The sequence below is a fragment of the Balaenoptera physalus genome (assembly GCF_965194825.1).
Source record: "Balaenoptera physalus genome assembly, chromosome: 2".
Classification (NCBI taxonomy): Eukaryota; Metazoa; Chordata; class Mammalia; order Artiodactyla; family Balaenopteridae; genus Balaenoptera; species Balaenoptera physalus.
This window is the reverse complement of record NC_138883.1, coordinates 936,206-1,003,984: the sequence shown is the minus strand read 5'-3', so window position 1 is coordinate 1,003,984 and position 67,779 is coordinate 936,206. Positions and strand designations below refer to the sequence as shown.

The window sequence follows — 67,779 nt, the reverse complement described above, 5'->3', positions numbered from 1 at the left end:
CTGTTGAGTTCTGGAAGTTCTTTATAATTCTGAATACAAGTCCTTTATCTGATACACGGTTTGCAACCATTTTCCAGCAGTCTGTGGCTTCTCATTTCTTTTTAAATCTAAAATTGTATCTTCTTTTTGATTCACGTTTTTTAATTTGTGTTTTTTCTTTCCTTTTTTTGTGTGTTTATTTTTCTCAGAAGTTGGTCTGTTTCATTGGTTGATTCTTTTCCAAGAACTAACTTTGTCTCCACGGACCTTCTCCATTACACCTTTGCTTCCTATTTCATCCATTCCCAAGCTTATTTTTATCTCTGTTTTCAAACTTTCTTTGGGCTTATTCTGTCCTACCCCGCAAAATCTTCTTTTTCCCCCCCCAACATCTTCTTTTTATTTGATTTACAAAATTCAGGGATACCTTGCATTCAGTGTAAAATCTTCCCTCCTGCCCCTTTGCTCCCCCCACCCCACGCCCCCTGAACTTCCTAAGACGGGGACGCGGCTCACAAACCCTGCGGCTTCCTTCTTTTCCACACATGCAGCTGGATACGCAGTGTTTTATATTCTCATTCAGTGCTAGGTATTTAAAAATTTCTATTATGATCTCTTCTTTAGCTCACGAGTTTTTAGCAGCGTGTGTACGTGTGTTACAGTGCTTGTCTATAAACATATCCCCTACATTGTATTATATTTTCAAACACACAGCACAGTTAAAAGAATTGTACAGGGAAACCCCACATACCCACCACCTACGTTTTACAGTGCACAACTCACTGTCTCTTTCATTCATCTCTCCATCCATCCATCCACCCATCCACCCCTCTGTTCCTCCCTCCTTCCCTCCATCCACCCTTCCCTCCACCCCTCTGTTCCTCCCTCCTTCCTCCATCCATCCATCCATCTGCCCACCTCTCTATCCATCCACTGTGCCCCCTCCCTTTTCCCTATAAGTCCCACTTTCTTATCTTGAGAGCCTGACTACAACTGGGGCTGCTTCTTCCACACCCTGTGCCCTGGTAAACGGGAAACCAAGGACAAAGACCTGATGGCTGGACCCTTGGGGCTGCTGCCTGCCCACCACCCACCCAAGGGCCTACTGTGGGCTCAGGACAGGGGTCTCAGACATTCCAGGGGCTCAGAGGTTGCCTCCTAGGAGCCAGGCAAAGGCTGAACCTTTCTCTGGACTGTGCAGGGTGTGGACAACCCTGGCCTGTGGGGTTAATCCTGTACTGCACAGGCTCTGAAAAGGGTCCTCTGAGGGTGACAGTGAAGCCAAGCCTTGCAGGGTGAGTTCAGGGAAGGGCTCAGGAAAGGCTGAACCCTCGGCGACTGGGACACGGGGTGGGAGTGAGGTGGGCAGGGGAGGGGCAGGTGGGCAGGCCCTGGGCATTGCAGGGAGTGATGGCCGGGCTCGGGCAACGCCACAGCTAGAAGTGGGCTATCCAGCCGACTTGCTCCTCCCTCCGTGGGGCTGGACCCGGGGAAGGCAGGTGTCTGGGGAGGGGTCCCAGGGCTGGAGGTTGGCAGCGCCCACCAGAGGGAGAAGCCTGCTTTGAATGCAGGGCTGGTTCCTGCAGCTGAGCTTTGGCACAGGGTGGGGGGCACTGCTCTAGGCTGGGCTCCCCCCACCTCCTCCCCCGCTGTTCCCCAGAGTGGCCAGGCCCTGGTGACAGACGTGCCCTCCCAGCTGTCCAGCCCCAGGCCCAGGCCCCCACGGCCCCCAGGCTCAGGGCAGGGTCCTCTGGTCCCAGATGACCTCTCCTGGCTCTGCCGCTTCCCCAGCTGAGCCTGGGGCCCACCTTCCCCTCCTCCATCTGGGCCAGCTGTCCGCCCTCTCCGCCCTCCAGAGGCCCAGCGTCCCCACAGCCTGTTTCTCTTCGGAACAAGGTGAACCAGCACCCAGGGAATGCTCTTCTCTCCCCGCCCCCCCCCTCTCCATTTCCATAGGGGAGACAAAGGCATAGCCTGGGCCAGGTGCTTAAGGTCACCTCACAGAGACACAGCTGGGGACCCCAAGTTTCATCCACCTAATGCCCCAAATAGCCGCCTCCCTGTCCCCCTCTCGCACAGAAACTCCAAAATGAGGCGAGGCGTCCGCATCTCGGGAAGCCGCGGGCCGGCCAGGGGAACCGTATCTGCTCCGCTCCGCCGGCCCCATCGCGCCGCCTGGTGGCCATGGCCGGCACTGCGCCCCCCGGGCCTCGCTCCCGAGCTCCCTCTCGGCCGCCGGCGGGCGCGGGCGCCTCCCTCGCCTCGCGGCCCAGAGCCCCTGTCCGGGAGGCGCCCGTGAGGGCAGAGGAAGGCGGAGGTGAGGTCCAAGACCACCGACTCGGCCGGTGCTCAGGGCTTGCTTCTCCCCCCAGCGCCGCCAGCGTTCCCATCAGCACCCCGGGCGCAGGGACACAAAACCCCACCCCCGCCAGATGCGCTGCAGACCTGGACCCTTCGTTTCCCCCGCAGTGAAACGGGCGTGCGGCGCCCAGGGGCCCGGGGAGGGGCGGGGCATCCACCGGCGGGAGTTGAGGGTTCCAGGTTCTCAGCCGTCCCGCAGCCCCCTCCCCCATGGGGGATCCCGAGATGCCCTTCTCCCTCCCCTCCTCCCCTCACCCCGTCTAGACCCTGAGCCTGCTCGCTTCTCCCCCGGCCCCCGTCTCCCTGAGCTTCCTTGCCCCCTCTACCCCGGCCCCCGCCCGGACCCTCCCAGCCCCTACCCCCAACTCCCTGCCCCTTTCGCCCCGACCCCTCCACCCCTACCCCCTCCCATCCCCTCCCCCGGCCTAGAGCCGCCGCTGCCCCCTCCGATCCCCGGCTCGCCCCGGGCCCGCCGGCGGGGTAGCCAGGCTGCGGCGCGCACCCACCCTCGCCCGGCGGCGGGCCTGAGCGCGCCGGGGCCTGTTGAGACCGCCGGCAAAGCAGCGCCGGGGCGGGCCTGGGGCGAGCGAGGAGATTTCGGTCTTGGCGGCCCGGAGGGGGCTCCAGGCAGCCCCCGAGGGAGCCAGGCGGACAGAGCGGAGGCGCGGGGCAAGCGGGTGTCCTGGGTCCCCGCGCGAACGCGCGCCGGAGAGGACCGCGACCGGGTTCCCAGGCAGGACCCCATCCCGGGCACAGACGGGGTTCCCCGTGGTGTCTTTTATTTGCACAGTACTCTGCGAGGTAGGTACTGCTATGGTTCCCATATTCCAGATGCGAAAACCGAGGCACAACTGGGCTTCGCACCCAAGATCCAGACGCCGCCCCAAACTCACGTAGAGGTTTGCACAGAAACAGTTGGTGGGTCATGACCTGGGGGATCGTCACCGAGCCCCGGGGTCTCACCTGTCTGTCGGGCAGGATCCGCCCCCCCCCCCCCAAGGTGGTGAGAATTCCCGGCGCACGTGCCGGCACCCAGGGCCAGGGGCGTCCACTTCCGCAGTCAGGGTCCTCCTGTGCCAGCCCTCCCCGCCCGTCCCCGGGGGAGCGGCGACCCCTCGGGGCGCGGAAACTGGGAGGCGGCGGAGGGGAGACCGGCTCCTGCCAGGGCCGCTCTGGGGGTGCAGGGCTGGGCCCCCGACCCCGCCCTAGGCCCGGGGGCCTCCCCCGCCCCATCGGGAATCCAGCTCTCCGCGGGGGCCGAGGGGGCCGAGGAGGTGGCGAAGCCGAGCGCGCTGACACACGCGCCCGGAATTCCCGGGGGGGCCGCCGGCCTCGGCGACCCCTCCGAACCGGGCCGGCCCCAGCCCGCGGGGGTAAGAGGAGGCCGGCTCCCCGACGGGGCGGGGCGCGCACCGAGCTCCTCCGCCCCTCAGGGCCGCCAGGCCCGGTTCCTCCAGGTGCTGCAGCCCTGCCGCCCTGCGCGTCCCCGCCCGCACCTCACAGCCCCCGCGCCACTGGTGTGAATCCCAGCTGCCTCGGTTGCCCGCTCTGTGCCAGGGGCGTTGCTTCCATCACTGGAGGGTTCATCAGGGTCTGGGAGTTGATACATAAACGGTGCCTGGAACGGCGTCTGGTGAACCCCCAGTGAGGGGGGCTTGTTACAGCTGCCGTGGAGGAGAGACAGGCCGCGGGACCCAACCACGGAGCCCCGTCCCCACCGCTTTGGGTCGGCTCACACGTGCGTGTGTGGGCATGGGTCATACAGGGGTGCGTGCCCTGTGCTCCTTTGTGTGTGACGGTGTGGGCCTGTGAGTGCGTGCTGGCGTGAATGTGTGCTATGGTGCATGGCGCCCCCTCCCTGGAGGGTGCCGGGAGTGCCCCTGAGGTGAGGGGGAGAGCCGAGGGCCTCTCCCCGCACAGGGCCACACCGGTGTCTGTCCTGCCCCGCACCCACTGGTAGTGGAAGGAGCAGGGGCCACAGGCTACAAGCCAAGACTTGTTCTTTTACCCTGTGCCCAGAGGCCAGGCAGGTGTCCCTGAACCCCAGCCCAGCCCTTTACCCAAAGGCCAGCGCGGCCCCATGGACTGGCCCGGCCCCTCTTCGGCCTGTGAGCCCCGCCCTTCAAGGCTCCTCTCTGTGCTCCCCCCTGGGGTTTTGGGGGCCGGTGGAGGACCCTGAGTTCCGTCCACCCCCCGCCTCGTCCCTCCTGCCCCCGACCATCACAGTCTGCTGGCTCTGACCAGACAGGCAGCATGGTGCCTGTGGCTGGACCCCAGGCGGGGGCGGGGAGGCAAGGGGGGAGCCCGGGGGGACTGGGAGCCCCTCCGTCCACTCACTCACCAAAGTCCCGTTCAACCAGCACGTGGGCCTCCCAGGCCAGCGCGCTGCTGGCTGCTCAGGGACAAGTTAGGGGCAGGGTGGGCCTCGGAGGGTGGAGGAGCGGCGAAGGCCTCCCGAGATGACACGCACTCGGCTCTGAAAGGGAGTGGGCGTTGCGATCTCCCGAAGACCTCGGGAGCCTGGCCAGCACTTCTCCCAGCCGGACTGGTGGAGGCCTCAGACCGACCACACCCCACAGCTGAGCGCCCCCAGTGCGTCTGCACCCCCATAGCTGGGGCCGCCCTCCTCTCAGGTGCAGGCCCAGCCCTGGTCCCTGCTTCCCCTGCGGCCATCCTCCAGGGGACAGTGTGCCTCGGCCCTAATGGCCTTCAGCTACCCACAGGACCCGCTCCAAACCCCTGAGCGGTCGTTTGCAGCCTCCCCTGCACGGACCAGCCCCCAGGGACGCTGCTCCGGCCCAGCAGCCCCACTGCCTGTGGCCCCCACAGCGCTGTCCCCGGGGCCTGCCCTCTCCCCTGCCCCTCTCCCCTTCCCCTCTTCAGGTCCTTTCTCACCCACCTGGCAAAGGCTCTTCCCTCACCCAAGGGCAGAGGTCGGGTGGGCTCATTCCACCAACGGCCACCAGGGGGCGCCATGTTTTGGATGTGGAGTTGGGGTGCATCAGAGCCTCTTACCTGGGATCTGGGAGTGGGGACTGGGGGCAGAAGAGACTGACTGTTGGCTGCCACCTTCTGGGCTTCTTGAGAGCTCTGCCAGGTGGTTACTGTGAGCCCACTCCCCAGGTGAGGAAACTGAGGCCAGAGACGGGGATGCCACCCAGCCTGGCTCTCGGGAAAGTAAGGTTCGGGTCTCTAAGCGTTCTCCAAGTCCACCTTGTATCTGCTGTGTTGCGCCCACCTTGCTGTGTGACTTTGGAAAAGTCACCTGACCTCTCTGGGCCTCAGTTTCTCCACCTGTAAAGTGGGGGTGGGAAGGCATTGCCTTGGCTGGGCAGGGCCAACTCCTAGTCAGAGCACTGGGCTCTGGCCTCCAGCCCGTGCCAGGCTGGTCTCCGTCCCCCTCCTCTGGAGCAGGGCTCCACCCCCCACTCCCCCAGCACGGGTGCCTCTGAAGACCGCGACCTCAGCAGGCCAGGCCTTGTGCCCATAGGGTGGGGGTCTGCAGGGCAGTTCAGCTCTGCTCCAGCCAGCAGGGAACAGCCTCTTCCAGGGTGCTTCTGGGGCTGCAACCAGGACAGGCGAGGCCGCCTTCCTGCCAGCGAGCAAGTCGCCGCAGGCTGAGCGCGTACGTGTGTGAGCACATCTGAGTGCGCCAGGATCCTGTCGCTCAGCGTGACCCCTACCAGGGCGGCCCACCAATACCCTCTGCCTTCCGAGGCCGCTGTTTGGCCAGACGGGGCAGGCTCTGCGCCTCCCCTGGGTGGTGAGAGTGACCCTGCCGTGAGCAGAAGAGACCCAGGCCCCACCCACTGCCTTGCACCCTGGACCCCACTTTGGCCCCGCAGAGGCCCTGACCCCAGGCCAGCAGAGGGTGCCGCCTGCCCAGGTGCTGGCAGCGGCAGCGTTCCCACGCTCCCTGGTGCCAGCCTTGGCACTCCAGCCCTGCCCCACCCTTGCCTTGTGGCGACCAGGGCACCCGGAATGTGGCTGTGGATTCCGTCCCCCGGGGCCACAAATTCCTGTCTCAGTGGGCGAGGGTGGAGGACGGCTTTCCACCCTTTGATCCTTGCCAATTCCAGGGAGCTGGGCGCGCCCAGGCCTTGCCAGCCAGGCCACAGGGGAGGCTGGGAGGGGGGCAGGGGGCAGGTCTCAAGCCCCTGCTCCCCCAGGCTCTGAACCCCAGCTCCCAGGGCCCAGCCCTGCTCCCCGGACGCCCCAGGGAATTCCTGCCCGCCGGGAGGTGGTCCCTGCCTCTCACCTGGTGGCCCAGATCTGCTCCCCACCTTCGGCCTGTGAGTCTCCAACACCAGCCCTGCCCCTCCCCCAGCCCACCCTGGGGTGTCCGGAGGCCCACTCCCCCCTGCCAGCTGGGCCTTGCCCTGCTCACCTCCACCCTCACGCCCCTGCCACAGCTGACCCATTCTGAGACCCCAGGACGCCCTGGCCTCACCCTGGACCGCAGTGGAGCTGATCCTGGGCTCGTCACCCCCAAATGTGCTTCTTTCCTGCCCTTCCCCCACATTCTCTCTGAGCGGCTGACAGTTGCTACTCAGTACAGTGGGTCACCTACCCCACGTGCCAGCGCCACTGAGCGCCCTCGACCCCGGGACAAGGGGCGCCCTCTGAGCCTGGGTTGGGGGACAGAATCTCAAAACCCCAAGCGGGAGGGCTGGCGGCGGGGTCTCTTCGGGAGCTCGGGGAGGCGCGGGGCTGGGGCTGGAGAGGCGCCTCAGCTCTGCCTCCTCAGCCAGCCGTCCCTGGGTTTCCGCACCTGCAGATGTTAATTAGCACCCCTCCCAGAGGCCAGCGGGCCCTGGAGCTGGCCTGGGACATGCTCATTCAGCCTCAGCCACGTGCCCCCAGCCAAGGAGAAGGGAATCAAGGAGGGCTCCACCGAGGAAGGGGAGGGCCCGGCCTCAGAGCCACGCCGCAGGGCTCGCGGGGAACCTTCGGTGTCAGTCAGTCTCCTGCCCACCTGCTGTGTGCACACCCTCTCCACCCGGTCAGGCCTTGCCCCCGACCCCTACCCGGCCACGGGACTGCCAGAGACTTGGGGTGTCCTTTCCCAACCGGGTGCCGCCCTCTGGGGACACGGAGAGGGACGGGGCCAGGCCCTCAGAGTCTGCACGCAGTGGCTGAGGAGGAGGCATCCTGCGACCGGAGCAGCCAGGAACGCTTCCTGGAGGAGGGGGCACGGCAAGGTCCCTTAGGTGCAGGAACGCATTCTTGAGCAAAACCTCCACCCAAGGTGGAAAGATGGAGCGCGGCGGGGCCCACGGAGAGGCCAGGGCCTTCCACGTGGCCGCGCACCTCATCCCAGCACAGCGGCTGGACCGGCTGGGCCTGCGGATTCCTGCGCCACCGTCGGGCACTTGGCCGGCGCGGGGGAGGGGCGGGAGGACGGGACCCCGATCCCCCAACACCTGCCCGGCCCGGGGACGGCACGGCCCCCTGGCCAGATGGGGCGGCTCGGGGCGCCGGGCGGCGGCACAGCGCGGCGTCCCCTAGCGTGTCGCGGCGGGCCCGGCACACCGCACTCCAGCGCCCGCCTTCGGCCCGCGCCCCGGCCCCGTGCGCATTCCTGGCGAGGCCAGGCGCCACCGGCAGGAGGGCGGAAGGCACCCCCGGGAAGAGGTGAATTCCTCCTCCGACAGCGGGGACCCGAGGCCGTGTCCATCTCAGGCCTGGGCCCTGGGCACGCTGGGGGTGGTGACGGGCCGAGGGATGGTCCCCAGAGGGGTGGAGTGACGGCGCCAGGTGGCAGCCGGTGGGGACGGGCGCTGCTGAGCCCGGGCAGCCTGTCTCGACGCTTCCCAGCCGGCGGGGCTCGGGCAAAGAGCGAAGCGAGAGCAGAGGCCGAAGCGCGGGCGGCCTGTGTGGTCGCGCAGGGAGTGGCAGGGGTGGGAGGTCCGAGCAGGAGCTGGGAGGCTTGCTGCCGCTGGTGTCATCCCTTCAGCCGCGCCCCCGCGCCCCCGCTCGCTCACTCCACACGCACCTGCTGGGCGCCAGCGTCCTGCCGTGAGCTGGGCCGACACATCCGCCACGACCAGGGAGATGCGCGTGGGCGGGGCAGTCTCCACGAGGTCCGCAGGGGCCGCCAATAGCCGGGTGCGGAGTGCGGCAGGGCGTCCTGGGGCCCTGCTGGAAGGGGGGGCCCACCAGGGAGGGCTGGGCCCTGGGGACCAGCTGGAGGGCCGGCTGGGCTGCAAGGCTGCTTCCCCCAAGCGACCAGGTCCTTTCTCACTCCCATGTGCTCAGCTCACCTGCAATGACCACCGCACCCCCAGGCCCAGGTTGGGCATTGGACACACTCGCAGGCCCCAGAGGGAGGGGATAACAGAGGAGGGGTTGGGGGAGAGCATGGGAATGGTGGCACAGAGGCGAGAGAGGCCAGAAGTGCTGAGAGGGCAGGAGAGTCGGGGTGAGTCTTGAGGGGTACAGGCAGGGGCCCCAAGGAGTGAAGGTCAACCCCTGAGAAATGCCTGGTGTGGTGCACAGGGCAAAGGTTGAATGCCAGCTTGCAGGTGAGGCTAGATGGAGAAGCCTGGGCTGCAGCACACTCGTGAGGGCAGTAGGGGCCGTGGGAGGTGCTTGAGCAGGCGAGTGATATGGTCAGATGCGAGTTTTGGAAAGATCACCCCAACAGACACCGTGAAAGCACGATGCACGGGATTGTAGAATAATCCGTCTCTCAGGCGGGACCCACGTTTATTGAATAAATCCCCTAATATTGGATATTAATTAAGATGGTTTCCAGATTTCCAGTTAGAGGTAGTTCTGCGTGGGGCATCACTGTCACGTTCTGACTCACGAAGACAGATTTCTAGAAATAAGTAAGGACTCCCGATGGTCACCACCTGCTGGCTGGCGAAGCTGGGCCAGCTTCACACCCCTCCAGTGGCATGTCACAGGGCTTCCCCTGCCTCTCTGCCTGCTATGCCTCGATCCTCCCCCCAAACCTCTTCTCTGGCACTAGGACCTGACACACCCTCCTGGGTGACTTCCAGGAACCCCCAGCTCTGATCTCCCTTATGTGCCAGGGACCCTGCCCTCTGTCCCCAGCCCAGACTCCTTCTGAGCACCGATGAGGTTGCCAGCTGGCCTTGGGACCCTCCCTGATCCCCCCCCACTTCAGATGCACCCCTCCCCTGGCTGCTCAGGCCGGAACCTGGTAGGAGTCATCCCTTCCTGTCCAGCCTCCTAACCCTCCATCCACTCCAGCACACCCCAGGTAGTCCTTCCTCACCTGCCCCCTCCCTGCCCTATTCCAGCTGCCAACACAGGCACGCATGTGACAGGACCCTCTCCTGCTTTAAAGCCCACCATGGCTCTCCAGTGCCCACAGGAACAAACCTGCGCGCCCATTAAGCCCCTGCTCAGCTGTTTGCACACACCCCTCCTATGTCCATCCCCCATGGTGGGGGACACAGAGTCTGACCTAGACTCGGGGGTGGGATGTGAAGATGTTGAGGGCCCTGGGGCCAAACTGAGGAAGCTCTAAGAGGCAAGGGCTCAAACATGGCCAATTTTGCAGACCCTGTCCTGATGCTGCCCCTCTCCTCCCCCACTCCGGACTCACGCAGCCATGGCACGCTCCGCCCACAGCCCCATACCTCCTCCCTGCCCCTGGCCCTTGCCTCTGCCCTTCCCAGGGCCCCAAACCTCTTCACATGTCACCCCTGAGCCTGAGTCAGACCCTGTGTCCCCAGCTGTGGCAGGGAAAGCCCTCACCAAGGGTCTGCAGAATGAGACCCTCCACCAAGGCCAAGGCCCGTGGCTGGGACTCACATCCCAGAGAGATCAGGTGACTGGCTTGGCATCATGCAGCCAACCTAGGGTCCAGCTGGCTGGGCAGAGGGGAGATCCCCTGGCTTGCCCCCTCCAGGCTCAGGGAGGAGCTGACTCCAGATCTCCTGCAGGGTCCAAGCCCAGGCCCCACACCCAACATGCACACACACACAGGAAGCAGCTCTGCTGAGCCAGATGGCAGACAGGCATGCTCCAGCACGCCCTGGCATTCCTGGCCGGATGGTCTGGGAAGAACCAGTCAGGCTTGGTCACACCACAATGTCTCTCTCAGGAGCTCAGACCATGGAGGGCTGAGCAGAAAACACCAACGTGGGCCACTGACCTGTGACCAATTGTGTGGGGCAGAGGGGCCAGGACGTCCTGTCCCAGGAGACACAAAGCCCAGCATGGGATGGGCAGCCTTGGAGAAGGCCAGGTCCCAGCACCATGAATTAGGAGACTAGAGCACAGCCCATGGATGCAAGTGCTGGGGGCCAGGGCAGCTCCATCCAGCCGTGGGCCAGCTGGGATCAAAGGCAGACCCAGAGGGGCCATGATGCCTACAGAGCAGTGACCCACCCCACCGCTCAGAGCCTCCTGCAGGTCTCCAAACCCACAGAAATTTGGGCACCAGAACCGGCAAGTGTGGCCAAGGCGACAGCAGCCTGAGGGCAGCAGCCTCACCCTCACATCCGGGTCCCAACCCACAAGCATGGCAGAAAAGTGTCATCTATTCCAGTGTTCTGTTAAAGCTTGGAAAGATATTTCAGGGCTTTTTGCCCCCATAAAGGACTTGTGGATTTCAAGATTAACTCCTGAATATTTTACAATTTTTGTTCTTTTTGAAAATAACATCTTTCCTGTTATATATGTATTTTTCAGTGACTTAAAGGAATACTATTGACTTTTGTATTGGGCAGCTCTGTTAAACTCTTATTAGTACTAATAGTTTGCTGATTATTTTGGCATTTCAGTGTAAGTTAACATGTTATTTGAAAAGACATGATGATACAATTTTATCTCCCTTCATCTAGTTCCTAAACTACTGATTTCTTTTTCTTGTCTTATTGCATTGGCCAGGACTTCCAGAATAATATTGAACAGTAAATGTGAGAATGAACATTCTTATGTTATTACCAACCCCAAAGGGAATGCATGCAAAGTGTCTTTGTTAAGCCTGCCACAGATTTGAGGGAAATTGTCCTTATTAGTTAGGAAAAGACCATCTAGCTTCTATTTCCTACGTTTTTTTTTGTTTGTTTGTTTGTTTGTTTTAAATCATGGGTATGTGTTAAACTTTATCAAATGCTTTATTCTGCATCAGTGTAATGATTATATTTCTTTTCTTCTTTAACCTGGTGAATTGCTGTGTTAAAATTTCTGATATGAACTATCCTTATATTACTGAGAGAAACTTTATGTTACTTTAAATATGGTTGGATTTTAGTTAGCTAAAATACTTTAAGATTTTAAAAATTCATGATCATAAATAAAACTGGTTTAGAATTTACTTACCACGTGCTTTTTTTTTTTTTTTTTTAAATCTCTATACTAGCTTCATAAAATGGGTTGGACCATTTTCCCTCCATTTCTCTTTTTCTGGAACAACTTATACATCACATGGGTTATCTGTTCCCTGAGGGTTTGGTTGATATAACCTGTGATAACTGCTGGGTTAGGAGCTTTGGGGAGTGTGTGTGCATGTGCACGCTGGGAGAGAGGTTTGGTTACTATTTTAATTTTTTAAACAATTATTAAGCTCTTGTGGTTTTCTCTTCCTTCTTGTTTGGATTTCAGTATTTTCAATTTTCTATGCATCTATGCATTTTGCCTAGGTTTGCAAACTTATTGGTGTATACTTAAAAAAAACACCTCCTGTGCTTAGAATAATGATCATATGGAAAGAGTTATTTACCCTCTTTGTCCTATATTTTGTTTTACCTCTTTTTTCCCCTTAATCACTCTTTTTTCTAAATATTTATTTATTTATTTATTTGGCTGTGCTGGGTCTTAGTTGCGGCATGCAGGATCTTCGTTGCAGCATGGGAACTCTTAGTTGCAGCATGTGGGATCCAGTTCCCTGACCAGGGATGGAACCTCGCCCGCTACATTGGGAGCGTGGAGTCTTAGCTACTGGACCACCAGGGAAGTCTCTCCCTTAAGCACTCTTGAAATAAACTATTTAGAGAGCCAACTTTGATTTTGTCATCATTTCTACTCTTCATTTTTGTTCCCTCTTGGTTTATGTTTTTATTATTTCCTTCCTTCTTCTTAATTTCTTTGGATTTATTCTGTGCTATTTTTATAGATCCTTGACTTAGTTGATTTTTTTCAGTCTTTTTTACTTTCAGATAAACATATTCAAAGGTATACAATTGTCTCTAATATTGTTTTAAACGTGTCCCACAAATGTTAACTTGTAAAGGTTCCATTATTGTTAAATTCTAAGTATTTTGTAATTTATCTTATGAATTCCTCTTCATTCCAAATGTTATTTTAAAACATAACATAACATGTTATGGGAGGAGAAGGGAATGGGGGGAGGGGGAGGGGAGGGAGAGAAGGCCCATCAAGCCAAGGTGGACAGCACAGGAGGACAGACCTTGCTGGACCTCCTCGCTCCCCTCCATTTCCAGATCAGAGGGCACTTGGCTTTGAACTGCTGCTGTGAGGGACTCCGCCCTCCCTCCCGCGTTCCATGCCCCGAGAGGCTGACTGGCCCTGGGACCTGGGAAGTTCTGCCCTGAGAAAATTGTTGCCGTGTGACTGCACTGAAATAATCAGGTTGAACAGCATGAAATCATTGTTATGTGTCTGATTTGACCTATAAAAGGCAATTTCACAGGATTCAATCTAATGGGAAAAAGGCCGCGTGGCGTGGAGCGTGGACGGGATGGATAGATCGGCAGGGCAAGGATAGATGTGCCACCCACAGCGGGTGAAGACACGGGGGTGGAGGCGGGGGGGCTGCCCCTCTGTCTCTCACTGCAGCCCCCGCCATCAGCGATCACACCGCTCCCGTGCTCGGGTTTAGAGACCCATTTAAAAATGGAGTTTCGGGGGCTTCCCTGGTGGCGCAGCGGTTAAGAATCCACCTGCCAATGCTGGGGACGCGCGTTCGAGCCCTGGTCCGGGAAGATCCCACATGCCGCGGAGCAACTAAGCCCGTGCGCCACAACTACTGAGCCCGTGTGCCACAACCACTGAAGCCCGTGCACCTAGAGCCCGTGCTCTGCAACAAGAGAAGCCACCGCAGTGAGAAGCCCGAGCACTGCAACGAAGAGTAGCCCCCGCTCGCTGCAACTAGAGAAAGCCCGCGCGCAGCAACAAAGACCCAATGCAGCCAAAAATAAATAAATAAATAAATTTATAAAAAAACAAAAAAAAACGGAGCTTCGTGCCTGCAGCCGCGGACGCCCACAGGGAGCGGGCAGCGCGTCCAGGGCAAGGGCCGCTTCCCCCTCCCCACTCAAGCAGCGGCTCTGCCCACTCCCACCCTGCACACCTGTGACCATCAGCATCTCTTCTTCAGAACCCCACCCGCCCTGGGACCCCGCCGCTTAACATCTGGAAATTTAACCGGTGGGTCCTCTGGGATGACTCAGCGCCTCATCACCAACGGAGCTGTGTCAGATCCTAAGTGGTAAAGAGGCGGGGCTAGGACAGAGAAGCAAATGTGTCAAGGTTGCAGGCCACATGATCCTTAAACAAAGCTCAATTATATTTTTATATTCTAGCAAGAAACAATCAGAAACTGAAACTTAAAAATACCATTTACAAAGGCATCACCTAATAGGAAATACTTAGGATAAATCTGATAAAAGATGTGCCAGAGCTGTAAACGGAAAACCACAGTGTGAACTACACACTTAAAAACAGTTAAGATGGTAAATTACATGTTATGTGTATTTTACAATTACATATAATAAAAGGACAGAGAATCAAAAAACGTCCCAAAATATTAACAGTGGTTGTTTTCTGGGTAGTGAGATTGTGAAAGTTTTCCCTTCATTTCTATGTTTTTCTACATTGTCCACATTCTCTCTAATCAACAAGTATCACTTATACGTGGAGAAAAGTAAAATTAATTTTTAAATTTAAAAAAAACTACAAAGCTTTGCCAAGAGAAATTCATGAAGGGAATTCCCTGATGGTGCAGTGGTTAAGAATCTGTCTGCCAATGCAGGGGACACGGGTTCAAGCCCTGGTCCGCAAAGATCCCACATGCCGTGGAGCAACTAAGCCTGTGCACCACAACTACTGAGCCTGCGCTCTAGAGGCCGCGAGCCACAATTACTGAGCCCGCATGCCACAACTACTGAAGCCTGCACACCTAGAGCCCGTGCTCCACAGCAAGAGAAGCCACCGCAATGCGAAGCCCACGCACTGCAACGAAGAGTAGCCCCCGCTCACTGCAACTAGAGAAAGCCCGCGTGCAGCAACGAACACCCAACACAGCCAAAAATAAATAAATAAATATAAAGAAATTCACCAAGACCTAAATCAATGGAAAGGTACACTACAGGGATGGGTGAGAAGATCCAATTTTGTTAAGACGCGGAATCTCTCCAAATTCAACACAGCTCCAATCAAAATCCCAGCAGGAGTGGTAGGGCCATTCCTTAAATCAGTCAGTTTCTTAAAAAGCTAAACATACACTTAACCTACAACCCGGCATTTGCACTCTTGGGCATTTATCCCAGAGAAGTGAAAGCCTCCATTCACACCAGTTCCTGAACACTAATGTCTATGGAGCTTTCTGTGTAACAGCCCAGACTGGAAACAGCCCAAATGTCCTTCAGCAGGTAAACAGCTGGACAAATCTTGGGGCATCCATGCACTGGGGCAGAGCTCAGCAATACGTGGGAACAGACTGTCCATCATCAGCTCGATGGATACAGAGGAGGTGCTGCTGCGGGAGGAAAGCCCATCTCAAATGTTGCAGGTTGTGTAGTTCAACTCACACAACATTCCTGAAATGACAAAATTGCATTGGTGGAGAGCAGATTAGTGGCTGTCAGATTAGTGGCTGTCAGATTAGTGGCTGTCAGATTAGTGGCTGTCGGGGGTGGGGAGGGAGGGGGACTAGGAAAGGGCAGCAGGGTGGGTGTCTTTGTGGTGGTGGTGATCTTGGTTGTATCTAACTTGCGGCGGTGGTTGCAGGAATCTATGTTTATGATGAAGTATCGAGGAGCGATACACAAAGACACACACAAAAAGGAGTCTGCAGAAACTGGCAATGTCTGAGGAAGGTCTGTGAACTGCTTCGTCATATCGTGTGGGTCAGCGTGCTGCCTTTGGTAACACACCACAGTTATGGAAGATGCTGCCGGAGGGGGATGCAGGGTGATGGGCATGCAGGACCCCCTGTACTATTTTTTGCTACGTCTTGTGATTTTATAATTACTTCAAAGTAAAAAGTTAAAACACAGAACAGAATCTCAGCAGGGTTTTTGGAGGGGAGGGGTAGAAATTGACAAACTGATTCTAAAATTCAGATAGAAATGCAAAGGACCTAGAATGGCCAAAAGAACTTTGAAAAAGAAGAACAGAGTTGGAGGAAATTCCCTGGTGGTCCAGTGGTTAGGACTCGGTGTTTTCGCTGCTCGGGCCCAGGTTTCATCCTTGGTGGGGGAACTAAGATCCTGTGAGCTTCGCAGCACAGCCAAAAAAGGAAAAAGAAAAACAGAGTTGGAGAACTAATACTACCTGATTTCAAGACCTATTATAAAGCTATAGGAATCCAAAAACTGGAAACAATCCAGATGTCCACCAACGGGTACTAATGGATTAACCAATGGTGGTACATCCATACAATGGAAAACTACACAGTAATAAAAAGGAATAAGCTACTGACTCGTTCAACAGGGAATGACCCCAAAATAATTAAGCTGAGGGAGAGAAACCAAGTCAAAAAAGATTACATCCTGTATGATTCCATTTGCATGAAATTCCAGGCAATGCAAAGTAACTCATCATGAAAGAAAACTGATGAGAGGTTGCCTGGGGCTGGGGGCGGGGGTCACAGAGGGGCACAGGGACACTTTGAGGATGATGGCCGAGTTCACTCTCGATTGTTGCCATGATTTTGCAGGTGTATACTCACGTGAGAACTTATCAAGTGTGTACTTTAAGCGTGTGCCATTTATTGTATGTCAAGTACACTTCAATAAAACTATTTTTTAAAGTAAGGAATATGTGATGGTAACTGTAAATTTTTCTCCACAGTTGAGCACATATTCTGTTCCTTGGGAGAAGCCATGGTTCTTACAGCAGGAGTGTGCATGTAGAAAGCATCTGGGGCATTTATGTCCCTGAAACCTAAGGTCACTGTCGTCCAGTTTGGGGAATGCCTGTGAGGTCATATTATATGCACATAATGCACATAGATGGATATGCATGTATGACACAGATAGTCATGATTTATTTTTTTAAATTATTTACTTATTTATTTAATTTTAGGCTGCATCGGGTCTTAGCTGCGGCATGCGGGATCTTTCATTGCGGCGTGCGGGCTTCCTCTCTAGTTGTGGCGCTTGGGCTCCAGAGCGCGTGGGCTCTGTAGTTTGCGGCACGTGGGCTCTCTAGTTGAGGCGTGGGCTTAGTTTGCCCAGAGGCATGTGGGATCTTAGTTCTCCGACCAAGGATCGAACCCATGTCCCCGGCATTCTTAACCACTGGACCACCAGGGAAGTCCCGTCATGATTTCTTTTAAAAGAACACACATAGATCATCTCAATATCACTAATCATTAAATAAATGCAAATCAAAACCACACTGGGACACCACATCACACCCATTAGGATGACTACTATAAAAAAAAAAAAGACAAAATATTGAGTGTTGGCGAGGGTGTGGAGAAATTGGAATCCTTGTGCACTGTGGATGGGAATGTAAACTGGTGCAGTCACTGTGGAGAACAGTATGATGGTTCCTCAAAAAACTAAAAAATAGAACTACCATATGACCCAGCAATCCCGGTGTGGCTATTTATCCAAACAAATTGAAAGTAGGATCTCAAAGAGAGATCTGCGTTCCCATGTTGATAGCAGCGTTATCACAACAGCCAAGAGCTAGAAGCAATCTGAGGTCTACGGACAGATGAAAGGATGAACAAGATGTGATCCATTCGGACGACAGAATATCGTTCAGCCTTACAAAGGAAGGAAATTCTGACATGGGCTACAACAAGGATGGCCCTTGAGGACATCATGCTGAGTGAAATAAACCAGTCACAAAAAGACAAATACTGCATGATTCCACTTGTATGAGGTACCTAAAGTAGTCAAATTCCTAGAATTTGAAGCCGGGGCTCCAGGGAGGAGAAAATGCAGAGGTGCTGTTTAATGGGGACCAAGTTTCAGGTTTGCAAGATGAAAAAGCTCTGGAGAGCTGTTGCACAACATTGTGAATATACTTAACATTACTGAAGCATACACCCAAAAACGGTTAGGATGGAAGTTTTACATTGTGTTTTTCGCCACAATTGAAAAAATTTTTAAATAAATCATGATGGTTACACAGCAGTGTGAATGTACTTAATTCCACAGAACTGCATGCTTTAAATGGCTAAGGTGGTAAATTATTTTATGTCTATTTTACCACAATTTCTTAAAATGGAATTAAAAAAAGAACACAGAATAGATATCATGACTCCTTTTCTGGATCTTTCTTTTCCAACTCAGCCATCCAGTGGGGCAAGCTTCCCAAGGCTGCATGTGGACAGCGCTTCAGTGCGCTCTTTGTAAACCTCGCCACGTCCCACACCGCATAGGCTGTCGCAGCTTAGGTGGCCCTCCCCGACGGGTGGCGTGGTTTGGGCTCTGGTTCTTGGTGACTACTGGCCACGCGCTATAAACAGCGCAGCCTTAGGACCCTAATGCTCGGTGCTCTCAGGCTGCACCAAAGGGCCAAGCACGGGGCGCTCGTCCAAGTGCCAGGTGCTTTCCCGACGGCTGCGGCTCTTCCCCCTTCTCGGCCACCAACCGTCCGCTCCTGCCACCCCCAGCTTCCCTCCACCAGCCGGGTGCGCGGTCCTGATGAGGTCAAGGTGCTATTTCACTCTGAACTTAACTCGCATGTCTCAGATGGTTATGAAAGTGGAACGGCTTTTCTATGTTAGTTTCCTAACACAACAAATCACCACAAACTTCACGACTTAAAACAAGACAAATTGATGATCGCGCGGTCCTGGAGGTCAGAATTCCAACCTGGGTCTTGCTGGGCTAGGATTAGGGTGTCAGCAGGGCTTTGTTCCTCCCGGAGCCTCCAGGGGAGAATCTGTTCCTCACCTTTTCCGGCTTCTGGAGGCGCTGCGTTTCCTCGGCTCGCGTCCCCTCCTCTGTCTTCGGCAGCTCTCAGTGGACGTGTCTCTGCCCTTTCCCGGCGCATCATCTCCCCAGCTGCACTCTCTCCCCAGCCACCAAGGTTTTCTAAGGACTCATGAGAAGACCTTGGCCCCTCCCGCATCTCCCAGGACCATCTCCCCATCTCAGATCCCCACTTAGTCGCACCCACAGAGCCCCTTTGCTCAGGTACGGTCCCATCTTCACAGGTTCCAGGGATCAGGACACGGAGCTGCCCACCACGCTTTTTCCTGTGTTGCCGTTTGATTTTCTCTTCCAAGAATCCTTTCCTCGCCTTCCTCACCTGGTTTTCTATTAGGCATATGTGTTTTCCTGCTCGTCTGTAGAGGCTCTTTGAACATAATAGATATTAGCGCTTTGTCAGCGTTATATTTGAGTCCTTATGAATTTTGTTGTATAGAAGGTGGAGCCATGTGTGCGAACTCCACTTACTAAACGATGGATCCGTCAAATCCCACTTTGTCACGTGGGTTCTCTTTATATCGGCGTCTAATTTTAGACTGTCTTCCGCCGAGGAGTCAACGCGAGCGCCTGGGAGCCCGATGAGCACACACAAGTGGGAGCGCGGCTGGGTTCGCTGGGCGGGGAGCGGGGTGGCAGGACTCACCGCGTCCCTCTCCTCCTGCGCTCCACCCCTCCTGGCTCCTCTTCTGCCTGCTCTGGATTCCAGGGATGTGACGCCCCTGCTGTTCCCTCCTTATCTCCCTGTTCACGGGAAGTTCTGCTCTCCCATCCCTCTCATCCCCCCTGTGAGTGGAGACTTACCTGCTTTTCTGTTCAGACATGACTCTCCTGCTGTTAGCAGCTGGGCAGCCAAACACCTGTGACCTGACCTGCTTCCCGCCACCCCACACAGCAAGGATGAGCCTGTGGGATCACACTCTCCCCACCCCGCCCCTCCCCTCCCCCCACCCCTCCCCTCCCCTCCCCCCACCCCTCCCCTCCCCTCCCCCCACCCCTCCATGGGGTGAGATGTGCACACGCCCACCGCCCCTCCCCTCCCCCCACCCCTCCATGGGGTGAGATGTGCACACGCCCACCGCCCCTCCCCTCCCCCCACCCCTCCATGGGGTGAGATGTGGACACGCCCACCGCCCCGCCCCTCCCCCCACCCCTCCATGGGGTGAGATGTGCACACGCCCACCGCCCCTCCCCTCCCCCCACCCCTCCATGGGGTGAGATGTGCACACGCCCACCGCCCCTCCCCTCCCCCCACCCCTCCATGGGGTGAGATGTGGACACGCCCACCGCCCCGCCCCTCCCCCCACCCCTCCATGGGGTGAGATGTGCACACGCCCACCGCCCCTCCCCTCCCCCCACCCCTCCATGGGGTGAGATGTGCACACGCCCACCGCCCCTCCCCTCCCCCCACCCCTCCATGGGATGAGATGTGCACACGCCCACCGACCCCTCCTCTCCCCATGAGGTCCTCACCCTGACTCTGGCCGAGCCTCCCTTCATGACACCTTCCCCTCCTCACCCTGTGGTTGCCGGCAGCGTGGCCACTCCCGCGGGGCCCTGTCCCCGCTCCAGCCGCCCAGCTGCTCCCACCTGCGCCCCACCACCGAGGGCAGCGGCCAGGCTGCAGGGTCCCTCGTGCGCTCTACACTCGTCAAGCCCCCCACACCCTCTCATACCCCCACCTCGGGCGTCCACACCGAGGATTCCTGCAGCTGGGCAGGTCCCCAGCCAGGGCGAGGGGCGGGCTCCCTCCTCCAGGCACCCCCATCTCTCCTCACAAGACCCCGGGGTCGACCCCCACTCCTCTCCCCGAGGGATGGGGAGGAGAAAAGCCACCTGCCCTCAGGACTCCCTGCAAGGAAGGCAGGTGTCTCTCCAGCCCCCGCCCCCCAGGCCTGCAGCCTGCACCCGGGCCTCGGCCTCGGGAGGGAGGCGCCCTCCAGCCTGGCGCTCCAGGTGGGGCCTGGGAGCCCACTGCTCTGACTCGGGGGCCCGGCTGGCTGGGGACCCCACCCCACGCCCGGGCAGCCTCTCCTCCTTCCCTCTGTCGGGTGACAGGTGCGGGAGGGTGACAGGTGCGGGAGGGAGACAGCCGTCCAGCGTCCTCCGCATCTGCTCGTCCGGGGCTGGCCTGGCTCTCTGTTCTGGACACTTCCCTCCTCTGTGTGGGTCGTGAGGCACTCTTGGGGCCCCCGGACCCCGGGTCTCTCCCGCGCCGGCTGCAGTGGGGTCCCCGCGCCGGTCCCCCTCCCTCGGAAGCCTGCAGGGGTCTGGGCGCCCGGGGTGGCGCTGGACGTCTGGTGCCCCGTGCGCGTGTCAGGTCGGGTCAGGGGGGCGGCCGGCGGCGCTTTTAAATATGTTGTGAGTCCTCCCCCCTCGGGTGTGGGCCGGACGCCCAGGTGGAGCTGTTGCAGCGACGGCACTGGCAGGTCAGTCATCCAAGCCTCGCAGCTTCTGTCCTGCGGGTCCCGGCCCCCGGCCCCCCTGTGAGGACGCTGTGGGGGCCGCCGGGCGAGGCGCTCAGGCCCCACCACGAGCCACGTGGGGGAGCTTGGAGGCAGAGCCCCTGGTTCCGGCCAAGTCTTCAGAGGACGCGGCCCTGGCCGACACTTTGACCGTGACCTCGGGAGACCCCGGGCCAGGACTGTCCCACGAAGCCGCTCCCAGACCCCTGACCCACAGAAACTGTGAGATGATAAAGGTTTGTCATTTTAAGCCACTACGTTTGGGGTAACTTCTCACGCAACAGCAGGTAACCAATCCTAGCACAGACAGACCCTGGAGACGTTGCAGTTCAGGTCCAGACAACCCTGATAAAGAAAATATTGCAAGAAAGTGAGTCACATGAATTTTTTTGGTTTCCCAGTGCATATAGAAGTTATGTTTACACTATACTGTAGTCTATTAAGTGTGCAATAGCATGACGTCTAAAAAAAAACTGTACAGACCTTCATTTTAAAATAATGCTGTTGGATGTACTGAGCCTGCGCTCTAGAGCCCACAAGCCACAACTACTGAGCCCACGTGCCACAACTACTGAAGCCTGCGCGCCTAGAGCCCCATGCTCCGCAACAAGAGAAGCCACAGCAACGAGAAGCCCATGCACCGCAAGGAAAGAGTAGCTCCCGCTCGCCGCAACTAGAGAAAGCCCACGCGCAGCAGTGAGACCCAACACAGCCAAAAATTAATTAATTAATTAATTAAAAAATAAACAAATAAAATAAAATAATGCTGTTGGATGAATGGCGCTGATGGCCTTGCTCGACACAGGCGTGCCACAAACCTTCAATTTGCAAAAACACAGTGTCTGCGAAGTGCAGTGAGGCGAGGGTGTCTGCACGGACAGGACGTCCAGGGCCCTGTGCACGTCGGGCTGGGAGAGGAGGTGCAGCAGGAAGCAGCAGCCCCCAGTCTCGGGGTTTAACACACACGTGGGCTTCTTGCTCCCACGGGGGCCGGCTGCGGGCTGGCTCGGCGCCCAGGTCTCAGCTGGTGGCGCGTTCCAGTCACCACGGGGCTCGGTGGGGTTGGAGGGCAGAGAACCAGGGTGACAGGTCACTCATGCGTGTCACCTGCCTGGGGAGGGAAAGTACCGGAAACGCGGGGGGCATCAGTGCTGCCTGCTGCACACTCCACCTCACTCTTGCCCTTCATGGGTTGGGCTCATCTCCCTGGATCCATGCGAGCCTCCTTCGCTTCCAAGAGAACTTCCCGGCGCCTGCTGAGGCACGGCCTGGGACAGGGCCCTTCCCTCGGAGCCAGGGCTCTCACTTTGTGTCTGCTTCTCCCGCCTGCTCCTTTCTCTCTTCCTGGAGCTCCTGTGACTCACGTCACCTCCCCTGAATCTCTACCCAAGAATTTCATCTTTTCCCTTGTGATCTTCAAGGCACTACTTTGCATCTCAGCACTGACCACCTGTTCTTTCGATTCTGCTGTTGACTCTCTCGCTGGGACCTCATGTTTTAGCTGCAGAGCCATTTCGAGCCATCCTTTGATCTCCTGCAATGCTTTCTCTGTCTCTCTCTCTCTCTCTCTGTCTCTCGCTTTGATAATTAGCTCTGTGGCCAGTTTCTCCGGCAACCGTTGTCTCATGGGGCAGGTCCTGGGGGTCCTGACGGGGCCTCCCTCTAGATACCGACCCCCCCGAGGGCTATTTTTGTGTCTGGTTCTGGGGGCCTGGGGGGCCCGTGGTAGCGGAAGGCACAGCAGCTCTACCTACAGCTGGAGGGGAGGGTGCAACAGCCCCCAGCCCCATGGGGACCTGGGAGGATGCAGGAAGGGCTGGGATGTGAGGCGTGGCTGCCACAGGGCCTCTCGGAGGTTTTCTCCCAGGTGCAGGTGCGGGGTGGGGGGGTGGCCTAAGCGTGAAGAGTTCGACATTCGGGAGCTCGGGGGTGCAGGACCCCCACGTGGCGCACCTCTGCTTGATGAGCGGTCTCTCCCACCTGAGCAGACACCCGCCCCCCCGCCCCCCACCCAGCTCAGAGCCCGTTTCCTGACCTTGTCTGAGCATCACGACTCCCGTCCTTGCCGGCTCTCATGCACAGGCACCGCCCAGCTGGCACCCTGGCCTTGTTGCTGGCCCTGAGCCTGGTCAAATGTCAGCAGGGCTCCGGTGAGCCCTCCGTGGCCCCATGGCAGGCTTCCAGAATCCGCCAGGGCCAGGGAGACCACAGACTGTTGTAGCCAGGTCCTTCCTCTCAGGCCTCAGTTTCCCTTTTGTATAGTGGTCTCCACGCCCCTGGCACCCAGATGCTGTCAGTTGGAGACCCTCACAGGTCCCTGACGACCCAGCACCTTGGAAGATCTGGGTCTGGGGGTTCTGATGAAGGAGGGGCAAGCCGGGCTAGGTCCCAGGATAGCTGGAGCTGGGCCACCACGAGGCCAACACCAGCCCGGCCTGCAGGGGTTAATGGGCCCGGACGCCCTGGGGACGAGTGTGGAATCTCCTCCCCGCTCCCCAGGGCCCGGTTTCTTCGGAGACTCGGCAGTCAGAGCTGTCGCCAAGCAGAGCCAGCTGCTGCAGTCCCTGGGGCCGAGCACTGAGGAAGCAGCGGGCAGCCCTGGGGTGGCGGGTACGAGAGGCCCCGATCCTGGCCTCGGAGCTGCTCCACGCCTGCAGTGGAGGCTGGGTCGTGACACGGCCCTTGGTCCAGGCCCGGCAGTGATGGGGCACTGCTGCCCGCTCTGACCACGTGGGGATGAGGGGGTGGGAGAGGCTGATCTGACCCCAGCCTGAAGGAGACAATGTCGCCATGGGTGGGCGCACCGGTGCCGCTCCGCCCGTGACGTGGAACGTGCGGCCACGACCGCTGTGCACTGGCCACTCTTCACCAGGGGGCACACCGAGGCTCCTGGGCCTGGGTCCCCTGCCCGTGGAGAGAGTGCCCACTGCCCGGGGCAGCTCCAGTCTCCAGCACCTCCCCCAGCACAGCCCGGCCAGGCTCCCACCTGAGGCCTCGGACGCCGCCTGGACCCACCCCATCCCCAGGCCAGCGCCTCAGTGCACGGCTGAAGCCCACCGACCTCCCTCCCGACGGCTGCCCTGACCCCACCAGCATCCTCTCTCGACTGGACAGCACTGCGGTCATAGATGCAAATGAGGGGGACACGGAGACCCTGCTGGGCCCACTCAGCCTCCCCCAGACCCCAGCTGGGAGCAAACCAAAGCTCCTGGCCGGGCTGTTCTCTCAGGGAGCCCCCGGCCCCCAAGGCCTACACCCCTGAGCCTCACGCTGCCCCAAAGCCCGCGGCCCACCCGGCTCCGGGGAGGTCCAGACCTTACTGTGGTGACACGCACCTCAAGGACACGGAAGAGGCCCCCTCAGCCCCTCCCGTCTGGTTCCCCCAGACCCATCGACCAGGAAGGGGAAGAGGTGGGGCCGCTGGGAGGAGGCCCGCAGGTGCTCAGAGCGAGGCGGCTGCAGAGGGGACCCGGGGACCCCTCACTGCTCCTGGACTTCACGTCCACTCCCAGCTGCCACAGCTGGACACTGCTCCGTCACACAGGCAAACGGGGGAGCCTCAGTCTGGGGGCCAACTGTCCCACGGCCACAGCTTCCTGCTGTGCCGGGGGAGTCGCAGGAGCCCAGCACCAGCCTCGGGGACAGCGCCGGCGCCCGTGAGCGTGCTTTCCTTTGTCTGAACTTCCTAATCAAGCGGCTGTCCCTCTGGGGGGTCAACTTCCCACCTACCCACCCAGGAGAGGACAAGGTGCTGGCAGGGGTGGGACAGAGGTGCCTGACCCTTGCCGTGGGGGCCGGCCTCTGTGTAGCCAACCTAAGAGAGGGCAGAGGCCGGCATGGCGAGCGGCGCCCTGGGGGCCGAGGGGCTGCAATCCCACCCCACCCTTCGCGGTCTCACCAAGAGCGGGGGAGGGGGCCGTGCTGGAAGCGAGAACGAGCCCCACCAGCCAGGGGCACACCAGCAGGAGACGGCGGAGCATGGGACGCGCCAGTGTGGCCGGCAGTGAGCTGGGCCTGGGGAGGCACGTGGACGGCCCTGTCCCCACCCCTGCCAAGCACGGGGTCACCCAGGCCAGGCCTGAGGTGGGCTCAGGATGCTGGCGGCAGGCTGGGAGGTAGGGCCAGGCTACACATGAAGGTGCACACGTGGGCACAGCGTGCACAGTGGCCTGCGACAGCCAGCCTCCCCCCGAGCAGGAAGTGTCCGGTGAGCCCCCCAGGCCCAGGCCAGGCCCACCCCCTCGAGGTCACGGGGGCTTGCCCAGAATGTGGGGGACCCGCTGGCGTCGCCCGCGGCACATGTCCTGAGGAAGGGACTCAAGCGGCCCAGCCGCTGCTGCCTCTGCCCCCTCTCTGCTCGCCCCACACCCACCAGGCTCCGCTCGCCTCGGGACACCCCACCAGCCCCCCCAGCCACGCCAGCCGCTCACAATCTTCCCACCTTCTGCCTCTGGGCTGCCTCGGGACCCCTTTCTTCTGACCTCTTTTTCACTAATTCTTTCTTCAGCAGCATCTCAAAATGACTGTTTAGTTTTCAGTTTAGGGGATGGCGCTTTGTCATTTCTAGAAATTCCACTCTTTTTTTTTTCAAACCCACTTGGTTATTTTCCAGCTCCCATCCGGCCTGTTGGCATTGCCCAGCTGTCTTGTTTGAGCACGGCCAGCAAACACTTTTTTTAAGTATTTATTTATTTGGCTGCACCAGGTCCTGGTTGGGGCACACAGGATCTTCGTTGCTGTGTGCGGGATCTTTAGTTGTGGCATGCAGGTTCTAGTTCTCTGACCAGGGACCGAACCTGGGCCCCCTGCATTGGGAGCGTGGCGTCTTAGCCACTGGACCACCAGGGGAGCCCCAGCAAACACATTTCATACTCTGGGTCCGAGCATCCGACGGGCACCTGCAGCCTGGCACGGTTCTGATGGCTGTTGCCCCTGGTGCTGGGGTTCCCTTCGTGCTGGGTCTGGACCGTGGTCTGTTCACTGACTTTGGAAAATCACGAGGCGTAGACAGTTCCAGGACAAAGGCCATTGGCATTTGTTTCTCCCAGCCACCTGGGGGCTCAAGTTAGGTAAACATGGCTTAAAAGGAAACCGGAAGCTCAGGATCTTTCTGGCTGACCGGCGGTGGCAGCATGAGCTCCACATGTGCGTGAGGCTGGCATAAACCGTGACTTAGTTAGCGACCACCTGGTCTTCTCAGCGACCTGTGCACAAACCGACAGGTGCCAGAGCCTTCAACAGCCGCCCCGAGGCCACCACGCTGAGTCCCAATTTGCCCAACCCACGGGAGCCAAGAGCCACTCACGGCGCAGCGTCTCACACTCTCAAGTTTTGACCTAATTCCTTGAAACCTTGAGAGCTCTTCATTGCTAAGCGACTTGACACAATTTACAAAGCCCTGCTCACCTGTTTTCAGTACGGAGCGGATGCAAAGCGCCTCCCTCGCCTCACTTCCAGGAAAGCTTCTGTCAACCACACGGATGCGAACGTGTTCCCGGCCCACAGGGGCCCTGGGGCAGCAGGACATTCCCACCGCTCACACACGGCCCACACGCCCGCCCCCGCGCCTGGCTCTGCGCCGTGGACGCCCCCCTCCTGTCCAGACTCTAAGTAACAAAGGAACAGCACCCAAAGAACAAGGGAGGACAAAACATTTAAGTTATTAAATCAAATATACAGAGTGATTCATTTAATATGTACATATTTACAAAAATGCACTTTCACGAGGAGGGGCGGCCGGGGCCGGCAGGTGGGCAGCGGCCTGGTGCCCACGGCAAACGTTGACAGTTGCGAGGGGAGAGTCTGTGTGAAGGCACTTGTCACAAGCTTCAATACTGCCGCCGTCCCGGGGAGAACAGAGCAGTCAGGAAGGGCACTTCTGAAAGCACAGTTGAGAGATCTCTGGAGCGAGTGCTCTGGGCAGGAGCAAGCGAGGACGGCGGACTGGAGAGCGGACGGACTGGCGAGCTGGCGAGGGTCTGCCCACGGGCCTCAGGCCACGCCGACCGCCACGGGCCCCACCAATGACCTCGAGCCCCACTGCAACCGCAGGTGCCACCAACAGCCATGGGCCACGCCGAACATCACAGGTCCCACTGAGAGCCACGGGTCCCGCTGTCAGCCTCGGGTGGTCCCACCGACAGCCATGGGTCCCACTGGCTCTTTGGCCTGGAGCCACTGAGAACCCCAAGTGAGGAATAAAGGAAGATTCTGTAAACAGTGCACCACCTCTGGGAACAAACGCTCAACGACTTGGTGAGAGCACAGACATCCTTGCTTTTCCCTGCCACACGGCGAGTGCGACACACAGAAACGTTACAAAAATAGCAACTATCCGAGAATACTCCGTTGTTTTCCGCCTGACAGTTATCCAATAATTTATACAAGGTTAAAGAAACATAGAAAATAAACATCTGCTTTTTGCTTTTGGTGTTTTTTTTTTTTTACACAAAATAAAGAAACTATGCACACAGCCTCGGCCTCCTGTGGTCCGGCGGGTGGCGTGGCACCCGGCGAGGGGTCCCGGGTCCCGGCCCAGCTGGCGGCCGCAGCCCTACTCCCGGACGGCACGGCATGCGGCGCTGAGGCTCCCGATGGCGCGGTTGTCCACCTTAGGGCCCGAGGCCCAGCGGGCCGGCCTCCCAGGCGAGCGGCCGGGGTCTTTGGTGAACTTGCGCGAGAGGAACTTCTCGGCCTCCGGGGAGTCGTGCTCGCCGCGGCCGGGCTCCTCGTCCTCCTCGTCCTCCCTGCCGCCCGCCGGCCCGGGCAGCGCCTCCCCCGCCCCGCGCGGGGCCGGCGTGAAGTTCTTGCAGGGGAACAGCGGGTCCTTGGGGCCGCCCGGCCGCTCGATGGGGTTGCGGATGGGGTTGAGCGGGGCCCACTGGTTGTTGGCGCCCTCCTCCCGCGGCAGCCGGCTCCTCTCCCGCTCTTTCCTGCGCTTGCGGGTCCACCACACGCAGACGGCCACGCACGCCAGACACAGCACGCTGAACACGCCGCACAGCACTGACACCAGCAGACCTGGGGCGGGGCGCCGTGAGGGGACCGTCGGGCGAGGGTCCTCTGGCTCCCGGTGGCGGGCTGGGGAGGGGGTGGGTGGGGGGCTGGGGGCCCTTCACTGGCAGGTGCAGAGCAGCTGCAGCGTTTTGTGGATTGGACGGCCCCCCCGCAGGGCTGGGGAAATTCACAGCCCCTCCCCTCCAAGCCCCACGTGCCCGAAAAGATTCCCACAGGCCCAGGGGCCAGGAAGCGGCCCCCTTTCCCCCTGCTCACCTGTGGAGGAGCTGCCCATGACGACCGTCTCCACCTTGACCTCGGTGACAGCCAGCAGCAGCGAGCTGTTCCCCCGTCGGGTGATGGCCGCCACGATGGCATGGGCCGCACTCTGGATCAGGCTGCTGTCGGGCAGGTCGCGGGCCGGGCTGAAGGACTGAGGCAGAGGACAGAGCTGAGGGGCAGCCCGCCCGCGTCCAGGGGCCTGTGACCCCCACCCCCCGTGGGACAGCATGCCTGGCCCCGTGTGCGGCCCCAGGGCACACTGAGGTTCCCATCCAGGCCAGCGGCTCTTGGTCAGCGGCAAGGAGGGACGCGGGTGGCTGTGGTCCCACGAGCAGGGCCGTCCTGGAGCAGAGTGAAGGGCTTGGGAACCTGCGGCCCCAAGGCTTCCTGGAGGGAGGCTCATCGAAGGGGGGTCCTGGGCGGGGGATGCCCCACGCTGGGCAGTTCATGGGAAGGTGGATGAGGCCTGGTCTGCACTTTCCCGGTCTGGACCCCCCTGCACCTGGGGCTGGGACGGCTGTCCCTGCGGGTAGGCCCCCAGCCCCAGCCAGCCGCGCCTGGAGTCCGGAGGGTGCCACAAAGCCAGCACTGGCCCCCGACGCCGGGGCTCCCCCAAGCCCTGCCGGCACCATGCGGCCCTGCTGCCCAAACACCGGCACCCAGCCAGCACCCCGAGAAGCTGCTCTGCCCCTCCCCCCTCGTCTCTCCCCGCACACCCCCAGCCACAGCCTCCCCCGACCCCGTGGTGCCCATTTACGTCGGGTACCCACCTGGGCCCCAGAGCAGGGCCCCAAGGACACCCACTCAGCCGAGGGCCCGGGCGGGTGGCCAGGCCCTGACCACACATCCCAAGGCGGCCTGAGACCACGGGCACCCCTGCTTCCATAGACACCAGGAACACAGCACAGGCGAAGTAGGGGGCCAGGTGCAGCCGAGGCGGCAGGAAAATGAGGCTTCCACCCACAATCCGCCCGCCCCGTCCCGTCGGGCAGGCCCTGGCCTTAGCGCCGCACCCAGGCCACAACTGACCCCCATGGTCCCGAGTCCGGGTCCCACATGAGGGCTCCCCATCCTGAGGCCCCGGGCTTACGAGCTTCCTCACTCCCCCCACCCGGCCCTCAAGGGATCCTCCAGCTATGCCCCGCTGCTGTCCACCCTGGCCCCTGACCCCTCTCCTTCCGTCTCTGGGTTCTGCCTCTGTACCCCGACTCCTGCTGTCACCCGGGGCCTCCCACAGTTCTGCGGACCCCTGCCCAGAGTCCCAGCTGCACGCGCTGGCCCCACGGAGCTGCACATGCGCCCTGCCTGGCCCCTCCTGCCCCCCTCGCCGGGCTGACAGCACCCCTCCTGCAGGCCCGCCCCGGCTCCGCCGGCCTCCAGCAAGGGCACGGGGAGTTGCCACAGCCCTAAGCTGCGCAACTGTGCCGGAGCAGACTCCTGGGTCTGTGGTCACCCCGTGTCCCCAAGTAAGTACCTGGGAGCCAGCCTGGCCTGGGCCCTCTGCCCCAGTCCCCGCCAGGCGCACGTGCAGAGGGGGACCCTGGAGAGGGGGGCGCTGAACAAGGGTGGCCACCCCACCCGCCAGTACCCACCATAGCCACCTCCACGGCGCTGGCCTCCGAGGACGGCCGGTCACAGAGCAGCACGAGCAGGCGGTCCCGGGCCACCGCCCTCGTGGCGGGCAGAGCGCGGATGCCCGAGCAGACGGCGCCCACGGTGGTGCCCTGAGCAGAGACGAGCTGCGCGTGAGCACGGCCCGCGGGCCGAGGACCTGAGGGCGCTCACCCCAAGCCGGCACCTCGGGCAGGCGATGGGACATGCCTTACAGCCTGTCTGGGGGAGCAGAGCAGGGGTGCGGGCGGGGCAGGGGGGTACCGGCTCCCACAGCAGGACACAGACCACCACCGTGGTCAGGGCTGGGTGGGGCCTCACCCGGAGCTCAGGCCAGAAGGACGTGAGGACAGGGACGCGGCCGGAGTGAGAAGCGCCCGCGGAGCTGTGGGCTGCCCCAGCCTCCCTGGAAGGCCACCTTCAGCCCAGGCCCCGGGACAACTGGAGGGACAGGCACCTCGGCCCAGGCTGGCCACTCCCCTGGGACCAACACTCCACCTCCTCCGACCGCAGGCGGCCGGGCTCCCCAGCCTCCCTGACCCCGCCGGCGCCAGGCAGCCAGCAGGGGTCTCGGGCCATCCCGGTGGCCACTTGAGGAAGGATGCAGTGCCCAGTGGACGGCGCCGCTCACCTGGGGCACCTGGTCGCGGTTGAAGTGCAGGGTGAGGCGGGCGCAGCTGTTGTCCAGGTGGCCGGAGCGCGGCCGGCAAGGGGTGCTGGGCAGCCAGGGCTCCTCCGCGCCACACTCCCCCCAGGCCATGCAGGGCGGCTGCAGGCACTGGCCCGGGGCCTTCTCCTGGCACTGCTGCCCAGGTGGGCACTGGGTGCTCAGGGTGTCAGGCCGGCCAGCCAGCAGGCAGGGCTTCCGGCCGCACCACACCTGGGCACACGTAGATGGGACCCGCAGACACACCGGCACCACGCAGGGGAAAAAGACACGGTCGGGTCAGCGAGTCCCAGGGCAGGGCAGGGCAGGGCAGGGCAGGGCAGGGCAGGGCAGGGCAGACCCAGGTCTTCCGGAGCCTGGCTCACCCGTCCCCCTCCCCCAGCACCCTCACAGGGTGAGCAACAGGGTCATGGATGAATGACGGGGACCCCAGGCCCAAGGCACTGGGGCATCAGACCCAGCAGGGCAGTGCAGGGAGGCAAGGCTGGGAGGGAGGGCCGGGCAGGGCCGGCTGGAGAGGCTCTGGGGCAGGAGCCCCCTGCACCTTGCTGCAATCCCGGCGGCCGTCCAGGCAGCGGCAGCTGTTACAGTCCTCCACCCAGGAGCTCCCGTGAGGGAAGGGCACTCCCTGTGACCAGCAGGACCTCCCGAACACGATCACTGCAGAGGAGAGGAGAGGTGGGGGCAGCCGTGAAGGCCAGGTCTCGCCCTGCCCCCACCTGGCATGGCCCTCGCCCACTATGTCCCCCCACACCTACCCTCCTGGCACCGCGGGCCAGACCGGCCAGGAGGGCAACTGCAGCGGTAGCCGTTGATCTCGTCCACACACGTGGCCCCATAGGCGCAAGGTGAGGACTGGCACTCGTCAATGTCTACAGGGAAAGCGGGCGGGCTCAGCGGGCAGCAGGAAGGCAGCTAGGGCAGCATGGGAGGCCCTGGCGAGTGGGAGGAGCAGCCCCCGGCCAGCTTGGGCCTCAGGTTGCCCTGGGGGGCCCTCTGAGCTGGGCCTGGCGCCATCACTGTCACCAGCCCGAGGCTTCGATAAGCACCACCCCCATCTGCCTCTGGGACGGGGGAGGGGGGGCCTCTGGGTACAAAGACCTCAACCCAAACTAGGGTCTACCCGCTTGCCGGGTGGCGGGGGACAGATAGAGGAAACTGCGGCTCAGACTGAGGTGGGAGCAGCTCCCAGGGCTGGGGTCCCACAGCCCTGCCCGCCCGGTGCCCCCGGCCCCTCACTGATGCGGCAGTCAGGGCCCGCGAAGCCCGGCGCACACTCGCAGCGGAACCAGTTGACGCCGTCCACGCAGACACCGCCGTTGTAGCTGCAGGGGAGAGGGCGGGTGTCAGGGGGCCCAGGACAGGCCGAGCTCCCCGGCCAGCCCGCCTCAGGGGCTGCCACTCACCAAGGCAGAGGATTGCAGTCGTTGGTATCTGTGTTTGCGGAAAAAGAGGACAGTGGGCACGGCATCCACCCGCCTGGCACCCATCCGTGCCGAGTCTGGGGCACCCCAGGCATGCAGGGCGAGAGGATACCGAGCTCCCCGCCAGCCCACCGTGACCAGCCTCGAGGCGACTGGCGTAGAAGGGCGGGGCGCGCGAGCAGGACGCCCAGGCCACAGGGCGAGTGGTTGGCGGGCGACGGAGAGAGGGCAGAACACAAGGGAGAGGGCTGGGCTGCAGAGCTCAGGGGGTGTTGGAGGTGGCACGGCAGATCTTGGGGTTCAACTGGACTTTGGTGGCCAAGTGCAAGGGGCAGGTCTGTGAGGCAGATTCGAGAGGGAGCAGGACCCGGAAGCTGGGGGAGAGAGGAGTGGGTCCCGCCCCACGCCCACCCCACGCCCACGGGCTCACTGTGTGTGCAGGTGCGGCCCTCCCAGCCATCCCGGCAGATGCAGGAGAAGGAGTCCCCGCTGCCCACACAGGTGCCCCCATTCACGCAGGGGTTGGGCAGGCAGCTGCTGTTCTTGGCTGCAAGGGCGGAGGAGGAGAGAAAGGAGGAGGAGGAGGACGGCTTTCATCTGGGCTGGGCAGACTGGGGGCTCCACCCCACGCCTCCAACCCAGACAGCAAGGGGCAGACACGGCCAGCGTGCCCTCGGGGCTCCTCACCGACGGTGCAGGTGCTGCCCTCCCAGCCCGGGGGGCAGGCGCAGCGGAAGGTATCGCCACTGTCGTAGCACGTGCCACCGTTGCTGCAGGTGTAGGCGTCACACTGGAACTCACCTGCGGGCACATGGCCGCTCAGGGGGCGCCCGGAGCAGTGGGCGGCATCCTGGCGGGCAGCCCCCAGCGCAGCAGGGGCTCGCGGGCACTCACGCGAGTGGCAGGTCTTGCCCTTCCAACCATCGTCACACGCGCAGTAGAAGTCGTTGACCAGGTCGTAGCAACGGCCGCGGCTGTGGCAGGGATCAGGAAGGCAGTCGTTGGGATCTGGGGGTGAGGACGCCGGTCAGCGGGGGGTCACCGGCGCTCAGGGAGGGCTGCAGGGGGAGGAGGCGCCGGAGCTGGGCCAGGGAGAGACAGAGGGGGTGGGGAGGGACAGCGTGTGCCCCTCCGCCACACACACACACACACACACACACACACACACACACACACAGGCGCCGCTTCCGGTCACCCGCTCGCCACGTGGAGCCGGTGACCACGTGGGGCCGCTGGGGCTGAGGTGTCCGGTGACAGGCCACGTGGGGCCCGAGGGAGGGGCAGCACGGCCCACTCACTGGTGTCACAGAGCTCGCCCTCCCAGCCGCTGGGGCAGAAGCAGCGGAAGGCGTCCACCTCGTCGATGCAGGTGCCCCCGTTGCGGCACGGCTGGCCAAGGCAGTCGTCGATGTCTGCAGGAGGCGGGCGTGAGCCAGGTCCCCAGGCCTCCCGGCCCCCGCCCGGTCCCCGCCCGGCCCCCGGTCCACAGCCACTCACTCTCGTGGCAGTAGGTGCCTGTGAAGCCGCTGTCACAGACACAGGAAAAGTTGCCCCCGGGCTGGCTGACGCAGTGTCCGTGGGGGCCACACACGCCGGAGGGGGCCACGCGGGCCACCCTGGTCCCGGCCTCGAACCCGCAGCCATCGACCACTGCCACAGAGATGGGAGGGGTCAGCCCCACCTCTGCAGGCCCCGCCCCCTCACCCTACCCCACCCCTTCAGGCCCCGCCCACACTGCAGCCACCTCTGCAAGCCCCGCCAGGGCACGGCGCCCGGGGCTCAGAGCAGTTCTTGCCGCCCATGTCCTCGGGGCACGCGCAGTAGTAGTCGCCCTCCAGGTTGTAGCAGCGGGCCCCGTGCCGGCAGGGGCTTGGCTGGCAGAAGTCAATGTGCACCTGGGGAGGGGGGCATCCGTGAGAGCCCAGGCCTCTCTCGTGTCCATGCAGGGAACCCCCAGATCCAGGCCCCATCCGGACCAGATACCCAGGCCTCTGCAGCCAGAGCCTGCAGGGACGCCCTACCCAGACTGCCCAGGCCCCTCAGCTGGACGGAAACACCTGCGGGGGCCAGGCCCCTCCCACCACCCTCGCCTCCAGGGCAGCCCTCTTCCGCTGCATCCGGCCTTCGCCCCTCCTACCGGCAGGAAGGCCAGCTATTGGCCCCCCTCCCCAGCCACCAGGGCCGCCCTCAGCCCGGTCCGTGGCTCCTTCCCAGAAGCATCACCGCCAGGCTCCAGACCCGCCCCTTGCACCCCTGCAGCCCCACTACTCTCCCCTGCAATGACCAGGGCGGGTCAGAGGGCGATGGGTGCGCGAGCCTCTCCTCAGACCCGCGTGTGGCACCCCCACCACACCCTAGGGCCCCTCTTTCAGGGGCCCATGTGCCCCGCCCCGTCAAAGCCGCCTGCCCTCCAGCCACAGTGGGAATCAGACAGACAGGGCTTGGGGCAGCCAGCTGACCTGCCAGGGCTCCCGGCCCACCCCGCCAGGAGGGGCTCGTCCTGACAAGCAGTGACCCTGCGACCCTCCTCTGCCCCTGCCCAGCCAGGCAGCCCGGACTCTCTGCAGGGCCGACACCCACTGTGGCCCCTCCTGGCCACTCGGACGGGCCACCCGGGGCAGCGGCTGGAGGAGGGGGGAGGCAGGCAGCACGCGCAGGCCTCACCTCGCAGAGCGGCCCCGAGAAGCCCTGGGGGCAGTGGCAGCGGAAACCGTCGACCAGGTCCTCGCAGAGGCCGACGTGGCAGGGGCTGCTGGCACATTCGTCCAGCTGGCGCTCACAGTGCCGGCCCCCGAAGCCCCGTGGGCACACGCACTGGTAGCCGTTCACCAGGTCCTGGGGGGAGTGGGGGGAGTGGGGGGTGAACCTCCCGCAGCCGCCCCCGCAGGCGGCTCCCCACGACGCTCCCCCAACGTGCGCGCACGGCACGGGGCCAGCCCTCACCTTGCAGGTGCCGCCGTGCTGACACTGGCCCCCACAGTCGTTGACGTCTGCGGGCAGAGGCGCGGGTCACGGCTGGGTCCCCCTCTCCCCCAGCCCTGCCCGCCTGCGGCCCGCCCACCCGTACTGACTGATGTGGCAGTTGGCGCCCTTCCAGCCCGGGATGCAATCACAGTAATAGCCACCAATCAGGTTTTTGCAAGAAAAAGCATTAAGGCACGGCTTCCCTTCGCACTCATTGGCGTCTGTGAACGAGACAAGGGCAGCGATGGGGCCCAGGCCCCACCTGCCCCGGCGCCCGCAGCAGCAGCGCATGCCCAGTGCACAGCCCATGCACACACGCGCCCCGCGGGCCCCTTACCCAGCTGGCAGGTGGCCCCCCCCCACTGCTCGGGACAGATGCACTCGAAGCCGTCCACCTGGTCCACGCAGGTGCCCCCTGCCGCACACGGGTTGGAGGTGCACTCGTCAATGTCTGCACAGGGTCAGAGGGAGAGGTGTGGGGTGGGAAGGAGGGACACGGGCCTGGCTCTTCCTGTCACCCTTCCCCTGACCACAGCCACCCACGTGGACGCGGCCACTCCACCCCCACCCTCCAGACCCCTCAGATGCCAGGCTGAGTGCCCCAGACGCACTGGAGTGGGCACTCACCAAGCGCACAGGTGGGCCCGCTCCAGCCGGATGGGCAGTGGCACTCGAAGCCTGAGGGCACCTCGTGGCAAGAGCCCCCATTGGCACACGGGTTCGAGGCGCAGGCATGCTCGGCTGTGTTGAGAACCACAGGGAGTGGGTGTGGCGGCCCAGGCCCCCTCCTTCCTCCCCAAGCTCCCAAGGCCCCGAGGTGGGAGTGGGGGGTGCCTGCCGCACAGAAGGCCAGAGAGGTGGGCCCCGCCAGCTCCCGGCCCCAACGTACCCCGCTCGCAGTTCTTGCCCGAGTAGCCGTCGGGGCAGGCACAGCGGTACTGGTCGGGCTCCGCGTTGATGCACGTGCCCCCGTTGGTACAGGGGTGGTGGCTGCCGCAGTAGTTCAGGTCTGGGGGCAGGGGTGGGCGCTCAGGGAGCAGACCGAGACCCTCGCTCCCTACCTCCCTGAGGCGCCGAGCTGGGGCCTCGCCACCCGCCCCTCGCCCGCCAGGCGCACCTTTGTTGCAGAGCAGGCCGCCCCAGTTGGTCTCGCAGCTACACTGCCAGGGCTCGACACAGCTGCCGTGCACGCAGCCCGGGTACGGGACGCACTCGTCACAGAACCTCCCCTGCCAGCCGTAGCTGCACCTGGGGAAGGCCGAGGGCCGTGAGGCCACGTGCGTGACAGCGGACCCCAGGAGCTCTGGCTGCTCCCAGGGTGGCTTGGGGACACGGGCGTAGAGTCACATGGGCCGCCCGGGGCCGGCAGCCTCAGCCTTTGAACCGGAACGGGCCCTGGGCCAGGCGGGGATGACGGTCCCGCCGGCCAGCCCGCACCGTCACGGGCGCTCCCGGCCGCTGGCCTCGCACGGTTGGCCGCAGCTGTCCAGTCACTCCTCCCGGAGCTATTTTGGGACTCACCCCAAGCAGGGCCCCGAGAGCCAGCGCCAGGCAAGGAAGGCGCTGCCGGGACCCCACGAATGAGAGGGCCAGGTGCTGCCAGGCCTGGGCAGGCCAGCGGGGCATCAGGAAAGGACTCCTGGCCCGGCTCCGGCCGGTAACCTTGGGCACAGCACGTGACCTCACCTGTGACTCAAGGGCAGTAACTTCTCTCTCCACAAGGCCCAAACACGGGCGCATCTCACAGATGGGGACACCGAGGCCCACAGGCTGCCCCAGTCCAGCCCTGAGAGAAGCCAGATTCAGGGCAGTTCTTGAGCCAGAGGAGTCACCGCTCCCTGGCAAACGGCCTCAAAAGGCCTCTTGGCTCCAAGGCCATGACCCCGAGGCCTGGCCCTGCCTAAGCTGTGGGCCAACGTCCTCTCTGGGAAGTCCTTCAGGAGGAAGGGCAGAAAGACGCCCAGGCCATCAGCGAGGGCCCGGAGCTCAGCCAGCCGGGGGCACTGCTCTTGGGGGAGAGAGACCAGCACCCTGTGCTGGACGCCCCAGGGCCCGGCGGCGGGCTGCCCTTCAGGCCCTGGACGTGACCCCCAGGGGACCCTCCCTAGAACTCGTCCCGCAGGATGGAGTGACGTCCGTGCCATCACCCACCACGTGGATTTATTTTTGGAAAAGGAAAGAGCCACAGCCCTTCCCGGGCCGCCCCCGAGTCCCACGGCACCCAGAAGGGACGCTGGCCACCTCAGCCAGTGCAGGACAGGGAAACCAAGGCCGGTGAGAAGGGGCTCCTCCAGCCCCCGTACCCGGGGAGGCGGGGGGGCGGCGTGTGTGCCGGCCTGGGCCGCACGCCCCCACCCACCACCCTCCCTCCAGAGGACCCCGGCCAGGGAGCACGAGGGTGCCTCGGGCGTGCTCTCGGCCCTGGGTGGGGCGGCCCTCTCCAGGCCCCCCCCACCCCAGCTTTCCTGGCCCCAGAAGCCCAGGGAGGAGACGGCAGGAAGGCACGGCCATCTCCGCAGCATCCGGTGGGGGTTTGTCCTGCGCTGAAACCTGAGCCCTGAGCTACGGGCGGCAGCTGGGCCTCACCCGGGCCTCACCCGCAGGCCAGGGAGAGAGGCGGCTAGGGCTCACCTAGAGCCTCCGTCCCGAGAGTCCCGCGCCGCACCCCCGCCCCTCCGCGCCTTCCTGCACAGCCCACACTGCAGTGGAGGGCGGGCTCTCCCCTCCCCTCCCCTCCCCTCCCTCCCACCCTCCTCCCACCCGGCTGCTCCGTCGCCGGCCACCCAGGGCCCTTAGCAGGGCCCCAGGACTGCGCTGCCCACGGGGCCGGGCCAGGGTGTGCGGGGCTGAGACCCAGCCCCACTGTGCTCAGGACCCAGGTGGGGACCTGTCTGCCCGGAGTCCCAGGGCTCATGCCCACCACACAGGTCACAGGGCAGGGCTTCAGGGGAGGGCCCCGGCCAGGGCAGAGAGCGGTCCCGCACCCAGTCTCCCACCCAGGATCTGGTTCCTGGAGGTGCCTGTCCCTCAAGACATGAACCCGCCCTGGGCCAGGCCCCCAGGTGCCCTCTCACTGCGCTGTGCTCCCCACGCCACTTGGAGACCCGCTCGACTTGTCTGAAACCTGGCAGAGTGAGTGGCCGGGTGGGTGCAGCCCCAGCCCCCCGCCTGTCCCTGGGCAGCCTGCCCGCCTCCCTGCCCTGGGCCTGGCGGGACTGCTCCACATGCCACTTACCAGGCCGAAGCCACCACAGGACGAGCAGAGGGTCACCCTCCCATCCCGTCCCGGCCCCCGGCTCCCAAACACTGCCCTCCCTGTCCGAACTCAACGGGGGAGTGACTAAATTTCTCCGCTTAGCGCCCTTATCTGAAAAACACAGTTGGAGCAAACCCGCCCCGCAGAGGGGGTCCTGGGCCGAGTGAGACCCAAGGCTGGGGCAGAGGCCTCACTCACTGCACCTGCTCACCTCCCTGCCAACGTGCAGGCCCCTCCCAGGGGCTCGCCCCTGAGCGTCCACCTGGCCCCCCAGGCCCAGCTCCCGGGCCATCCTCGTGCACCCCCGGCGCCCACCCTTGCTCACACACCCTAGAGAGCCCTGCTCTAAGCCCTCCCAGCTCCAAACCCCGGCCCCGCCCCTCCAGCTGTCCCAACCCCCCACCATCTCCGCTCACTACCTGGCAGAACTACTCCTTCCTTCCCACAGCCGCCTGACCCTGCCCAAGCCGGCAACCCTACCTTCCCCCCAATCAAGGTCTCCGATGGCCTCCACTGTCTGCACGAGGCTGCGGGGATCCGTCGCTCTCTGGCTCCCTCTGACCCCCGGCCAACCCTGTGTCACTGCCCGGTTCCCTCTGACTCGTGGCGGTGGCCTCTGCCAGTTCCTCATCGTACAGTCACCAGCAGGAGGCTGGAACTGGCTCCTGGACCTCTTCTCCTCTCCAACTGCCCCCCGTCGGCTGTCAGCACCGCCCGTGTGCCTCAGGGGCCCACCCATGTCTCGGGCCAGGCCTCTCTCCGCAAACCCAGGGCAGGGCACCTCTACATCACCTGCTGCTCTCACCCCTGCCTGCTGCGCCTGAGCCCATCCCCGTGTCCAGTGGCACAGGATACAGAAGGCTTGGGGTCCTCCCCGATCCCCCACTCTTCCACTCCAGGACGTCTGCAGGACCTGCCCACCCTTCCACCTCCCACTGGACCGTCACCATCACACACCCCCTCCCCAGCCTGGCTCCTCCCACACAGCAGCTGCTCTGGTCCTTCCATCCCACCTCACTCAGCTCCAAACTCTGCAGCAGCCCCCCCTTCTTTTCTAGGTCCCCCCCCACACACTCACCACCCTCCCCCTGTCCTCCACCCAAGAGCACAAGCCACTGTGCCCTCTGCACCTCCTATGCTGCAGACACCTGCCCTCGAGTGGCTCTCTGCCTCCCGGACTCTGCCCCTTGTGTAAGACCGTCCCAACCAAGTTACGTGAAACGGCCCTGGCCGCCCCCCTCCCCAGGCCCCCACCACCCACCACCTTGTCCTCGTGGGGCTATCGCTGTCGGGCACGCCCAGGCTCTGAGGCCGCGTGCGTCCCTGCGCCGATTATAAGCTGCGTGGGAGCGGGGCCCGTGTCCCCACTCACTGCGGCCCCCACACCCAGCTCCCCAGCGCCGCGTACACAGCAGGCGCTCAGCCAAATCCTGCTGAGGGAGCAAGCGTGCCTGGAGAGCAAGGAAGGGGCAGGCGCCCGGCACTCACCTGCACTGCCCAGGCACGGAGCACCCCCCGTGGAGCAGGTTACATCCTTGTTTACACACGGCTGCAGAGAGAGAGACCAGAGAGGCGCCGCTGCTGCCGGCCATGCACGGGCCCCCACAGCCCGGAGGCAGGCACGGGGTGGGGGGGCCTCCAGGTGGTGCCCCGCACAGCCCCCCGCATGGTACTCCTGTGGCCCTCCGCGTGGCACTCCTGCGGCCCTCCGCGTGGTACTCCCGTGGCCCCCGCGTGGCGCTCCCGCGGCCCTCCGTGTGGTACTCCCGTGGCCCCCCCCGTGTGGTACTCCTGTGGCCCCTCCGTGTGGCACTCCTGCAGCCTCTCCGCGTGGCCCCGCGCAGCCCACTCACCCTCCTTGCACTCCTTGCCCATCCAGCCGTCCATGCAGGCCTTGTTGCCGTACTGGTCGCAGGTGTAGTGGCCGAAGAAGTCGTTGCGGGGCCGGCAGAACTTGTTGCAGGTGGCACTGTAGTAGTTCTCGTCGCAGCGCACACGGATCTTCAGCTCCAGGTGTGCCACGTGGCCGCTGAAATGCAGGCTCTTCCAGCGGTCCTCCGGGTTGATCATGCCCGCGTGCGACACCCGCTCGATCAGCAGTTCCTCTTGGGGGGGCGGCAGAGTCAGCCGGTGCAGCCGCCCCATCCCCCTCGGAGGCGCACAGCCCGCGAAACCACGCGGCCAGCGGCCTCAGGCCACAGAGCCGGGACAGCAGGGCCACCGCAGGAAGTGCGGGGCTAGAGGGGCCTCCTGCTCCCCAAACGCAGGCGGGGACGGCAGGGCTGGGCGGGGGCGTCCCCGCCTGTGCCCCGCAGCCCGCGGCCCTGCTCCTACCGGCACCCCCACCGGGCACCACGCCCACCCCTCGCCGCTGGTCGTCGCTGGCCACCCTCCCGCCCCTGCTCCGGGACCCCCTCTCTCTGAGGGCCTTCCCGGCAGCAACCGCACCGCTCACTACCGTCCCCTCTGAAAACAAGCCTCTCTCGGCCCCGAGAATGCACAGATCCAGCGACCCGATGGCTGGGCCTCCCTTCAAACCAAGCTGCCGCGTGGGTGGAAGCGCCCCAATCTGGCAAGCACAGGCACAGGGCTCGCGGTACGTCTCCCTACGCGTTCGTACCAGTCTGGGGAAGTCTGCAATAAGAGGCCAAGGATCCCGTGCACCACCCCACCCCCGAGCTACAGGGAAGGCCAGGCCCCTCCCAGAAGCGTCTCTCCCTGTGCCGACCCATCGCCGCCCGCCCAGCCCCACTGACCGCCGCTTCCAGCCCAGCCCCGCTGCGTCCCCACAGCATTGTCACCTGTGGGACCCAGGGGCTCGGTCTGCCTTGACATCCAACTGCCCGCGTGACACTGCCCCCAAACGCAGCGCGTCCAGACTGTGTTCCGGCCCGTCCGCACGACGGCTTCTCGGCCCTGTGGCTGCTCAGGCCACCCCTACCTGCTCTCACCACGTCCAACCCATCAGCAAGCCCCGTGCCTTGACCTTCAGAGCGACCGGAGCCCCTCTCACCCTGCAGGCTGCTCCTGGCCCCAGCACCCCCAACCGCCACCTGGGTTCACACAGCGGCCTCCTCGCCCCTCTCCACGCCGGCCCCGCAGCCCGCCATCCACGCAGCAGCCGGAGCAACCCCGCTCCAGGGAAAAGCCAGCCACGAAACCTCCGCGACCCGACCCCAGCCTCGCTGACCTAATCGCTGCCTCCACCCTGCCACGAGGGCCCCGTGCTACTCTCCGAACACATCGGGCTCACTCCTGCCTCAGGGCCTCGGCACTCACTGCTCCTGCCGCGCGTGCAAATGCTCTTCCTTGTCTGTCCACGGAAAACCCCTCTGCCCTACTACCACAGGGCCCCGCAGACGCCGTGCAAGGTCAGCCAGCCACCAGGTGAGCCTGCGGGGGAGGGCCGCCAAGCCCCACGTTCCAGGGCAGATGGGCAGAGAGGGGCTCAGAAAGTCAGAGAGAGCTCTCGGCAGCAACCCACTCCGCTGTGCTGCTGACCCGGCCTCAAAAGAACAGGCTTGGGTTTGGGCATCAGCAGGAGGCTACAGGAGCACTGGGGAGGCCCAGGTGCGGGCCCTGGGCCCTCGGCCCTCGGCGAGGACACATGCCCATCAGAACAACATAGGCGAAGCTGAGACTGGGGAGGAGGGCAGTGCATGCGCAGCTCAGCAAATCACAAGTGTGGCAGAGCTTCCTGGCAGCCAGGGCAAAAAGGGAAACAGCGCAAAGATCCTCAGGGTAGAGGCAGCTTTCCTGCCACGTGGGCCTTTGTCCCCAGCAGGCAAAGGACCAGGAACCCGGCTATGTGCACCTCCGTGAACAAGGGGGTCAGCCTCCCCATGCCCTGAGGAAGGCCTTGCAGGCAGCGATCCACCCAGCCGGGGCTAACTCACCATCCGGGGTGGTGCCATTGTCCCAGTCCCAGGCCTCCACGATGAGGGTGAAGGAGCGCTGCGGACACAGGGAGGGGCCCGTCAGGTACCCGAGGCCCCGGCCCAACCCTCCCCGCCCCGTGCCTCGGCCATACCCCCACTTCACCCCTCGGCTATGAGGAGGGGTCTCCTCAGCAGACCCCGAGACGACCCCCTGGAGGAGGGAGACTGCCCCTCCAGGTCACGAAGGTTCAGGGGGCGTGAGCTCGCGGCTCCTGCAGCCCCGTGGCCCACCGGCCAGCCCGACTGGCTTGGGTCAGGACGGAGAGGAGGGAGAGTGACCCAGACGGAGCAGCGGGCAGAAGGCGGGCACAGCTGGAGCAGCTGCAGACAGGGGTCCCGGGGGGCCCGGGACCAGAGGGGGTTGAGTGGGAGCCCCCTCGGCAGCTCACGGGGGCCCAACCCACCGTGGGCAACAGGAGGTCCCACCCCCAGCCTGCCCGGGAGGGACGATGCCCCATCACCAGGCCACGGGACGGCAGGGGCAGGCCCACCCCACCCCGGGACACAGTGAATGTCTGCCCCACTAGCCCGCCTCACCCGAGACCAGGAAAGCGGCCCCTGCTGCACAGATAGGGAAACTGAGGCCCAGGGACTGCCCAAGGCAGCCTCAGCCTATGCTCTCTCCCCCTCCCTGCCCCCAAGACCATCCGGCCCTCGGGCGCCAGGCAAATGATGGGGTGACATCACTGAGCAGCCCCAGGACACCGCCGTCCCGCCTGCCATGAAGACAGCCAGTCACTCCCAGGCACAAGCTCGCGCCTCGCCTCACCCCCCCACCCCCGCCCAGCTCTTCCCCGCCCGGGACCCGCCGTGGCTCCCCCCTCCACGCTGCTCGGCCCCCTCTTCGGACCAGCCACGAAAGTGCTGACTACCACCCACCCAGCCCTAGCCCCACCCGGGCTGGGGGCTCACAGGACAGGGCCACCTCTGGGACCACGGGCTGGCCGGCTTGCTGCCCGAGGGCTACTGCCCTGGGGAGGCCAGACTCCTCCCCACCCTTGGCACCCCCATCTCCCAGCTCCTGCAGGCTGGTTTCTTCGCCCCTGTAGCCGCCTGCCGGCACCCCACCCCACTCAGACCTGGCTCTGCCGTCCCCCACATCCAATCACATCCAGCTCCCTGCGGGCTGCCTGCCACATCCAATCACACCCACAGCCCCTGGACACCCAAGCGTGGTCCACCCTCGGGGACCCTCCTCTTGTCCCCTACCCCATGCCTCCAGCTGCCCTTCCTCTTCCCGCCCCTCCCACGACACAGCCTCAGGGCCCAGAACACACGTGCCCACCCTCAACTTCGCTCAGCTCACCTACGCCGCTGCCCCTGCCCTGAGCCCAGCCCCCCAGCAGCTGCCTCCCAGACACCCCTGGATGACCTGCAGGAGCTCATGCTCACAGCCGCCACTCTAGGACCCATACCCACCCAAGAAGCATGAGCAGGAAGCGGGGAACCATCCTCCATCCTTCTAGAACCCCGCCCCCCGCCCCCATGGAGCTGTCCCCAGGCTCTCAATCCCACCTCTTGAGTCTCCCTGAAACCCATTCCCTCAATCCTGCCACCGCCCTCTGCCAGGCCATCAGGATCCGTGCCCAGGCTGCCCATCCCCACCAAAGGGGCTCCCGGCAGACACTGGGGCCTCCACACCCCCGTCCACACCCTCAATGACCCCCAGGGCTCTGTCCATATGTCCCCCACTGCTCAGCCTTCTTGGGGCTCCCCGTGGCGTGTGCCCTCCTCACAGGTACCCAGCACGCCCACCCTGCCCCTGGGCCTTTGCACACACAGCTCCATCCCTCTGCCTGGAATGCCCCCCTCAGGCCAGCCTTCCCCTGGCCATTCCCACTCCTGGTGACAGCTGGAGCGCCCAGCTCCTCCCCAGGCCGCACTCACTCGTCCATCCATCCGTCCATCCATCCATCCATCCATCCGTCCATCCATCCGTCCATCCATCCATCCGTCCATCCATCCATCCGTCCATCCGTCCATCCATCCGTCCATCCATCCATCCGTCCATCCATCCATCCGTCCGTCCGTCCATCCATCCGTCCATCCATCCATCCGTCCATCCGTCCATCCATCCGTCCATCCATCCATCCGTCCATCCATCCATCCGTCCGTCCGTCCATCCATCCATCCATCCACCCATCCGTCCATCCATCCGTCCGTCCGAGTGTGCACCAGGCACAGCTCAGCCACCGGGAACCGGAACCTCTGCCCCGGCGGACGGGTGAGTCAGCGGGGCACGGAGCTGCTGTTCTAAAAGGGGGTCAGGGCAGGCCGCGGAGAGGGTGTCTCTGCGCTTGAGGCTGCAGAGTACGGGCAGAAGCACCCCGAGCAGGAGCCACGTGGCAGCGCCTCGGGCTGGAAGAGCAGGGATGTGGGGACAGGGGACTCAGAGTCAGACCGCGGGGCTGCCAGCCCCTGTGCCAGTTCTGGTGCTAACGCTCTGCAGCAAAGTGGGTGGCTGCCAGGTGGGTCTGAATGAGGCCGGAGACCAACGGGGCTTCAGCAGTCGTGCTGGCCACCTGGCAGAACGGGCTACAAGGGAGGACACAGGAGGAAGCAGGGAGCTGACGTGGGCTGCGCCCAAGAGGGCGGGACCACGGCGGTCAAGGCCCCCAGGAGGGCAGGTGGAGGAACGCCCCAGGCCGGGCTGCCCATCCCACGGGGCGCTCACCCTTTGGAGCAGCCGGAGTCCACCTCCCCACACCTGAGCTTCGGGGAGTACGGAGCGCCTCCTGGCTCCCAGGAAACCCCACGCCAGCCACTCAGGTAGGATTACCACCACCTTCGCCAGAGCCCAGGGCTCCGGTTACCTGCTCCCGCGGGGACGTGTGCTGCCCGCCCACCCGCAAGGGACCCACCGCCCGCCAGCTGGGTTCTCTACACCTGGACGGCAGGAAGTCATCCAGAGAGAACCTGAGCCGGTGGGTGGGGCGGCACCAGTGCTGGGCCTCCACCTCTCTCCTCCTCCCAACTGGCCTCTAGGACTCAGTTTCCCTTCTGCAAACGGCAACCTTTCATTCCAGTGCTGCTGCCTCGTGGGCCACGGGCCCGGCAGGGCTTTGTCAACCCCAGATCCCTACAGAACAGGAAAAAGGCAACGGGCCTGGACGGGAGGCCTCGAAGGGTGCCCTGTCATCCCAGGGACCGGGCTGGGGGTTGGGTGCCTGGGCAGGGTCGATGACAGCTAGGGGCTGGGGACGGGTTCCCTAGTAAGCGGGCAGAGGAACACCCCTGGCCAGGCACAGTTGGGCCACCAGCCTGCCCAACCTTGAGAGGCCCACCCAGCCGGCTGACCTTAGTCCCTGAAGACCCAGCCACACCTCTTCCAGAAAGCCCGCCCTGACCTACCCGCACCAGAATCCCAGCCCGACCACGGCCTTCTTCCTGGCCCACCCCCAAGGCCAGGTCCAAACCCTTTGTCTGACCCCCCAGAAAGGATGATGGGGCGGCCGCCCAAAAACATGGAAATGGCACAGGGCAGACATGGGGCCGGATGTACCACACCCCACGGCCCAGGGCACCCCAGGCCAAGAAGGCCTAGCACAGACCCTGGACCCACTGCCCTGGTCCACGGGCTCCACCCTGGTTCCTCTCCCACAGCACCCTGCATCAGCGCCCGGCCCCCCAACGGAGCAGAGCTTGATGCCGGCGCCAGGAGCTCTAAGCACAGATACGTTTCCTGAAACCCGAGCTTTAGAAAGGCCCAAGCCTCTGCCTCCATTGTCACCCGACAGGGAAGGGAGGGGGCCGCCTCCCCTCAAGGCGCTGGGCCCTGGCGCCCCGGCCGGAGGAGCAGACCGCCAGCCTCCCCACAAGAGAAGCCAGACGCCCACACTCCGCACCAGGGACCAGCCAGGGCCTTGCCTGGGCGTGCCCCTCCCACCCCACTGCGGGCCGGCAGCCCACGGTCTCCCGACACCTCATCACACGCACGTTGCGGGACTGCAAAGCCCACAGTCAGGTCGACCCTGGTCACACCAGGCTCACGGTAGCCTGGGGGATGAGGACCCCGGTGCACCTGGGGTCTGGGGGGATGCGGACCCTGGCTCAGGCCTGAGGATTAGAGATGCCCGTCTCCACCGAGAAGGCCCTCATCGGCCCAGCCTGCCCTCATCCAGATACCACCCGAGAGGATCCTTGAAAGCCACAACTCCTCCGCGGAGCCCCCGCCCAAAGCCTCCAGCAAGCTCTTCCTCGCCACGCTGCAGCCTTGCTCCCCGACCCACCTCTCAAGGCCCCGGGACAAAGCCCCAGCCCGCATCCAAGCGCTCCGCTGGCCGGTGCAGCCCTCCCGGAGTCCCCACTTTGCCCGAGAGCCCCACGCTGCTGCCCCAGCGTCAAAGCCTTGACCAAGACCCCTGACGTACGAGGCAGGTGACGGGGCATGGAGCAGGTGCAGCCTGCCGAGCCCCACCTGAGCAGGACCCCAAGGCCCCGGTGGGAAGGTATGGACAGGAAGGGGGCAGAGGAGGCCCTGGGAGCAGTGTGGGGAAGGGGCCAGGGTCCACGCTAGCCCCCCACCCCAGTCCCCAGCTCCTTGGGGGTCGGGAGCACACGGAGGGTGGTGCCACACACCACCCAGGGCAGCCTAGGCACTCCCAGGCGCAGACCTTGGCCTGGCCCGCCCTGGGATGGGGGCTCGTGCTGCTGACAAGCCCCCTTGGCGGTTGGACGTGGGGGGGGCTGGGGCCCCTGTTCACATCCCGGCAGACCTCCCCCTTGGGTGTGCATGTCCCCGACTGGCCCAAGTCCCCCGCCCACCCCTGAGCGCATCACAGCCCCCGCAAGGGACTCCGGCCTTCTACTGGGCAGCCAGCGAGGAAGGGGGGAGACTAGACCAGCCGGAAGGCCAGGCTGGGCACTGAGCCCTGAAGCCCTGTCCCCCCCTCACAAGACCACACGGTTGCACCACGCGGCCAGGTCCCAGGACCTGCTCTGGCCCACGATCTCAGGTTGGCTACACCGCCAGAAACGGGATCAGGCCCAGGCCCACCTCAGTTCTCCTCACGACTCCAGCTTGGCCTTCACGAGCGGCCACACCCCATCCGTGCCACCATACACAGCAACCCCCTCAAACCCACAGGGCTCGCACCGGGAGAGGGGCCCTCGACCTGTGGGCCAGGTCCTGGGGTCCCAGGTACCAGAACGTAAACCAAGTAGGCGGGTGTGGCCTGCAACTCGGCAGCAGGCCCCCTCACTCAGGGCCCCCGACGCCATCCGGCCCCCCCAACACCCCCGATGGCCACCCACCACAGCCAGGCAGAACTCACGCGTGTGCACATGTACACACACGTAACCAAACGTGGCCTCCGCCCTGCTAGCTACGGGCCAGGCACTGGGATCGACAGGGCATCACCTACCTCCTGGGGGGACCAGCGGGACGCATGCGGACGTCCATGCGGCGGGATCAGGAGAGAAGGGGCAGGCCTCACACCCAGGCGGACCCCACCTCCCTCACCTCCAAGACCCTGGACACACCCCTCTCCAGAAAGCTAAGCCCGACACCAACCTGAAACCACAGGCGGTAGACAGCGCAGGTGCCCCGGCCAGGCCTGGGGCAGCGGCGGAGGGGGGCGTTCGGGACTGGCTGAGGGTCACTGGGGTAGGTGCAGCGCCCAGACCAGCTGCCGGTCCTCCCCCTCCAGGGGCCCGGGCCGGGTGCAGAGGGCGGGTCCCACACCCGTGCACCCCCAGCCACCTTCAAGGCCCTGCTCACACCCCTACTCCAGGGTCCTGAACGGGAGCCCGCCCACCTGAAGCCCCGAGGCAAGGCCCGGCCCCCTCCTCGGTCCCCAGGGCACCAGACACAGTCCTTGCTTTCTCCGGTCAGGGTCAAGGGCCCTAGTGGGCACACTGGGCTCCAAACTCGCCCCAGCTCACGGGATGGAGTTGGACTTGCAGCAGGCAGAGGCAGTGTGGCCCCAGGGCTGCTGCCGGCCGAGCGGAAATACCAGTGCGTTGGCATCGCCGCACCAGCTGCAGGCCTGGCAGCCAGGCCACACTACCGGCAGGGAGGAGAGGACAAGAGCAGCCCCCCCCAACACACGGCTACCCCCCCAGCCTCACCCCCGCCCAGCGGGTGGGCCACCTGCTCCCTCCGAGAGGACCCAGCTGGGAGCAGGAGGAAGGGAGGCGAGCTGGCCCGGGACCTGGTGCCCAGCCTGCAGGCTCCTACCTGGGGAGACCAGGGCCTGCCCCGTCCCGTTCCACCCCTGGCCGGCCAGCGGGGCCGAGCGCCTGAGGGACACGCGTTGGCCCGCCACATTCCTCCAGGCCTCCCTGCCCCCACGTCCACTGCTGCCAACTCGAGCCGAAAACACATCCTCAGGTAGCGATTTCGAACCGTGCTGGCTCCGGCCCAAGTGCAGATGACAGGCTGCGGGCCCTGCTCAGACCTGCCTGCCGCGCCGCTGCGGGGGCGAGGGGGCTGGGCTCATCCCGGCGCCCGGGGCCTCCCAGGCCGCCCCTGCTGTTTCCACCCCAGGGACACATTCCCCACCCGAGGCCCCGGGGTCAAGGGAGACCCCAGAGGCCAGCCAGGTATGTAGGGGCAGGGCTGTTGCCCCAGGGGGCTGTAGCCCGGGCTCAGGAAGAGGGTAAATAGGGTAGAGGAGGCCCCCGGCCCAGGCTGAGGAGAAGGTGCCAGCACAGGGCCCAGAGCCGGGTTGGGGAGGAGGACATCGGGCCCAACTTCAGCCAGCCCGGCCTCAACCCCCCGTCTCTTCCAGGACCGAGACATCAAGTGGACATATTCCTGCTGGCTCCCGCTGGCTGGTCCAGCCAGAGGTTCTTAGTCAGAAAGACAGCCCCTCAGTCGGAGCTTGGCATCCTGCTACAGCCAAGCCCACCCCAGCTACAGGGACCTGCTCCTGCACACCGAGGCCCCGCTTTACAGGGTCCACTCTCATCCCTGCCCCCACCCAGTTCCATGCATGCAGCACAGACACCTGGGAGGGCAGGGGCCCGGTGGCTTCAGGCCACATCAGGCAGCAGGAGGCCTTGAGCTGCCCAACCACAGCTCCCTCCAGCCCACGGAGATGAATCACATCCCTACCAGCATTCTCAGGCCCAAGGCTCCTGCCTGACAGACCAGCCCCAAGCCCTCTCCCAAAAAAGAATAAAACCAAAAACCCCAGACTGTAAAGTATAAGGAGCCTGACAGACAACCACTGCACCAGGGCCCACTGAACCTTCCCCCCGGGTCTGGGCCAGAGGCAAAGGCTGCCACCAACACACGTGCCCGAAGTCCGCTGGGACCCAGGTCCCCCGGCGCCCGCCGGAGCTGCCCCCCCCCACCCCCGCCCCCCGGGCATCCAGGAAACTGCAGGGCGGGCGCTGGCTGGCCGAGGGCCCGGGCGGCTCCGCCGGGGCCTGCCCCAGACCAGCCCCAGCACGCGCGGCGCACATGCCTCCGCGGCCTGCCCGGGCCCGAGGCGCCTGGCCGCGCCTCCCCACCCAGACAGACACGCGCAAGGCGACGCAGGCACACGCCGCGGGCCGCCGTGCACGCGGGCCGAGGCCACCCCGCCCCGCCGCGACCCCCGCGCGCCCACGTGGCCGGGCGCGGACCTGGCCCCACGGAGCAGGCGCCCAGGGTCCGCCCGCCGCGCGGCGCCCCCTGCCGGCCCCACCCGCCGGGTCCGGGCGCGCGCGGCCCGCACGCACGGCCGGAGCCGCAGGTGCCGGGAGGCCGAGGGGCCGAGGGGCAGCGGGCAGGGCGGGGCCGGGGGCCGGGCGCCGAGGGAGGGGAGGGTTGGGGGAGGAGGGTGGGGGCGCACGTACCGGCCAGGCGAACTGGAAGGGGATGACGACGAGGCCCGGGTCCTGGTCGCCTCCGGCCCGGGCCCGGGCCCGCGCCCGGTCCCCCGCGGCGCCCGCCGGCGGCAGGTAGAAGGAGTTGCCGCCCAGCACGGGCGTGGCGCCGTGGCCGTAGCTGCAGGGCCCCGTGGGCGTCACCTTGGCCTGGTACTCCTTGAGGCACACGCGCACGTACGTGTCGCACTCGTCGTGGCCGCAGCCCCCCGCGCGCGTCGTCCGGCCGTCGCCGTCACAGCAGGCGCCGCTCAGCAGCTCCCCGTTCACGTTCCGCAGCGCGCTCAGCTGCAGCTCGAAATAGCCCATGGGCCGCGCCGCCTAAAAATAAGGCAGAGGGAGAGCGCAGGGAAGCGCGGGCCGGGGTCGCGAGCCGGGGCGCCCCGCCCCCACCCGCCGCGCAGCCTCGAGGGCTTCCGAACCGCGGCGCCCGCAGGCGGTGCCGCCGGCCCCGAGAGACGGCCCGGTGCGCCCCGTCCGCGCCCCCCGCTCACCTGCACGCAGAGCGCCAACAGCAGCAGCAGCTGCCGGGGCAGGCGCCCCCGGCCCCGCGCCTGCATCGCCTCCTCGACCCCGCCCGCCGGCCCGCCGCCGCCGCCGCCCCTGCGCGCCCGGCCCCGGCCTCCCAGTGCCCGCCCGCCCGCCTGCCCGCCCTCCGAACGCCGGCGGCAGCGACAGCGGCAGCGGCAGCGGCAGAGGAGGCGGCGGCGGGCGGGGTCGAGGCGGCGCCGCGCGGGCCCGGGCGGCGGGCGCGCTGGGGCTGCGGGCGCGCGGGGGCGGCGGCGCTCGGGCTCGCAGGCTGCCGCGCTCCGGCCCGACCCGGCTCCCTCACGGCGGCGGCGGCGGCGGCGGCGGCGGCGGCGGCGGCGGCGGCGGCGGCGGCGGCGGCGGCGGCGGCGGCGGCGGCGGCGGCGGCGGTGGGTCCCGGTCTCGGCTCTGCGCGCCCGCGCTCCCGGCGCCCGCAGCCAACAAGTTCGGGACGAGACTGACAGCTCGCTCGCCCATTCGTCACCCGCGTACCTGCATATGCATGAGGGGGCGGGGCCGCTCCGCGGGGTGGGGCTGGGGGGGGGTGCCGGGGGCGCCCAGGATTTAAAGGTGGCGGAGGACTCCTCCTGCCAGCGCCTGTACCCGGCGCACGTTTCCCGGCCCCCTCGGGCGGTGGGGCGGCGGGGCGGCGGTGGCGGATCCACTAAAGCCTCCGCCGAGCCGGGAGAGCGGGGCCGGGCGCCGCAAAGCGGCTTCCTCTCGCCCGAGCCCCGCCGGGTGTCAGGAGCCAGGGGGTGGGGCGCCCCCTGAGGTCACCGCCGTGGTCCCCTCCTATCGGTGCGCCGCCGCCGCGCTGCTCGCGGTCCCAAAGGAGATGCCGCCTCCTGCACAAATCAGGGCTCGGCCCCACGCGGGGCGGGCGCGGCCTGGGACCCGAGCCTGCCCGGCCCTGCTGCTCGCTCCCCTTCCCCCGTGAGTGCCCCCATCCGTGCCGCTCCTACCACCTCCACTCCGGCCGCAGGGGGCGCTGCTCCCCTCCGACGCCCCGGCCCTCGCCCACTCACTGCCGGCGAGTCAGGAAGCCTGGGAACGAATGTTCTTCCGCGCAGACTGTGTGCCCAGTTCGGTGCTGGTGCGGGGGTAGCCAGGCCATACTTTCGAGGAACGCCCAGGACGGGTGTCGGGGCTTGGGCGGAGGGCTGCGAATAAAGGACGGTGGTGCACCCCCAAAAGGACAAGGAGAGGACCGCCCAAAGAGGCTGCTGCTGCTTTCCCGGTTGCCAGGCCCCCATATCCCACCCTCTGTCATCACCTTGTTGCCCTCTACTGGAGTAACCTCGCCTCGCCTCCTCCGAGGCTCCTTGTCTCCAAACAACCCAGCCTCTCCTCCGCCAGTCAGCGTCCCTTTCAAGGCTGGAGCTCGCCTTGGCCGTTAGGGATACTGCTTCGGTCCAAAGGGAGACTTCCCGCTCAACCTCCATAATAACCGGGCTTTCTTCATTCCCCTGGCTCCTCCGGCCCTGGGCAGGATGCTGGGAGTGCAGCCCCTGCCTGGAGCTAATCACTGCTACAATTTGGGGGGGGGGGGTGCTGGAAGCCTTCCTGGAGGAAGAGAGCTTTGAAGGAGGCCAGGTTCAGGGGCAAGGACAATGGCAGAAGGAACTCAGAAGCACAGGCACTGCCCTCTCTCACACTAGGATATGTAGGTGCAGCAGCAGCCTAAGGGGCCTAATGCCCTGGTTTCACCGCCCAGCCTGTAGGTCCAGGCCTCAGGGACCTAAAGAGATGGGCCTGGCTTTGCTCACTCCAAGCGCCCATCCCTACCTGAGCCCCTCTGTAGGCTGGGAGGGGGAAGGACACAAGCCAGGCACCGCCGTGCACAGTGACCCCCACCAAATAAGGGAATGTGAGCTGTGTTCAGAGCCTTCCAGTTGCTTTCTTCCTGAGGGTGGGGAGCGGTTACTGTTGTGGGGACAGGGGGTTCCCCGGGGAGAGGCTTCCTCCTCTTTGCTCAGAGCCCAGAGACAGTACTGAGTACTGGAGGCTCTGTCCCAGGGGTCCAGGGCTCCAACCCTGCCCATGCCCACCGTCCTACACCCACTGCTCTCCTGCACTCAGTCAAGCGGTGAGCAAGGCAGACACAGCCCTTGCCCACCCTCAGGCAGTTCCCAGTGGGGACTGAGAGGCGGGTGGGCAGAGAACATAGACAAACAATGTAGAACAGCAAACTGTAAGGGTGAGGCATGCAGCAACACATGGGGAAGAAGCCGCTAAGACCCAGAGGGCAGGCCAGGGTCAGCCAGGTGAGGGGCTGGGAAGAGCACATGCAAAGGCCCTGGGGCTGAGGAGAACACATGGCCAGGGCAGAGCAGGTGAGGGGCAGAGGGGGAGGCTGGAGGTGGTGGTGAGCGCCAGCTGTGCTGGGCCTGCCTGGCTAGAGTCTTCCTGCTAAGACTGACGGGAAGTCACAGAAAGCAGCTGAGCTGGGTTGGGCTGCACGTTTGTGATTTACGTTGTCACAAAGATCCCTGGCTTGGGGGGAGGGGCAGCACAGGGTGAGGTCAGCAGGGAGGCCATAGGCGGCCACTGCCATAGTGCACACGAGAGGGGCCGGTGGCCGGGCCAGGGCCTGGCCATGGAGGGGCGGAGGAGCGGGGACTTCCAGCGCAAGTAAGAGGCGGAATCTGGAGAACAGCCCCCCGCCGTGTGCCCCTCCCTCGACCGAAGCTTCCTGCTCCTGGCCAGCTGTGGGAGGAGACGATGGCCTGGACTAGCTCACACGGTGGGTGGTGTGGCGGATGCCGGGCTTGCTGTGCGGCCGGTTCCAGAAGCTGCTGTGTTTCAGCTGAGGCTCTTCCCCTGCTCAGGGCTGTCTTCGGCATGAAGGCACCAGTGAGGGATGCTCACCGATCTCAAGGTTCCAGCTCAACCTGCCAGGGGACGCGGCCGCCCTGGAGCCCTTCCCACTGGCCAACCCTGCCTCAGGGATACAGGGAGCCCCTGCCCGCCCTGCAACCCTGGGGAGACAGTGGTCCGGCCCCATCTGCCTCCATCCAGGCCCTTTGGGAGTGGGACAGGCTCCCTGCCTCCCGGCCTCCCGGCCCTGGGCACAGAAACCCCCTCGTGCTCATGGTCCCCTTCCCCCTCCTGCCCCCTAGAAGCCACAGCCCAGACCTAAGGGACCCAGGAGAGTTTCAAGACAGGAAGCTGGCCGCTTGAGGGAAGGGGCAAGCACTGGGGCTCCTGGCAGAGGGGATCCTCCCTCCTGGGGTCCCCTGCTACAGGGATTTCTGCACCCCTTGGGCCAGAGGGCTGGAGATCCAGAGGCAGCCAGGCTCTTGCCTCTTCCCTTGCTGGGCCAGGCTGCCCTGCCTCTTCCAGGAAGACCCCCAGCATTGTTCTGGGGCCCACTGGGCCACAACACGCCTCAGTCTCCCCGCCCCCCCGCCCGCTGACCCAAGGGCTCCCTGTCCAAGCTCCCCACACCAGGCAAGTTCTGGGATGGGTCTCAACTTGTGCCGGACAAGGCACAGACGAGGTGGAGGCTGCTCCGCCTGGCCAGGGGGCTTCAGGACCAGGCCGGGGTACAAGCTGCTGGGCGTCTGGACAGACCCAGCGGGGCTCAGGAGTGAGCTGCGCTTCCGCCCGTGTGCTGCGGTGCTAAATATAGCAGCCAGGGAGGGGAGTTTCCGGTTACAGCCCCCCCAGCCCTGTGCCGGGAAATCGATGCCAGCTCCATTAGGTCCGGCAGTGGTGCCTGCTGACCCGCCCCATCGGGCTGCCAAGCAGAGTGCGGGGCTGGACTGCACCCAAGTCCGGGGCCCTGCCCCCACCCCCCGCCCCGCCAGGCTGGAGCCCGGCATGCTCCCCAGGGCACAGAGAGCCCCCAGCCCCAGCCAGTACCCACTAGGGGCCCCTCTGAGATGGTGGGCAGCGCCTGCAGCCCAGCCCAGAAGGCCAGCAGAGCTCAGGAGGTGGGCATCAGGCAGTCCACAAGACGCAGGCAGGGTGGGGCGGCTCTAGGCTGGGCAGAGCTGCTGCCCTGGGAATTCTCCAGGTGTCCTGGGGCCCGGGGCGGCCCACTAGGCCTCCTCTGGATGGGGCGGAGCTGGGCTGCTCAAGACCCCAGTGCAACGCGACCCTGCCGGCCCCCTGGACGCACACCCACGCCTGAGTGCCCCTCCCCAGCAGCGTGTCACTGCCTGGCTGGGCTCCCAGGAGGCCCCACCTGGGTGGCCCCACCTGGGTCACAGCCGGCATTTGCATACAGGTGATGCTGCTTGAGTGGGCCCCTTGGGTGCAGCTGTCCCAAGGCAGCCTCGAACGCCAGGCTCGGGGGGCTGTTGGCACTGAGCCACTCCCGGCGGGAAGGCCAGCGGGAAGGAAAGTGCCTGCCTGCCTGCGGTGGGCCTGGGGCGGGGCAGGGGGGCACAGGAGGGCAGGGGGACCTCAGCCCCGGGGAAGTGCCCCCACCTGACAGCAGGGTCTCAGCAGAAGCCAGGGCAGCATGTCCTGCCTTGGCGTCCTCTACCATTCCAGCCCAGGGTCCAGTCCCAGGGGACACTGGGCACAGGGCACAAAGTCAGGTTCACGGCAAAGCTCCTGGTCACTCCAGCTCCCACGCGGCTGGCTCACCTGCCTGTCGGGCAGCATGCCCTGGACACCTTGCCCTCTCCAGGGTCAGTGGACCGTGACCCAGGCTGCCCCCATCCCATGCCCTAGGGCACTGCCCAAGGGGCTGACCAGAGGGTTTGGGGGCCTCTGGGAAAAGGCCAGGCCAGGTCACCACCCTCAGAGGGGTCAGGCCGGCCTTCCCTCCAAGAAGCCTGCCTGGCCCTCAGGCTGGGCCCTCATCCCCAACTGATGGCCCAGCCACGCCCACAAATGCCCATGACCATGGTGACCAGCACACATTCTTCACGGTGGGCTCCAGCCCACCCGTTATGTACAGAGATCTTACTCGGTGCCTGGCTGGGCAGACATCCAGCCCTCCTGCGGCCCCAAGTGCGTGCCAGTGTGCAAGGTAGGGGGCCTACGGGGCTTTCAGGCTACACCACACACAGGTTGGCAGGTGGGGTGAGACCTCATCACCAACACAGGGGACACAGGGCTACTGAGAGCCCCAGTCAGGGAGGGGACCCCTCACTGGCCCCAGAAGCAGAGCGCACGTGCCTTGTGGGTCTGTCCGCATCCTCTCCTGACGTGGCTGGCTCAGCCACCACTCCCGAGGCCATAGCTCTATCCATCGCCCGGTACCCAGTGGGCCCTGAGCGCTTGACATGGCTGAGCCCGTCCCCAACCTCTCCTACCCGCAGAAGTGGCACTGCACGGCACTCAGCCTGTGGCACTACCCAGGGCCTGGCCTAGCCCTCTGCCAGCCGCCAACTCCCAATTGCCCCCTGCACAACCTGCAGCCGAGGCTTCTGCTCCGGTGGAGCTGAGGGGCTTTCACGTAGACCGCACCCTCCCCCGCCCCCCAGCCCACCCCGGTCACAGCTCGGAGTCAGGAGACACAGGCTAGAGCTACACCAGCCTTTATTGGGTTTGCAGGGCAAGTGTCCAGAACTGGGCTCGTCCAGACACCCTGGAGTTTCACTGGGGACCCAGGCCAGGGGCCACGCGGCTAAGGAACCACGAGATACCAAAGATGACGCCGAGGGTCTTGGGAACATCCGGGTCATCTGCGAAGGCCCGGGCGCCATCCAGCGGCAGGTGCACCACCTCAATGAGCTCGCCCTCCTCGGCCAGGCCCCCGCCTGGGCCACCCCGCTGAGCATCTGTCACCTCTGCGTAGAACATGGTCTGGCTGGAGCCGGTCACTCCCACACCAGACCTACGGGTTGGGACAGCATCTGCTGAGGCAGCCACACAGGCCCCGCTGGCCACCCCTGCCCCTTCCACAGCCCTCTCTCGTCCACTCCTTCCAGCCCCTGGTAGGCGTGCTCCAGGATGCCCCCTGGCCCCCCAGATTCCCCCCTGTGGTGTACACACTCCATGTAATCCCCTCCCTTCAAGTGTGGGGGAAACCTAGGAACGTGTTGGATGTGACCTCCCACCGTGAATAGGCTCCCACGTGGTGAGGTTAGGTCAGGTGATGAAGGCGGAATTCTGCAGATGTAATTAAGGGCCCTAATCAGGTGACTTTAAGTTCATCAAAAAGGGAGATGATCCTGGGTGGGCCTGACGTAATCAGGCGAGCTCTTCATTGCCAGTTTAGGGGTCAGAGATGGAAAGAGTCAGAGAGACACTTGAAGACAAGGTAAGCCACCATGCTGCAAGAGGGCCACGCGCCAGGGCCTACGGGCTAGGAGCCGACCATGGGCCCCCGGCGGACAGCCAGCGGGAGACAGAGCCCTCAGTCACGGCCACGAGGAGCTGGGAAGACAAGCCTCAGCCCCAGATTAGACCTCAGCCTGGCCAACGCCTGACCGTGGCTTGGCGGTCAGGCTGCGAGACCCTGAGCAGGGGGCCAAGTCCCCAGCAAGCAGACGGCTGACCCACAGCAACCGTGAGGCTGTACATGGGGGTCGCTGAAAGCTGTTGAGTCCGGCAGGTGGTTCTGCGGCACCAGCACTCTGCTCACGCCGGGCCTCAGCCAGGCCTCTCCCCACACAGCGCGCCCCGGTTCACACCCGGGCTCTGGCCGGTGCAGCCTGGGTCTGCGAGCACTGCCATGTGGGCACCTGCAGGACGCCTGTTCTGGGCTGGGTGGGGGGCTGGGGCTCACGGCGGGGTGGGGCGAGGTCCCCAGGGCCAGGACCACGGTTCACAGGCTGGAGGGAGGTGTCAAGGAGTCCCCTCCCTCCCTAGGTGGTGGCCAGGAGGGGGCTTCTGGCCACCAGGAGGGGGACAGGCACCCAGGCAGAGGGCAGGGGCCCAGACTGGTGCCGGTGGAGGTCAGGAGTGCGCAGCCATGGTGACTGCTGGCCATGAGGACGGGGTGACAGACAGGAGGGGAAGGGCTGAGCATGGTTTTCAGGGGGAGAGGGGAGCCGGAGGGTGTCTGGGGAGACGTCCAGGGGATAAGGGAGACCCCAGGCCACCCTGGGAGGTTAGCTGAGGCCAGCCGGGGCCTGCAGCTGGAAGCGGCCCCGGAGGTGCGCCCCGCATGTGGGGCAAGGAGCAGAGCTGGAGGAGCTTCCCTCCCACTCCCCAAGCCTCCCACCCCCAGGCGGGGCCCCCCCCAGACTGACCTCACCCAGCTGCTTCCTCCGCCCTCCAGCCCCTTATCTCCCTGGGACCCTTCCTGACAGCCCATTTCCGCCGGCAGCTACAGCCTGCGCCTTTGATGGAAGCAGCGGTCTGTGGGGTTTCCAGTCCCAGTTTCCGCCGGCGTGTGACGGACACCGGCGCCGAGAAGAATGTGCCCGGCCAGGCCGGGCACTGCCTCTCCCTGCTCACTCAATCACGTCCTCAGCTGGGGGATCTCAGACAAGCGCTGGGCCTTGTCACCTGGGACGGGCAGGTGAGTGGCCTGGCTCACCCCCGGGGCCACGGAAGGAAGCCGTGGGCCCTACCACAGGGCAGCACGAGCTCCTGCTCATGCAGCCCGCCGTCGGGCTCCCGGGGAGAGCTGCCCTGGCCCCCACTCCAGCCCCGTCCGGTCCTGCCTCCCCACAGCCAGCCATCCTCATCTCTAAAATGCAGTCTGAGCAGGCCACTCGCTGCCCAGAACCCTCCTTGGCTCCCCAGTACCCTCAGGATCAGGCCGTGGCCCAGAGGCCAGGGCCGCTTGTCCCCTTGCCCCTGAGCCTTTGCCATGCAGCCCCTCTGCCAGGACTCCACCCAGACTCACCTGCTCGGGGGACCCCAACCCTCCAGGGCACCTCCACCTGCCTTCCTCCTGGCCTGCCCACTGGCTCAACCCCTACCCGAGGTCAGGCCCCTTGGATTCTCCCGACCCCCCGGACCGCCAGCCCAAAGGCTCAGATGCCAAGTGGCCACTGGCCAGCCACGCGGAGGACGCCTGCAGATAACTGAGGCCCCTCACACCAAGATGTCTGGCTCTTTGGTGTAGAAACCCCACGTTTAAGTTCCCGGGACTAAAGGTCAACTCCCCCCCCACCACTCCCAGGCCAGGGGCGCCCGGACGAGGCCCTGGGTGTCGCCGAGGGGGCCCAGGCCCAACACTGAGCGGCCCCTTGCTGGACTGAGGAGGGCCCCTCCACCCCTGGAGAAGGCCGCCAGGGGCTCAGCATCAGGGCGACACCGTGAGACCCTCCTCCTGCTCCCAGACTTGACCAAGGTCAGGGACCCGTCGCGGCATCTGCAGGCCAAGGGTGGGCTTCACCCCGACACCCTGCCCTGGGAAGACGGCCCCAGCTGCCGGCCTCACGGGGGCAATGAGGGGCAGGCGGGCACCTGGGCTTTGGCGAGGGCGGGCCGCACTTCGCCCCCCAACCCCGGCCCAGGACTCGGCCTTTCCCTCGCCCCTGAGCCGCCGTCAGAGCAGACCTGTGACTCACCCCCACCCCCAGCGCTCGGCGCTTAATCCCACAGGAAGCAGAGGCATCTGTCAGCAGCAGCTGCCACCCAGAGCCGGAGCCGAGCCGGCCCCGCCGCGGTGGAGGGCACGGGGCCAAGCACGCTGCAGGGCTAGCCCTGAGGGCCCCGGGTTCCAGCCCAGATCACGCCCTGAGGTGCGTTCCGTCCAACCTTCCCCCAGCGTGGGAAGGTTGAAAAACAAGGAGCAATCGCCCTGCTTGCACACCCCTGGGAACCAGGTGCTCACCGCCTCCCAGGCAGCTCGTCCCATCCCCTGGGCTGCGCTGGCAGCAGACGGCCCTTCCCCAGCCCCGCAGGCCCACGGGCCCAGCCCCACTCACTTGTACGTGGCGACCCGGCGCAGGTCGGAGGGGGCCAGGTGGTAGCCGCACTCCTCCCACGCTTCCTTGCAGGCCACCTCCTCCAGCGAGAGCCCGGGCTGGTCCACGAGGCCGGCGCACAGCTCGAACGTCACCCCTGCCGAGCCCGGCAGCGCGGGCCGCAGCTCCCGGGGCCCGTCCTGGTCCACGGCGGCCAGGGACCCCGGGAAGAGGCGCTCCACCTCGCCAGCGTACACAGCTGGTCGGGGGAAGGCAGACCGCGGTCACCGCCCTGTGGTGGCCAGCTCCACGTGACGCACTCTGGCCGGACCCCCTTGCCGGGCCTCAGTTTCCTCTAGAGCCCTCTCCCCACGTCTGCACTCTGACCCTAGGACCCCAGGGGCCTGAACGTGAGCCTGCAAGCCTCCCCTCCCCCCATACCCCTCTTGGGCCACCTCACCTGGCCGGAATTGCTTCACCAACACCAGGCTCCTTCGAGAAGAGTTGAACATGAGAATGGTCACACTGCAGGGGGAGAGACCCAGCTCAGCATAGAAGCAGCCCCCTCACCTCACCCCCCCTGGGGGCCCAGCCCACCTCCTCTCCTCCACAGCCCAGGAAGGTGGTGTCCCTTGCTCAGATGGGCAGACTGAGGCCCAGGCTGGGTCACAGCTTTCCAGGGTCACACAGTCAGGCTAGGACCCAGGCCTCCTGTATTCCAGCTGGCAGGACGGGGACCGGGGGGTGGGAAGGACATGCTGGGCAGCTGGGCAGGCCGGGGGTAGAAGCAGCTGAGGGCGGGTGACTGACGGGACACGTGACCCCTGCTGGCCAGCTGCCACCAGCCACACTCCTGAAGCCACGCTGCCATCCGGCCCATACTCCCGACGCTCGGGGGCAAGGGCACCTGGGCAGCCTCTCTCAGGTCCAAGAGGGCCTGCCCACCACCATGGTCCAGGTGGCCTGAGCTGGGACCCAGCTCGGGCTCCAGGCCTTGGGCTGACCCCTCAGTGAGAGGACAGGGAAAGTGGGGACTTCAGACACGCAGAGGCGGGTGGGGCTCTGTGCCCCTGGGCCCGGTGTCCCTGCAGACATCAGCCTGGGGCTTCCCCGGCGGCCAGCCAGGCTGGGCCCTCACCTGTCATGGATCTTCATGAAGTCCCACGACTTCTGGGTACCATTCTGCAAGAGGCAGGGCAGCGGTCAGGGAGGGCTGAAGGGCTGGCAGCGCGGGTGGAGGTGCTCCAGGGAGTGAGAAGGCCACACAGACCCACTGCACCAGGCCAGTCACGGCCCGGGCCCATCGGGAGCAAGGAGCTGCAGCGGGGGGGAGGGGGTAGCCGCCAGGGTGGGCAGGGAAGTCAGGGACAGCCTGATGCTCTCAAGGGGTGAGGCAGAAAACCGGGGCAAAGGGTGGGAAGGTGTCCCAGGCACAGCATGTGCCGCCACCCAGCACAAGCTGAGCATGAGAAGCTGCAGAGAGATGTAGGCTGTCACCAAGTGTGGGAAGGACCATGGGGGTGTGGGGGAGAGGCAGGCATGACATGTCCTCACAGTCAGGGCGAGGGGCAGGTGGGGTCCCAAGTGGGTAGAGCAGAGATCAGGTTTTCATTGCTGAAGCTCCCTTGGGCCACTGGACAAAGGGTGACAGGAGGGCAGCAGGGGCAGGCGGGCCTCCTGAGAGCGCAGCAGCCCCGGGAGCAGCTGGGGAAGGGTGTGCCTGCGCCGGGCAGGAGCTCAGCCCGCAGGACGTGATGATTCAGTGATGATGACCGGACAGTGGACAGCCCTCTCCCCGGCCTGGCTTCTGTCCTGGGCTGTCTCTCCTGTGTCCTGTGGTCCTGCTGCTCTGTCACTTCCTGCCACCCTCTTGCTCCCCGACCCTGGACACCCTGCCCAGCAGCTCGCAGGGCTCTGAGCAGCATTCAGTGAACAAAAGGCAGTGCGGGGGGCCAGGGCCTGGGCCAGCACCGCCGGGGGCGGCCAGAACCGATGCTAGCGGGGTTCCAGCCGGCAGGGGGCATGAGGGGCCAGAACCCTGCCAGCTGGACACCACTAAGCGAGGCAGGCTCCCGTCCTCCGGGCTGTTCCGCCTGGCCCTGAGCCCTCCCCAAGGGGTCTCTGAGGATGGGGCTGGCCCTGGGGCCCTAGAGCCCAGCCCTGTGGACGCCCACCACCGGCTTGCTTAGCCCACTGCCGCTCAGCCACTGGGTCAGCCCTGCGCCCTGGCGAGCTCCTGGCCCCCACACTTGGGGCCCCGTCCGAGCCACGAAACAGACATGGATCTGAGCACCAGAGACACCGAAACTGCAACCAGGGCTGCAAAAGAGCGAGGACACTAAGGAACAGCCCGTGTGAGGACCTCCTGGAGGAGGTGACACTGCACCAGGCCCCACAGAAAAGAAAGAGCATTCCCAGCAGTGGGCCGTGTGAGGGCCTCCTGGAGGAGGTGACAGTGCACCAGGCCCCACAGAAAAGAAAGAGCATTCCCAGCAGTGGGCCGTGTGAGGACCTCCTGGAGGAGGTGACAGTGCACCAGGCCCCACAGAAAAGAAAGAGCATTCCCAGCAGTGGGCCGTGTGAGGACCTCCTGGAGGAGGTGACACTGCACCAGGCCCCACAGAAAAGAAAGAGCATTCCCAGCAGTGGGCCGTGTGAGGGCCTCCTGGAGGAGGTGACAGTGCACCAGGCCCCACAGAAAAGAAAGAGCATTCCCAGCAGTGGGCCGTGTGAGGGCCTCCTGGAGGAGGTGACAGTGCACCAGGCCCCACAGAAAAGAAAGAGCATTCCCAGCAGTGGGCCGTGTGAGGACCTCCTGGAGGAGGTGACAGTGCACCAGGCCCCACAGAAAAGAAAGAGCATTCCCAGCAGTGGGCCGTGTGAGGACCTCCTGGAGGAGGTGACACTGCACCAGGCCCCACAGAAAAGAAAGAGCATTCCCAGCAGTGGGCCGTGTGAGGGCCTCCTGGAGGAGGTGACAGTGCACCAGGCCCCACAGAAAAGAAAGAGCATTCCCAGCAGTGGGCCGTGTGAGGGCCTCCTGGAGGAGGTGACAGTGCACCAGGCCCCACAGAAAAGAAAGAGCATTCCCAGCAGTGGGCCGTGTGAGGGCCTCCTGGAGGAGGTGACACTGCACCAGGCCCCACAGAAAAGAAAGAGCATTCCCAGCAGTGGGCCGTGTGAGGGCCTCCTGGAGGAGGTGACAGTGCACCAGGCCCCACAGAAAAGAAAGAGCATTCCCAGCAGTGGGCCGTGTGAGGACCTCCTGGAGGAGGTGACAGTGCACCAGGCCCCACAGAAAAGAAAGAGCATTCCCAGCAGTGGGCCGTGTGAGGACCTCCTGGAGGAGGTGACAGTGCACCAGGCCCCACAGAAAAGAAAGAGCATTCCCAGCAGTGGGCCGTGTGAGGACCTCCTGGAGGAGGTGACACTGCACCAGGCCCCACAGAAAAGAAAGAGCATTCCCAGCAGTGGGCCGTGTGAGGACCTCCTGGAGGAGGTGACACTGCACCAGGCCCCACAGAAAAGAAAGAGCATTCCCAGCAGTGGGCCGTGTGAGGACCTCCTGGAGGAGGTGACACTGCACCAGGCCCCACAGAAAAGAAAGAGCATTCCCAGCAGTGGGCCGTGTGAGGGCCTCCTGGAGGAGGTGACACTGCACCAGGCCCCACAGAAAAGAAAGAGCATTCCCAGCAGTGGGCCGTGTGAGGGCCTCCTGGAGGAGGTGACACTGCACCAGGCCCCACAGAAAAGAAAGAGCATTCCCAGCAGTGGGCCGTGTGAGGGCCTCCTGGAGGAGGTGACAGTGCACCAGGCCCCACAGAAAAGAAAGAGCATTCCCAGCAGTGGGCCGTGTGAGGGCCTCCTGGAGGAGGTGACACTGCACCAGGCCCCACAGAAAAGAAAGAGCATTCCCAGCAGTGGGCCGTGTGAGGGCCTCCTGGAGGAGGTGACAGTGCACCAGGCCCCACAGAAAAGAAAGAGCATTCCCAGCAGTGGGCCGTGTGAGGACCTCCTGGAGGAGGTGACACTGCACCAGGCCCCACAGAAAAGAAAGAGCATTCCCAGCAGTGGGCCGTGTGAGGGCCTCCTGGAGGAGGTGACAGTGCACCAGGCCCCACAGAAAAGAAAGAGCATTCCCAGCAGTGGGCCGTGTGAGGGCCTCCTGGAGGAGGTGACAGTGCACCAGGCCCCACAGAAAAGAAAGAGCATTCCCAGCAGTGGGCCGTGTGAGGGCCTCCTGGAGGAGGTGACAGTGCACCAGGCCCCACAGAAAAGAAAGAGCATTCCCAGCAGTGGGCCGTGTGAGGGCCTCCTGGAGGAGGTGACAGTGCACCAGGCCCCACAGAAAAGAAAGAGCATTCCCAGCAGTGGGCCGTGTGAGGGCCTCCTGGAGGAGGTGACACTGCACCAGGCCCCACAGAAAAGAAAGAGCATTCCCAGCAGTGGGCCGTGTGAGGACCTCCTGGAGGAGGTGACACTGCACCAGGCCCCACAGAAAAGAAAGAGCATTCCCAGCAGTGGGCCGTGTGAGGACCTCCTGGAGGAGGTGACAGTGCACCAGGCCCCACAGAAAAGAAAGAGCATTCCCAGCAGTGGGCCGTGTGAGGACCTCCTGGAGGAGGTGACACTGCACCAGGCCCCACAGAAAAGAAAGAGCATTCCCAGCAGTGGGCCGTGTGAGGACCTCCTGGAGGAGGTGACACTGCACCAGGCCCCACAGAAAAGAAAGAGCATTCCCAGCAGTGGGCCGTGTGAGGACCTCCTGGAGGAGGTGACAGTGCACCAGGCCCCACAGAAAAGAAAGAGCATTCCCAGCAGTGGGCCGTGTGAGGGCCTCCTGGAGGAGGTGACAGTGCACCAGGCCCCACAGAAAAGAAAGAGCATTCCCAGCAGTGGGCCGTGTGAGGGCCTCCTGGAGGAGGTGACAGTGCACCAGGCCCCACAGAAAAGAAAGAGCATTCCCAGCAGTGGGCCGTGTGAGGGCCTCCTGGAGGAGGTGACACTGCACCAGGCCCCACAGAAAAGAAAGAGCATTCCCAGCAGTGGGCCGTGTGAGGGCCTCCTGGAGGAGGTGACAGTGCACCAGGCCCCACAGAAAAGAAAGAGCATTCCCAGCAGTGGGCCGTGTGAGGGCCTCCTGGAGGAGGTGACAGTGCACCAGGCCCCACAGAAAAGAAAGAGCATTCCCAGCAGTGGGCCGTGTGAGGGCCTCCTGGAGGAGGTGACAGTGCACCAGGCCCCACAGAAAAGAAAGAGCATTCCCAGCAGTGGGCCGTGTGAGGACCTCCTGGAGGAGGTGACAGTGCACCAGGCCCCACAGAAAAGAAAGAGCATTCTCAGCAGTGGGCCGTGTGAGGACCTCCTGGAGGAGGTGACAGTGCACCAGGCCCCACAGAAAAGAAAGAGCATTCCCAGCAGTGGGCCGTGTGAGGGCCTCCTGGAGGAGGTGACAGTGCACCAGGCCCCACAGAAAAGAAAGAGCATTCCCAGCAGTGGGCCCTGACAGGCAGAGGCCCACGTGCTGGTCTGAGGGGAGCTGGGAACATCGGTCTGAGCTGGGCCTGAAGGCAGAGGCCCACGTGCTGGTCTGAGGGGAGCTGGGAAAACTGGTCTGAGCTGGGCCTGAAGGCAGAGGCCCACGTGCTGGTCTGAGGGGAGCTGGGAAAATCGGTCTGAGCTGGGCCTGAAGGCAGAGGCCCACGTGCTGGTCTGAGGGGAGCTGGGAAAATCGGCCTGAGCTGGGCCTGAAGGCAGAGGCCCACGTGCTGGTCTGAGGGGAGCTGGGAAAACTGGTCTGAGCTGGGCCTGAAGGCAGAGGCCCACGTGCTGGTCTGAGGGGAGCTGGGAAAACTGGTCTGAGCTGGGCCTGAAGGCAGAGGTGCTCCGGACGGGCAGTAGCCTCGGTTTCCAAGCGGGAGGGAGAGCCGACGTCCTGTCCTGTGCAGGTCGGGCTGCCCGGGAGGCCGTTGTGAGGCACCAGCCCCAAGAGGCAAGCCTGGGCCTGCCTGCAATCTGGCCACCCCAGGGCCAGCCACCCCCCAGGACGAGCTCCGGGGAAGGCCTGCCCCCGAGTCTGCCATGTGCCAGCTGTGTCCCCTGCCTCCCTCAGGGTAAGTGTCACCTCGTGCTGGTTTCAGGTACCCTCTCGGATCAAGATCAAAACATCTGTCAGACCCTCAGGTCCAGCCAAGGCAGGGTGCAGGGGAAGGTCCAGGGGGCCCACTGAGGACCAGCCAGCCCCTCCCAGAGTGCAGGACCCAGGCCTGGCTCATCTTCAAGGGCCCTGGGAGGGAGGAACACGACTGGAGTTTAAACACAGCCCCCTCCCCCTCAGAGCCATGCGGGTGCCCTGCCTCTGGTTGGTCTGTCTGTCCATCCACCAGATCTCCCCTGGCCATGGGCGGCTACTGACCAAAGGCTGCAGATGCCCCTCAGTGACATTTACCACCCAGCCCAGTGTCCCATGGCCCCTGGGAAACACCACCCCGGCCCCCAGCCTGTGTCCATCGCAGCCTACCGCCCGCGTGGGCTCAGCTTTGGTTACCAGCACCCATCCACACTCCACAGGAAGTGGGGGAGGGTGCCACAGCCATAGGCCACGTGCCTGGACCACACGTGCCACAGCGGTTACGTGCCTGGACCACCCTGCGCCCACCTGCTGCCCCCAGAGCCCCAGCCCCTGGAGGCTGTGCGGCCACAGTCAGGCATCCCCGCCCCAGGCCAACACCTGGGAAAGGGCAGCAACCTCCGTGACCCTGCCCTCTGCCCCTCAACCAACCCCGGCTTCTGCCCCAGGCCGGTGCTGCCAACTTGGGTCCATCCTGGGGATAGGAATTCCCTGTCCCCTAGAGCCAACGGGACAGCAGCGACAAAGGAGGGGGGAGGGGAGTGCAGCCTCTCTCAGGCTGGGCGTCAAGAGGGCTTCACAGGTTAGTGAGAGCAAGGGGCCTGGGGAGGAGGGGAGGCACAGGCTGCTGCAGGCCGGGGACGGCCCGGCAGAGGGGCACCAAAGACCTGCACCACCGGTCCTAACTGAGGGCCAGGGAGGGCCTGCACCAGACTCGGAGGAGTGCAGTCCTCACCTGGACGGCGTGGAGGAACTCGGTGCAGCGGCAAGCGGAAGGCGGGGGCCCGACTGGACAAACAAGTGTTTCCTGTGAGCCTACTACTTGCACGGCGCCAGGGGAGGCGGTGTGGTCCTGCGCTCCCTCCCCGGGCCGGCAGGAGGAGGTGACGCCCCGGCAGGCAGCCCACCTGGAGAGGCTCTCCAGTGCTCACCAGCTCCCTCGCCGGCCTCCTCTGCCCAGAACGGAGACCACCACCACCGGGAAGCTTTCCCTGATCCCCGGGGCGCCCGATACGTCCCACCGCAAAAAAGGGCCGGGGCCCAGCAAAGCCTCCTTGGAGGAATGAGTGGTCCCCCGAGGTATCCCTGCCCAGAGCCGGGCGCTCAACTGGTGTGCGAAGCCGGACTCACGGGCAGAGCGCTCGGCGGAGAGGCGGGGCCCGCGGGGCGGGGGCACGAGGCCATGGGCGGGGCCATGGGCGCGAGGGCGGGGTCTGGGGCCGGCGTCGGGCCGCGGAAGGCGCGGAAGGCGCGGAAGGCGGGTTCACCTGGCGGTAGTGCAGCGTGAGCGGCAGCAGGTAGGGCGAGGCTGCGCAGCGGCCCACGGCCGCCCCCTCGATGCGCTCCATGGCGGCGCGCGGCGTAGCGCGGGCCCGGGGCGGACGCGGGCAGAGTCCGCTCAGGACTCGAGCGGGCGGGCGTGTGACCGGGCTCTGCGCATGCCCGGTGCGCGCGGGGCAGGGCGGCGCGGGGCGGCGCCGAGCAGGGAGGGCGGGCCCAGCGCGCAGGTAGCACCTGCCCCGGTCCCCGTGCAGGTGGGGGGCTCGCGACCGCGGGGCGCTCCCGGAGCCGCGCAGGGCGTGAGCAGGGCGGGGGGCTCGCCAGGTGGGCCCCGCGACAGGGGGGGGTCAGCCGAGTGTGCGGCAGGGCGGGACGGGCGCAACTGGAGGGGACGGTCTGAGAGGTGATCGCCGGTGCTGGAGCGGGGGGGTGACTTGGGCGTCCTGGTTGGGGGGAGAGAGACGCAGCGCAGCTCTGGGGGAAGGGGGGATGAGCCGAGCGGATGCCTCCCCTAGTGGGGCTGACCAAACCCCAAGACTGGGTCGTCCGGGGCGGGGCGGGCCTCCAGGGAAGGAGCGACTAGGCCCTCCAGAGAGAAGCTGGCGGTCACAGCTGCCTCGCCGCCGAGCCCGAGAGGAGGAAGGCAGAGGTGGATTGGGGGCTGCGCACGGGGTCCTGCGTGCGCCGTGGTGGGGAGAGAGTGTCTACACCTCTAGGGGCCCCTGGGTGGAGGGAGAGAAGGCTCTGGAAAGAGGGCAAGGTGAGAGGAGCCTGAGTGGGGAAGGGAGAGGGACCAGGGTCTAGGCAGAGCCAGGCCCTCCCCGCGGGGCTCCGGCGGGCTGGCGGGGAGCTGGCCTGGGCCCGACTGTCCCCCTGCCCCCCCTGCCCCACCGAGAGGAGCTGCCGCTCGCTGTCTCCGGGGCTGCCCCTCTTCCACCTCAGCCGGCAGCTAACTGCTCTTCCCTCCCCCAAGAAGCCCCGCC

At 64.3% G+C, this 67,779-nt stretch overlaps 2 protein-coding genes across 8 annotated transcripts; both read right to left on the bottom strand.

Moving 5' to 3' along the window:
• Nucleotides 1-26,573: 26,573 nt before the first annotated feature.
• Nucleotides 26,574-50,521, bottom strand: JAG2 (jagged canonical Notch ligand 2). 5 transcript variants are annotated; one of them, XM_082450806.1, is made up of 26 exons: nt 50,368-50,521; nt 49,844-50,194; nt 42,017-42,074; nt 39,974-40,225; nt 39,609-39,669; nt 35,982-36,112; nt 35,754-35,873; nt 35,492-35,605; nt 35,202-35,315; nt 34,972-35,085; nt 34,844-34,890; nt 34,565-34,735; nt 33,645-33,795; nt 33,398-33,550; nt 33,199-33,312; nt 32,795-32,908; nt 32,588-32,701; nt 32,331-32,447; nt 31,883-31,910; nt 31,716-31,801; nt 31,235-31,348; nt 31,021-31,136; nt 30,441-30,689; nt 29,791-29,922; nt 28,193-28,349; nt 26,574-28,000 (listed from the first exon to the last, which is right to left on the bottom strand). In XM_082450806.1, exons 1-26 carry the CDS (start codon nt 50,431-50,433, stop codon nt 27,474-27,476), a joined length of 3,771 nt encoding a protein of 1,256 aa, XP_082306932.1. In that variant the 5' UTR covers nt 50,434-50,521; the 3' UTR covers nt 26,574-27,473. The 5 variants fall into 5 exon arrangements, with proteins under 5 accessions (XP_082306932.1, XP_082306933.1, XP_082306936.1 ...); XM_082450807.1 differs by having other exon boundaries at nt 26,574-27,940; XM_082450810.1 differs by having other exon boundaries at nt 26,574-26,798.
• A 5,359-nt stretch (nt 50,522-55,880) lies between these two features.
• Nucleotides 55,881-66,970, bottom strand: NUDT14 (nudix hydrolase 14). 3 transcript variants are annotated; one of them, XM_082450852.1, is made up of 5 exons: nt 66,784-66,970; nt 60,305-60,348; nt 59,627-59,691; nt 59,188-59,425; nt 55,881-56,148 (listed from the first exon to the last, which is right to left on the bottom strand). In XM_082450852.1, the coding sequence occupies exons 1-5, from the start codon at nt 66,862-66,864 to the stop codon at nt 56,085-56,087; spliced, it is 492 nt and encodes a 163-aa protein (XP_082306978.1). In that variant the 5' UTR covers nt 66,865-66,970; the 3' UTR covers nt 55,881-56,084. The 3 variants fall into 3 exon arrangements, with proteins under 3 accessions (XP_082306978.1, XP_082306976.1, XP_082306977.1); XM_082450850.1 differs by having other exon boundaries at nt 55,881-56,195; nt 66,784-66,968; XM_082450851.1 differs by lacking the exon at nt 66,784-66,970 and adding an exon at nt 66,424-66,656 and having other exon boundaries at nt 55,881-56,195.
• Between the last annotated feature and the right edge of the window lie 809 nt (nt 66,971-67,779).

Excerpts from the sequence above, each read along its gene's own strand:
- JAG2 (XM_082450806.1), bottom strand. The coding sequence starts at position 50,433 with ATGCAGGCGCGGGGCCGGGGGCGCCTGCCCCGGCAGCTGCTGCTGCTG. Across the intron at positions 33,551-33,644 it reads CCCTGGCGGGGCTTGCAGAG|TGGTCGATGGCTGCGGGTTC; the intron begins GTGGCTGCAGTG and ends TCTCTGTGGCAG. Across the intron at positions 30,690-31,020 it reads GCCGCCGGGATTGCAGCAAG|GTGTGGTGCGGCCGGAAGCC; the intron begins GTGCAGGGGGCT and ends ACGTGTGCCCAG.
- NUDT14 (XM_082450850.1), bottom strand. The coding sequence starts at position 66,864 with ATGGAGCGCATCGAGGGGGCGGCCGTGGGCCGCTGCGCAGCCTCGCCC. Across the intron at positions 60,349-66,783 it reads TCACGCTGCACTACCGCCAG|AATGGTACCCAGAAGTCGTG; the intron begins GTGAACCCGCCT and ends TGCCTCTTGCAG. Across the intron at positions 59,426-59,626 it reads GGTGAAGCAATTCCGGCCAG|CTGTGTACGCTGGCGAGGTG; the intron begins GTGAGGTGGCCC and ends TCCCCCGACCAG.